General features: G+C 58.8%; 1 protein-coding gene across 1 annotated transcript; it reads left to right on the top strand.

The window, feature by feature from the left end:
- Positions 1 to 18,943: 18,943 nt before the first annotated feature.
- On the top strand, positions 18,944 to 62,440 carry IGSF9B (immunoglobulin superfamily member 9B). The gene is made up of 20 exons (XM_022556200.2): positions 18,944 to 19,255; positions 28,247 to 28,444; positions 29,896 to 30,042; positions 34,989 to 35,140; positions 35,390 to 35,507; positions 36,589 to 36,730; positions 36,992 to 37,137; positions 39,272 to 39,414; positions 39,700 to 39,840; positions 39,925 to 40,041; positions 40,291 to 40,441; positions 41,246 to 41,357; positions 43,421 to 43,596; positions 44,987 to 45,213; positions 45,934 to 46,018; positions 47,797 to 47,958; positions 48,217 to 48,262; positions 48,826 to 50,475; positions 57,677 to 57,798; positions 60,710 to 62,440. The coding sequence occupies exons 1-20, from the start codon at positions 19,192 to 19,194 to the stop codon at positions 60,916 to 60,918; spliced, it is 4,308 nt and encodes a 1,435-aa protein (XP_022411908.1). The 5' UTR covers positions 18,944 to 19,191; the 3' UTR covers positions 60,919 to 62,440.
- Positions 62,441 to 68,501: the final 6,061 nt, after the last annotated feature.

Below are 68,501 nucleotides of genomic sequence, written 5' to 3'. Positions count from 1 at the left end.
CCGGGGACACTGCTCAACAGACAGAGCATGGGCTGCTGGTACAGGAAACAGGTCAGCAACTCGCCCACTGGGTGAGAAAGCCAGTGGGAGAGGCTACGGACCACGTGCTTCCATTTGTTAGACACACACTGTGGTGATGGGGAGCGAATCAGCGGGGTGGGTGAGGGCTTGAGTACAAAGGGATGGTGGAGGGAGTTTTGGGGGTGATGGAGCTGTCACGTGACCTGATCAGGATCGTGGTTATATGGACCTATATGTGGGTAGGAATTCATTAGAACTATTCACCAAAGGAAAAAAGAGCCGCGTTTGCTGCTGTATAATAATTATATGATGAAAATATCTTTAAAAGGGGAAAGGGTGGCGTTTATCCCGAGGTACAAGTCCTAGGATTACCCATCACTGGAGTGTGAGTCCTCAGACACCACAGGCCCTGTGCTTGTGAGTGGGAGGGGTGCGTCCCCCCGCCCCCATGTACACACGGCAGATGCGATGCAGAGTGTCTGCGTGCACTTTTGAAAGGACAGCAGGGTTTTAACACAGAGCAAGGCCTCTTTGGCCGACCATTTACTCTGATAAGAAGGAAATACACCATGAACAGACTTTTCTTTGCAAGTCCCTTTCCTGACCTCACACCCAGTTATGGATTTCCTGCTGCTAATAGATTTCAGCTCTTTACTCTCCTCTTCTCGTCTGTGCTGCTGCGGCTGCACTGCCCCTGTGTCCTGACAGCTCTTGTTGCCCCAGAGCCGCTGTGTCCGTCACCGCTGGCAAGTGGCAGTCCCGTGACGAGAAGAGCGGGTCCCTCCCGCGTGCGGTGCTCTTTGGTGGAAGTCAGCCATCCCTGGAGGGCTGGGAGCTGTTCCTATGTACTGTCTCTTCCCGCACTGCCCGCCCTGGTTCTTCTGCTCACGAGGTCACAACGCTACCCAGTATCCTGCGTTGTCGGTCAGTGTCCTTGCGAGGGGTCGGGGACCAAGACCTCTCATGCTGCGTCCCCATGACCTGACGCGGTCCCTCCGTCAGGAATGAAGTTCTGGGGTAGGAGCGGTGCCTGCCGAGCAGAGGCTTAACAGGTACTGCTAAGGGAACGAGTGAGTGCCTGACAGAGCAGAGCCGGGTCAGCCGTGGACGAGGGGCCCAGGCCCGGGTAAGCCCGCCTTCTTCTGGATCCCAGCAAACCATCAGAACTTTCTTTCTTCTCTTTTGGATCTTCGTTTGTCTGGTAGATTTTTCCACCTGAGGGTATGAAAGACAGGCCAGTGGGTGGCCGGGATGTGTGGGCTCCAAACTCTGGCTTTGGACATTGTTAGCTTGGAAGACGGAAAGAAGATGACCCCCTGTCTTCACCTGCAGGAAGGGGTGCTGAGCCCACGGCCGGCCCCCACGGGGGGCGGAGGCACAGCTACGGGAGGGCATCTTGTCCTGGACTGTGGAGAGAAGCAGGTGAGTGCGCCTCGTTCTCCTCTGATTAGTATAGAATACTATGGTGAGCACCAGGCAGAGCTATGTTAATACAACGTTAGGCTGGAGGCAAGACCTACAGGAAACACCATTTGACGTCTTCCGCTGCATCAGTGATTTGGCTTCTCGCACTGTTAGCTCAGGTGAGGGTGAGAGGACCCTGAGGGCGGGCAGTGCATCTGGTTTCCTATCCGGACCCGCTGGCTGCGGGGAGGCTCCCGCGCTCCTCTGCTCGTTTCATGCACAAGCGGGAGGGAGGTGGCTTTCCATGTGCCAAGGGCGAGGATGGTTTGGGGCCCAGGTGCTGCAGGTGTGGTCTCTGCCCCGGACTTGTGACCTGTCCTGACCTGGGGGCTCCTGGCAGGCGCCTTAGGGAGAAGTGCTCTGACCTCTGCTTCCCTGTCCACGCTGGTGAAGTGGGTGTAGACGGAGGGAGGAGGAGACCCCGGCCGCTCTGGGTGTTTCTTCCTCCACGGGGGGTTGCGGCCCAGACCTCAAGACCACGCCAGGCCGGCTTTGTCTGCCACGCATTGGCACCACGGGGCCGGGGAGGCATTTAGGCGTGCGGGCTCCGCGGCCCGGCTGAGCATTGTCTTCTAAGTTACCGTGGTTTGTGGAGTGTCACAGGAGGAAGCGGGATGGGCGGCCTGACCTCTGAATGACCTCAGAATCCCCCCAGTCTTCTGCATTCCCAGCTCCAGCTATTGCTTAAGACAAGGGCTTAAGTGAGAAGGGAGAGTTTCCGGAGCGGAGCCAGTGCAGTGTTTCCACCAGAAGTGGCATCCAGGGGTTGGAGAGGTGAGGAGGTGACGCTTGCCGGAGGGCTTGGGGGATACAAGAGGGAGCGAGGACAGGCTCTAGCCTGGGGACCGGCCAGGGCCGTGCTGACCCAGGCAGACCATGCATGTGCACCTGCTCTGTTCCCCATGCCCCTCCTCGCCCCACCTGTGTCACCCACCTCCCCACCTCCCCTGGAGCCTGAGTCCCATCTTCTTGGCTACCCCTGAATGTCCAGCAGTTTCTCACCACGTGGGAAGGACTCTAACCATTGTAAAGTGCGACCCCGTCTTCAGTGCTCGGCGCCGTGCCGCCCTGTAGACCAGAGCCAACCTTGTTGTTGCCCGTACGATGTGGCCCTGGGAGCAGGGAGCCACCATTCGCCTTGTATCCTTGGGAGGCAGAGTGGGTGCCTGCCGGGGACCCGGGGCCGGAGAGGCACGTGGGGGCGTCACTGCTCCGGCATCCACGGTCTCCACACGGATTCTCCGGGACCTGCTGCTGTCACTTTCTCTTCTCGGCCAGAGCAGATAGCCCTTGGGGCAAATTTGCTCCAAGAGGAATCACCACCTGCTTCTTTCAGGCAGGGGGAGGTGGGAGAAGGGAAGGCAGTGGGGTTGAGGCCAGAGGGACCGGAGGCCCCCAGAGCGCTGCTCTTCCGGCTCTGGTGAACCTGGCCTCCTGGGAGTCTGTTGTAGGGCATGTGGGACTCAAGATTCCTGGCTTAGAGGTGAGAAACCAAACAAGCCAAGATGGGAGATTCCTTAAGGCAGGCAGCATGCAGCTCTGATGTCAGTCCCCGGGAAGGGGAAGCCCAGGCCTCAGGTCCCTCTGGCATTGTCCCTCCTGGCCAAAGCCCAAGGGCCCAGGGCACCCTGCGGGCTCTTGGGCTGTGTCTTGTCTCTGGGAAAGGTCAGCTCTGGCCAGCTCCGCTCTTTCTCTTTCTGGGCGAAGGGAATACTAAGGACAGACTCAGGCCATACAGCCCCTGCTTGCTGTGTCTTTGCAGGGCTGCCCTTGCATTCCCAGTGCTATGTTTTTCTGTCCCTCCCGGGCTTATGGATGGAACAGAGCTCTCTACAGGCTGCTCAGAAAGAGGGGGTGCCAGACATCCCCTTGCCTCCTGGAAAGATGCTAAGACGAGGTGGCCTTGGAAAGTAAGGCCTCTTCCACCTGCTGTGCCCTTTGGTGGCCCCCGGGTCGCACCAGACTGTTCAGAATTCACTGCAACCCAAACAACAGGTCTGCCTGTGGCAGGTGAGAAGGGTCACACCTTGCAGCTTTATGGTGCCTAATTAATCCCCACATACCTGCAGGCACAACCAAGTCTTTGCTGTGACCATCTTGCCGTCTTGGCCGGAATCTGCTCCACCCACTCTGGCTCAGCTGGTGGGGGAGGAAGGCAACTGGACGAGAAACCTGACCCAGTCTGTCCAGGTGTTACTCTCCACGCATCCTGTAGTGCACTTGCTGTTTCCTACCTCTCACAGGCGGTGCTTCTCCCAGGCCCTTTATCTGGCTGCGGTACCCGCCGCAGCTGCCCTGCAGGGAAACACTGGGGAGGTCGTGTCCCCGCCTGGGTGACCTGCAGGTTACAAAGGCCTTTCCTCAAGGCTGGGGCTTGGGGATTCCAGGGGAGAGTGCGACTTCACATGAAACCCCATCTTTCCTGGCTTCCTCCCTAGCCTCTTAGCTTCCTCCTGGGAGCTCCCACCCCAATAAATCCCTTGCACAAGAATCCCCATCTCAGGTTCTGTGGCTAGGGAACTCAACCTAAGACAAATAGTTTCTTCCTCTGTGTGTGTGTGTGTGTGTGTGTGTGTGTGTGTGTGTGTGAAAGAAATATTGGAATGGGAATCAGATGGATTCAATCTACTGAGCACTTTGGTTTTTAAAAAAATTTTTTTAATGTATTTATTTTTGGCTGCGTTGGGTCTTTGTTGCTGCGTGCGGGCTTTCTCTAGTTGTGGTGAGCGGGAGATGATCTTGGTTGTGGTGCGTGGGCTTCTCATTGCAGTGGCTTCTCTTGTTGCGGAGTACGGGCTCTAGGCATGCGGGCTTCAGTAGTTGTGGCACGTGGGCTCAGTAGTTGTGGTGCACGGGCTTAGTTGCTCCGCGGCATGTGGGATGTTCCCGGACCAGGGCTCGAACCCATGTCCCCTGCATTGGCAGGTGGATTCTTAACCACTGAGCCACCAGGGAAGCCCTCAATCTACTGAGCACTTTGTATGGACCATGCAGAGAGGTTATGGGAGAGGTTAGTGTAGAACAGAGGCATTGATGGAGGAGATCCAGGGGACCTTGGGGAGAGGACACTGCCCAGTGTCTGGGCAGGTGAATGATGGAGACAAAGGAGAGGAGGGGCAGCAGGGGCAAAGCAAAGGAGCCTAGCCCTAGACAGAGCGTAGGCAGCGTGCCCACACTCAACCGTGGTGAGCGCTGGAGCCAGGCCCGAGCCCGTCTGCCCACCTCCCAAGGCCCCCTTTCTTCCACACGCCTCTCTCCCTTGAGCTTAGCCGGGTGGGTGGGTGAGACTCTGCTCCCCCTGCCCTTGATGTGTACGTGTCTGCGTGGGCACCGGGCCAGGGTAAACAAACAGTTTGTGCTCATCAAGAACCTGCTACACTGAGTTGGCTCCCAAACTGCCCTTGACCCAGCGCCACCTTGTTTGTCCAGGTCCAGAGAAGGACGACGTCTCCCCTCTAGAGATTCCAAGCAGAGAGGGATGTGCTACAGGGTCGCAGGGGCTTGCACTCTTGGAGGGCAGGAGAGGCAGGTTCAGTGTTGGGACGACTAGAACCTCCCAGACCAGTGCAGAATCCAGGCTGCTGAAGCACTGAGGCTGCCGGGGGGCTGAGCCCGGTGAGGTTGGAGCTGCCACTGGCCCCAGACCATAGACTCCGGGGATCAGACAGTCGGATGGAAAGGCTGCTGTTTACCAAATGCAGAAAATGAAGAATAAACACGGAAGCTCCGGCAGGCGACCCTGAGGCCGACAGCTAAGGCTGCAGGCACATCACCTCCACCGGCTGGGCATCCAGATCCTGTGTGGGTGCGTGTCGGGGACGGGGCCTGATTCACACCTGGAATCACAGCATCAAGTGGGGTGGGGGGCGGCTTCGAACCTCTCCATGGAGACGGTGGGGAGGGGAGTGACATGGGGTCCCCCACAGGCTTCCCTCCCCCAGACGGACCCTCTGTTGTTTTGCCTGGAGTGACGGAGGGATGAGTAGCAGCTACAGCCTGGGGGTGGGGCAGGGGCATGGCTGAGGGTCCTCAGGCCCTAGAGGGAGGGGCTGGGAAGGCTCTGCGTGAGTGAGGGGTGCTGGGTCACGCGGAGAAGGTTCAAACAAAGTGGAGAAGGGGACTTCAGGGACCCCGCCTCCTGGGCTGAGGGCCAGAGTCTACAGCTGGGCCGAGGAGGCTGGGCGTCCATGAGCAGGTGCGCCCGGCAGCCCGCATGCTCGTCTCAGACCTTGGACGTGGCGTCTGCTACGATCCTGTGAACCCAGAGGACCCCCACTGTCACTTAGGAAGATCAGTCTACAGAATGAGAGCCGGAACCCAAGTCAGGCTTCCTGCAAAGGCTGAAAGCATCTTGGACTTTTCCATCGTCTCCTCTTGCACGATTAAGGTCAAAGTCACCTGCACGTCCTTCCCAGCGGCAGACCACCAGGGGCCTGGTCGTCCGCCTCTGCGCAGCGCCTCCTGTTGGGAGCTGTGAGCAGACGCTGTGAAACGGTGACCCTGTCTGGAAGTAGCCGCAGTAGCAGAGCCGGCCATTTATGATTAAAATCTGCTTCATGCCAAGTGGCGGGTGCTGTCGGGAGGAAGGTTTTGACTCTATTTGGAGAGAATCTGAGAGCTGTTCATCCTGGGACTGCATGAAGGTTCTGCATTTCCCAAGTGTCCAGTGAACATGTTTACATAACGGATGGTCATTTATCCAGAAAGTCCTCAAGGAAAGGTGGGCATTGAGAGGATGGGGCAGGGTTCCCGATAGTACCCGGGCCTTTTCTATTTCTGACATTCGGTGCTTCTGTGACTCGACCCAGAGGGGGACCTGGCGTGAGGTCAGTGGCCTGGGGGTGTGTGTGAGGCTGAGTGGAAGAACTTGACCTCGAGGGCAGGGGGCCGCGCAGCCTGAGGCCTTGGGCTTCAGCATGGGCCGTACCGAGCGGGGGTCCCATTCTGCCTTCTCTCTGCTCTACACTTGACGCTCTCTCTTGGTCCCCACGCCGCAGCCGACAGGAGCGCGCTGGTGGCTGTCCCTGTGCTTTGGCTTCTGGATGGCTGGGCACCTCATTGCCCGCTGTTTGGGACCCCGGTACAGACGTGCACCAGGCTTCTCTTCGGATGGCGGTGTAACGGGAGCCCGGCTGAGCTGCCGTGGGCGTTGCCAGGTGAGGAAGTCGCCGGGCGTTGCTCCAGCCCCCGTTGAGATTAGCGGACAGGGCACGTCCTAGAGGTGTGGGCACCGCAGCCCCACACAGCCACAGAGGCTTCTGCCCGAGGTGTGTCAGAAGCACGTGGGTGTGAATCAAGCCTGCGGGCCCCTGAGTGTGCGGCCGGGGAGCGGGCGGGAGGGGCTGCGGAGGACTAGAATTCTGCTCTCCGCTTGGCCAGGACACTCTTCCTGTGGCTCCAAAGGGCCTCTTCTTTGTGCCAACGGCAGGTGCGTGCCCCCACATGTGCGTGTGTGTCTGTGGACACTTGTGTACACATGCACGAGAGTATCCAGGAATGGGCATCAGACTATGTGTCTCCACGCGAACACCTACGTGTGGCCGGTGCCCTTTGTGCACATACTCATCCGTGTGCCTTCCTGGGCACGTGCGCACGTGTGTGTGCGTATGTGCCCGAGTGCACGTGCGCGTCTGTGTGCGCACGTGCTCACGTGCACAGTTTGGGTGGGCGGGTCTGTGCTGGGCTTGACCTCGGGCCGTCGGTTTCCTCGAGGGGAGTTTGTATTCATCCCCCTGTTCTGGGTCGATGGCATTGACCCAGGAGGAGTGAAGGATCAATTGTAATTTGGTTGCAGGGCTGGTGCCAGAGTGATTAGAGCTGAAGAGCAGTTGCAGGGGGCCGGGCCCTGCGCCTGACAGGCTGGTGGCCTGGGAGCAGCTGGGGTGCCGGGGAAAGGAGACTCATTCAAGGGGGTCCCAGCGATTCTGCCTCGAGCCCTCCTGCCAACGAGCCTTCCTTCCTCGCTGGGCTTGGGACGGGTTCAGGGTGAGGGCTGGGGGCCAAGCTTCCTGGCTTTGACCTTGCTGCCGGGGCACGAGCATGGGAGCCCTTGACAGATGCTTCGCCGCCCCCTCCCATGCATCGCTTACATAATAATAAAAACACATGTAATTTAGTCAAGGCTTCTAGCTTCTCCACAGGGTTTCACTTTTCTTTTCTCACTTTTCTTTTCTCATCTAACCTTAGAGCATAGTCCTAAGGTGAGAGAACAAGCATCACCCCATCTTACAGGTGAGCAGGCATAGGCCAGGTGCACGGGGACAGTCGAGTCACCACGGACAGTCGGGGTGGAGCTGTGCACCGTCCCAGCCCAGCCTGGGGCTACACCAGCAATTCTCCAGTGCAGCACAGACATGCAAGTGTCTGGGGTGAAGGCTTGTGAGTAAGGATGGCTTTGGAGGCTGGTTCCCGCACATTAGGGCAGCAGGTCCTCAAAGTGTGGGCCTGAGCCACAAGGGGCTCTGCAAGGTGAGTCCTCAGGCCTTTCCTGCTTCTCAGGAGGGCTGGGCCCAGACCTGAGATTTTCACTGATGCTCCTAACGCAGGTGGACCCGGAGCTGCTTGTGGAGAAGCACAGCGCTAGGGGCTGAGAGGAGGACATCTGGAAAACTTGTTCCAGCTCAGGGCGAGGACGGTCGGGAGAGGATGTGAGTGATGGGCACTATGTGGGCCTGCGGTAGGTGGAAAGAGAAGGGAAGGTGCTGGGGGGGGGGGCGGTCCAAGGCACGAATAAAGAGGGGGCGGGACAAGGACCCTTTAGAGCCAGGGTGTCTGGGGTTCATGGGGTTCCCAGCCTCCCCAGTTCAGTGCATGCTCCTGAAGAAGCTCATTCTTTGGAATTTAGAGGAGGAGCTGCTGTGTCTTTCTTATGCAGGAGGGGGATCCAGATTGAGTCGAGGGGGACATGATAGGAGATGGAAAAGGGGCGGGAACAAGACAGCTGGGAGGCTTGTGCACCTTCGTGGCTCTGCTAATCGCATCAGGCTCACAGCCATTCCTAGTGAACGGCTGGGTTCGTGCTGCCAGCTTGAGGGGCAGAAGAAAAGGACTCTGTCCTGATGGGTCATCAGCCAGGAGAGGCAGGCAGGAAGGACCAGGCTGGGGAAGATTCTGGAAAGGAGGGTTGGGAAAAGCAGGAGGTGGTATGGTGTGAGGGGTTTAAGGGCCCCTCCGTCCCCAGCCAGTGACTAGTCTGTCTTATGTGGAGCAAGTGAGGTCAGGGGGCAGGGAGCTTCCAAAAAGATGGGGCTTTTCCCCACGTCTGTGGAGCAATTCATTTCTGAGAATCAGAGAATCTTCTCCAGGATGAGTCAGGTTGGGGTTCAAGGACTGTTCAGGGGTCTCCTTTCCCCGAAGTCAGTTGCAAACAGAGTTCCTGGTCTCCACGTCCTGCTTTTTGAGGCGGCAGGGGGGCCTGATACCCGCTCACCCTGGCTCTGCTATGAGACCCTCCTAGGACGCTCTGGGCTACAGCAGCAGCTGTCCCATCACAGCAACTCCCAAATACGCCACCGCAGGTGACACGGTCTACACTAGGGCTGTGGCTGAGGCTGCTGACAGGAAGGGAGCTGGGGAGGCCGCAGTTAGAATTGAGAGGAACTTCCTGGGAGACTTGAGAATGATCTTAACGCTTCACAGAGCCGTTCGGGTGCCAGGCCATCATGGCCTGAGAAGAGTGTAGCCCCACTGAAGGATGCTCACAGCTGTGGCGTGGAGCCCCTCTCTCCTGAGTGACGTGCCAGGCCCTGGTGGCACCGAGCCCATCCTGTTTCCGGCACTCATCCCGGTTTTCGCTCCCGTGAAGTTACTCGGAGCACGAGCCAGGCTGGGAGGCATAACAACTGGCCCTCACGTTTGTGACAAGCCTTGTCTGCAAACTACAAACTAGGCCCATGATGTCATTGGTGCACAGGACACCGAGGAGGAGGTGATGCAGCATCACGGTTCCGAGCACGGGTTCTGGAGGCAGCTGCCTGGGTCCCAGCCCTGCCTCAGCTCCTGCCGCTGGTGGGATCTTAGGCAAGGGATTTCATTTCCTCTTCTGTAGAATGGGGATGTAACAGAGTGTCCCACCTAGCGTCACAAGGATTCAGTGATCTGCTCTTTGTAAAGTGCTGGGAACAGGGCCAGTGCATAGGAGGCTCGGTTAGTGTTAGCTACTTCGGGTCAATAAAAGGAGAGCTCAAGACTTAGCGGGGTAAGCGAGCGGCCTGGTTTCAGAGCTAAAATTTGGCAAGGCTGGAGCTCAAACGCAGATCACCAGCTCTCAGTCCCTCTTACCAATCAGATCGATATTCTCTGCACAGACTAGTCAGCTCCCGGGCTAGAGGGCCATGGGCTGGAACCCAGGGCTGCTGCCCTTGTCACCCTGCCAGGCATGGTGCTGGGGGCCTTGTGGTCTTCAGCTCATGTGACCCTCACAACAGCCCCCGTTTAGAAGACCCCAAAGTCCAAGGATTGGGCCTCGAACGTCTCTGACTGCAGTGCTGCTCTGGGTGCAGATCAGGGAGACCCAGAATCCCCCCCTCCAGAATGGCCCAGGGGTCCCCGGCAGGTGGAGGCGCTGTCCGCAGTGCTGACTCTGCTCTCACAACCCTCAGGCCAGGGGCTCTCGTTGCTCAGGAATTGGGATGCTGTGTAGCTGGGAGAGCCATCTCTCCTGGGAGCGGCGGCACCGAAAGCTCCCGGATACGGCACGGAATGTGCAAGTGTGCACACACGTGACGCGGGTGCTGGGCACCGGCGAGCGTCTTGGAGGCATCTATCCGTATCCCCGTGGCTCTGCGCAGGGCCACAAATATGTGTGAAAGCGCGTGGGCGGGCAGGTCCGAACGTGGTGCCACAGCACCTGTCCGCGTGGGCGGTGAGAGCCTGTGTCCCTGGAGTGTGTGGCGTGGAGAGTGAGGACGGGGGTGAACGACAGCAGCGTGTGGTGCTGGCGGTGCGGCGTGGTGAGGAGCCCCGCGAGCTGGGCTTCATCTCCACCTCCGCCCCGAGCCGCTCACGCAGGTGCACACACGCGCGCACACACACCTGCACCCTCAAGCCTGTCCACACCTGCGTCTTCCACATCCACGGGCACAGGCAGCCCAGCAGTTGTGCAGGGCACGCGCACACAGAACGTGAGCACGCGCGTCCACTCAGCTGCCACCCTGCGCCTCCGCGTCCTGACCCTCAGCCCCTCTTCTCCGGAGCCCCTGTTCCTCGTGCTCCCCTCCAGCCCCTCGGCAGTGGGGCTCCTTGGCCTGGTGCTTGTGGCAGATCCACTCACGGGGCCCGGCACCTGCACGGCCGCTTTTCCTCCAGACGGGCTTACAGGCGGCTCCTGCTGGCGCCACCTGCTGGTGGCCTCTCCCCAGTGTCTGCACAGGTCGGGGTGGGGACCTGGGCCCCCGGAGACAAGAATTGGGGCGAAGCCCAGAGCCGCCTGGACGCGGGGCTCAGGGCGAGTCTGACGAAGGTGGACGTCACTGGACAAGGCTCCTTGGGGCCTGACTTAGGCAAGAGGACCGGATGCCATGCTGGGCCTCCTGGCTGGGAAGGCAGGAGGTCCGTGCACGTGGGACGCTCGGGGGCGGAAGGCTGAGGCACCCAACTGCCGTGTGAGAGCTCGGGAGGATGTGCACTCCGCAGGCGTGTACAGAGGTGGACATGACACGTGCGTGGCTGTCAGAAGAGATCCTGCTTATGGAGGTGGGCACAGACGTGTCCCGCATCACGCGTGTGATTTTTCATGTGTGAGTCCCTGCAAAGGTGTGTGCACTGTGTGTGTTTGTGGAGAGAGGTGGGTTCCAGTGGTACAAACACGCCACGTGGTAAAGCCTTGGCGTTATCATGCCAAAGGCTTCAACCTAGGCAGGGACCTGGGACGGGTCCACATATTTTCCTGGGCTGTGAACCCCTGACCCCACCCTCTAAACGTGCTGCCCGATTTCCAGCTGCTTCTTCCCTTCTCTCCCTTTCTGCCCCCCTGTAAATACCCGTCGTTCATGCGGGACAGTCAGACGCTGGAATTCTGCATAGAGAGAACAGCCTCTCAGGGGACTGAAAGCAGCGGAACCAGCCATGGACCCCCTTCTTGTCCACCAGGGAGGACCGTTGCTGCTGAGACTGCAGACCATCCACCCGGCCCCGTGCCCCACGCCTTTTTGCAGGGCTCATGCCTCAAAGGACCTCCACAAAGGACAGCAGCCCCGGGCAGAGAAAGACTCTTTCTCCCGCAGCAAATGCTCTTTTCAAACCAGCCCCCCTCCTGTTGGAATGGAGCAGGGTCGTCTTGGTGCCCCTCAATTAACCTTGGGAGGCTGCCAGGAGAGCAGCCGTCATGACAGCCTGCCCCCCTCCCCGCCCTCTCTCTGCACAGCCCTCCTTCTATGGGCTTATTGTCTGGGTCCCCCATGGGATCTTCTCAGCGCCTCAACTGGCCTCTCCCACAAACCCTCCTGCCCTGGGCTTCCCTGGCAGCCATGACTCCCTGCCCCGCAAGGCCATGGGCTTTTCCAAGTGGGTTTCCTAGAAAGGGAGGGGGGAGGGAGCTTAGCTTCGAAGCCCTCAGAAGTTGGGGCTCTGGAAGAATTCTCCTCCTTTCCAAAATGGCGCTCATCACTGTTTATGTCTTTCTCCCACCCTATCCCAGGGAACACACCCTTCTCAGAACACATGCCAGAATCTCCCTATAGCTGGTTCTTCCCGGATTGGGTCGGCAATCCTCTCCTGTGCAGATAAATCTTCACTCTGTCACATTGTTTCCTAGTTTCTAACCACCTAGAAACAGACACTGGGCTGCGAGCAAGGTTAGAGGTTCAGCACCACCTTCTAATTTTAACCGGCGCCGAGGCAGCTGCGTCCCACAGGGGCTTCTGGTACACCTCCTCCTCCAGCTATGGACTGGCCACTGCGCTGACCCTTAGCTCTCTGTATTCTTCTGAACATCCCTATCGGCTGTTAGCTGTAAGTTCTGTGACAACGAGGATGTGTCTGCCTTTTGCTCATCCTGCACCTCGCGGGGTGTTTGGCTCACAGTAGGTGCTCAGTACACATTTGTGAGTGCCAGCTGCTGATCACATGGTTGGACGTTTCTGGAATTCCCAGCGAGGCTTAGGGAAGTCGCACAGCTTTCTTAAGGATGCACTGTTGGTGAGACAAGGCAGGGAGGGGACTCGGGTCTCCTGACTCTGGGTCCAGCAACTGGTTCTTTACACCATATTTACCTTGTGTCCAAGCACCATGGCAACTTGTTGCTGTGGTACCCTCTGCAATGGATGCTTTTTCCAAGAATAAATCTGGTTCTGTCTCCAGGCTCCCCATACGACTCTGAAACCCAACGAGGGGAGGAACAGAGAGGAAGAGAAGGAGAGAAAATTGGGCAGTGAGGGCTCGTGATAGAGGGGGCAGTGAAAGAAGGAGGGGGCAGGGGCAAAGGGGTGGGGGGTGAGGGTGGAGCCGCTGGGTGCAGAGGAGCCTGGGGACGGGAGGGCGGGGCTGCATCTGCACCCGACCTCTGGCTCCTGTCTGGTCCCCAGCCCCGCCTCCTGTTTCCTGCACCTGGTAGAGCGATGCTCATGCCAAGGCTCTGGGGGAGGGGGGGCATGGAATAAAGATGCCCTGGGCATGTCCTAGCACTCCCGCACAAGGCCCTTTTGTGTGGGGGCTGAGAACCAAGTGTGGAGGGGCCCGAGAAAGAGAGGGCTGGGGGTGGAATGTGTGCCAGAAATAGACCCGCTCGAGCCCTCCAGCTGTGGCTGCACCCCACCCCCGCCCGTCCATCTGTGGGTCCAAAGAAGAAGCGCAGCCCCTCCCCTTTCACTGCCCGGGCCCCTCGTTCCCCCCGCTCCCCCACCGCCCTTGGCCCCTTGGTTTTACTTGAGCCGATAGAGATGCTTCTCTGCAGCCTTTCCTGGCCCACCGGTTCCTCGGTCCTCCAGTGCAGTCTCTGCTGTCCCCGTGTCACCGTACCACCCCGCCTGTGGGTCCATCCCCACGCACGCCCACTGAACACCGCCGCCCGGCAGGCACCAGGGTACGGAGAGCAGAGAGTGAAGCAGGCCAACTCTGCCCTCGGGGCTCCCAAACCAGCAGGTACCCTGGCAGCAGCCCCTGTTCCCCATCCTGCCTCCTCTGCTCCCTCCCTGAAGGTTTAGCTCATTCCTCACACCCTCCACTCAGCTCTCACCCGTCTCCGCCTTCTGGAGGTTCGAGCCTGGACCACAGTCTCTCCCCAGGCCCCTGCTGACAGAGTAATAAGTGTTGCTCAAGCGCCCAGCCTGATCCTTCCAAATGGATGCTAAGCTCCCGGGGGACAGGGCTGCTGGCTTGTCACTCTTCTGTCCTCCTCCTCGGTGCCTGGCACAGTGCTGACTGCAAGCTGGTTCCGAGGCTGCCTGTCAGTTGGAGAATTCCTTCTTCTGATGCGCCTTGAGCCCTGCTCCTTGATCTCTCCATTTCCTGCGTGTTGGCATGACTTGTTCTTTGGCGGATTCCCCATAAATTCCTGATCCTCCGCTGACATCAATCTTTTGCCAATTTCAATGATGCCAGGAGCTCCAATCCATGGCTCCATGTGCCTCTGCAGAAGCTTCCACACTATACTAGAATCCCTGGTTGGTCAACAGTCTTGGGATGAGGCCGGGCCCAGTTTTTCTCCGATGTAATGCAGCACGGGCACAGAACCGGAGACAGAGAAATAGTACATACGTCCTTTCAGATTCCTCTCCTGCAGACCCTCATCCCCATTACCTTCTCCTGTCCCCTCTATGGATGGAGAGAGTATGGCTCAGACAAAGAATGACCCAGACCCCCAGCTTGTTAGGGCCAGAGCTGGATGGCCCCTTTAGACACCTGGAAGCCAGAGCGTGTAAGTGAGGGCCACAGCTCTCCACCTGCTCCAGTGCCTCGCTGCTGGGCCTTTAGTTCCGGGCAGGCAAGGGCAGACTCAGGTGGAGTCCTGTCAATCATTTTCTGTGACGCAGCCTTTGGCATGGTGAGGGGTTTCTGAAGAGTGACGGCCGCGTATTCCTGTGGGTACTTCACAGGGAGGGCTGTCATTAGGGCTCCTAAGCTCTGTAGGACAGATCTGATGCAAAGCAGAGAACCTCTTTCCTGCATTCTTACATTAAGCCACAAAAACATGAAACATGTCTTCTTTGAGACTGTTCAGAACTGGCCTGGAAGGCCACGAAGGAAGAGGAGCGTGGCTGGTAAGGCTGAGAGGGTTATCATCTGGTTTTCAGATAAAATGGTCCTAAATTATGGCTCTACTTTCTTCCTGGGGCAAAAACTTGATCTCTTTTCAGCCAGACAAGAAACGAATACAGTTTGGCTAAAATTCCAAGAGCTGGCACCCACCTGCTATATCCCACCATACACACGGTTCTGCAGTATCACGCTCTGTAACAGGTGGGGTCCTGGTAGACCCCCTCCCATGTTTGGGGACCCATCTGGATGAGACATCATAAAATGATCCTATGTGGTGGGAACAGGTGTCTTAAGCCAGGAAGGCCTGGATCTGTCTCTGGGCCAGTCACCACCTCCATCTCACCAAGATGTGGCCTTCAGGGAAACTGTAACTGAGCAGGAGAATACTGGATATTCTGGGAAATTAGAATCATAATGAAGTTTGAGTTTTAAAAAGAAAAGTCTCCAGGAATTTATTTTTGGAGAGGACAAAGTGGACTGTTAGAATAGCTATTCAGGTCCAGAAAAACAACGTATGGCCAGAGGCTGCAGGTGCCTGCAAAGATCTGTGAGCATTTTGAGCTGAGATGGAAAATTCTTATGATAAGAAGGTTTAGAATCCTGCAAAGATTTTCCCCACTTCTCCTGCATCAGATCTTAAGATGAGATATTTATACTTCGGAAATCCAATTTCCTTTGTTTATTTTCTTCTCTCCTTCCAAGTTCTTTTAAACATGCTGACTGGTCTCTGGCATATTGAGAGAAAACAAGGTGAAAGAAGTTGCTTCATAAATGGGCTAGGCTTCCGTAATTGGTCACGCTCACATCCCTGTGTGCCTGGGACTGGTGGTGGCAGCTTGAATTCAAGCAAGAAAATTCTAAGATCTAGAGGCTGTCTGTCTACAAATGCTTTCTTTCTAGGGATTTCCTCTAGAGTTCATTTTTGGCTGAATTTTGGAGACTGTTTTCCTGGCAAATTGTATCATTTCCCCAGTGGCTGCAGCACGACCTCCCATCCCATGAGCTTTGGGATGTGGACACTGCTCCTATCAAGAGGTAGGGATCTACATTCTCTGCCTTGGAATCGAGGCAGGGTTTTGACTCTACTGGAAGTGGTGCTATGTGTCTTCCAGGGCTAGGACATAAAGGGAAGTCTATCTTCTGCCTGGTTCTACTGGGATGCTGGCTCTTGGAACCCGGCCACCATGCTGTAAGGAAGCCCAAGCATCCCGCGGAGAAGCCCACCTGGAGAATAACTGCAGTTCTTTGCCTGCAGCCTTGGCTGCCAGCCAGCATCACTTGCTGACAACGTGAGTGAGCCACCTGCAGCGCTCAGCTCCCCTCCCCCGGTTGGTCAGATGTTGTATGAAGCAGAGAAGAGCTGTCCCCACCATGCCCTGCCCAAATTGCAGATTTGTGAGCAAATAAGTGACTCTCGTTGCTTTAAGTCGCTACATTTTGGGATGGCTTTTTTTTTTTTTTAATACGGCAAGATAACCGATACAGTTCCTGACTATAGAAACACTAAACACCCCCTCTGGTGCTCATTGGGGTAAATTACTTGGACTTGGAGATGCCTCTCTTCCTCACAAGCAACTGTTCTGACAGCCGTCCTCACCTAGATTCTACAAAGAGGTCTGGGACCACTGAGGAAGGGGGGATGACAGTGAGTGAACAACTGGTTTTGAGTCCTACGTGCTCAGTGGATGTGAGGAGGGAGTGAGTACCCCCTCCTCTTCTAGATTTGAAGCTTCCGCAGACACCTGTCCTTCAGGGCTCCAGGGGGATATGTGGGTAGGTAGCTAGATGGTTTTACATGGAGGAACTGATAAGACTAGCATTTTGTATTTCCAAAATGTAGGAGGGCTGACATCTACTCCCTTACCTGAGGTACACACCTGCATTATTAGAGACACTGTTGACTAACCAGCTACACCCAGGAGCTGCTCCCAGGAGTGGCTTACATCCTTCCCTCATGTCCGTCTTGGATGCTGGGGTCCATGTTCACCTTGAGTCTATTACTGGACGTGTCCCATCCTTCTTGGGTCCCGAGATTAGCCACGTGCCAAGAGGGAAAGACTTAATTGTCTCGTTCCTCACTGGGACCTGATATTGTACATCTCTTTTGAGTGGATATGAAACCAAACTGAGACATGTCTGAGGATGACGCTAACTTTTCCCTTTGAATCTCAACTTTCCTCCCTTTTCTCTCTGCCTTCACTCCCGTTCTGCTGCATTTCTGGTAGATTTATCCAGAAGAAATTTAGTCCCCTTTTCAGATCTTTTGAAACCCTTCCCAGCTGAACTCATACTCTTAAGCTCTTTATGTTATTTTTTTCCTTTCAATCTGACAGACAGTTTTAGTTCCCTAGCAGAAACTACCATGCTGAGTAGGACAAAATCAATGACCAAGCAAATACAGTCAAGATGATGGTGAGAGTGGCTCCACCCCTTTCCTTACCCTTCAGGCCCCTAGAAGAATGTTTCCCACTCCTCTGCCGTGTTTATGCCTACAAAGCGCTAGGGACTGGGGCGGCCCTGGGGGACCCAGCATTTCTCTTTAGGCGAGCTAGCTGCTTAGGGGCTTTAGAAAGAGAATCCTGTTATCGTTAGTTCTGCAAAGGGATCCCTTAAGGCTCATAGCCCTAGGACCCTGGTCACGTGTATACGTTGAGGGCAGAGCTCTAGCTCCTGGACACGCTGGCTGGGAATCAGCCCTTCAGTGGGGGACCAGAGCTTCCAACTCATTTCACATCCCCAAGAAAGGCATCTTGGCAGAGAAAGAGACCCTAAAGTGATGGCTCAGGGAGAACTGTCCCTGCATCACCAGAGTTATGTCTCATGACTGGAGCAGTTGGGCAGGGCAGGATTCTGGTTCTTCACGTTATATCCAAATGCTAAACTTTACCAGTGTGTTTGCTGCTCTGCTGGGGAGGGGGTCCCAGCTTTCCATCTCCTGGCTGGCAGTGAGCTAAGAGGGTTCACCTTCCAGGGAAGGCTGTTTCCCCAGTATTCAGGCCACTTTTGATGTATGGTCTGTGTGTGTGTGTGTGTGTGTTTTCTTAGAAGCAAGTTTCCCTCTTGTTTTGTTTTTGTTTTGTTTTCTTTGAGCTCCATGTCCTAGAGCCAGTGAGCTCCCCTTTGCTGCCCCTCTGTCTCCCCTCTGTGGCAGCAGCCCATCCTGGGGAGCTGTGCCCCTCTCACCACTGCTCTCACTCCTTGAAGGAACAGGCATCTTCACTTCAGCCTCAGAACGCCCGTGTGAGGGGATTGTTTGTAGTAGATGTTTCCATGACACTCGTTTATTTCTTCTGCAAATACAACTGCACTGGGGGAGGGGATGAGATTGGGAAACATGAACACCTTCCAGTTTCCTCCCTGTCCTCTACTGAAGGAATAAGAAACCCACTTTCCCTGGGTTCCTCCATCCCAGACCCCTACACTGCTCCCCAAATCCATTTGGCTTCATGCTGCTGCGATGGGGCCGGGCTCCCAGGAGGGTGGGGAGGGGGTTGGAACCTTGTGCTTGAGGAGACAGCCTTTTTAGGAGAAGAACAAACACTTTCACTGCTCAAAGTGGAGATTTCGTGGTGATGAGCAACTATGACCCGCACTGGGGGTGGCAGTGTGCACACGTGTTCCCGACGGGGCCCGTGACTCTCCCGCAGCTGAGCCAATGAATCACCCCAAATCTTAGCGACTTTTAGAGGTCATTTTAGTCATCCCCCTGCCTTCGGGCTGGATGGAGCTTAATGTAATCTCACGTTTGGGTGGGAGGGGGTGCGTTGGGGAGAAAAGAGTGGCCGTGTGTGGAAGGGAGGGGGTTGGTGGCGGTAGCGCGTGACCCTTTGAAAAGATATCCGGCGAAGGACGTTCCCAGCTTCCCCAGGCTGCCGTTCCCGGGTTTCCCCATCACTGAATCAGCACCGTCCTCCCGGGACGCCTTTTTGCTGGATGGAAACCGGATGCTGGGTTCACTAGCTGGGCGGGGGCGCCGACCCCTCAGACCTCAGACCTGCAGGGTACCCGAGACTCCAGGGTCCCGTTAGCCGGCCCAGCAGCCACATTCCCTCCCCCAGAAACTTGCCAGGCATAGGGAGCAGGGAGCAGAACCATGCGGAGACGCGGTAGCGCCTTCTCCCCGGCAATGCGCATGATTCTGCGGCTCTGGGCTGGCCACACGTCAACGCACCTTGAATGGGCTCGCCCCCCTCGCCGCGACGGGCAGGCGTCCCAGCCAATCGGGCTCCGGGCTTGCGAGCCGCGCCCAATGGACGGACGGCGGGGGCGGGCCTGGGGCGGTGCGGCCGGGCTTCTCCTCGGCGCTGGCTGCGCTCCGCTCGGGCTCTAGTGCAGGTGCCGCTGCGCCGGGCGGGAGGCTACGCGCCGAGCCGAGCGGAGCCGCGGAGGGATGGGGAGCGGGCCGCCCGGTCTGCAAGAGCCGCAGGAGCCGCGGGAGCACCGGCACGGGGCGTAGGCGGCGCGGGGCACTTTGCGATAGGATGAGGCTCCTGGCTGGCGCGCGGTAGTACTATGATTTGGTATGTGGCCACTTTGATAGCAAGTGTGATCAGCGCCCGAGGTCTTGCGGCTCAAGGTGAGTTGAAGTGCAGCGTCCCTCCCCTGCGCCTCCCGGCGCTCTTGGCCCCATCCTCCTGCCGAGCCCGCGCCCTCCCGGCGGGCGCGCTCCGAGCACCGCGGGGAGGGCGGGGGCCGAGGCCGCGGCCGGCGGGAAGGGCCTGAGCCCGGGCTGCCGGCGCTCGGGAGAGGACGCCTCGGGCTTCGGTCCACTTCGCCACCCTTGGCCCCAGGGCTTCACAGCGGGTGCCGCGCCCGGTGCCCTTCGCGGGCGCAGCCGCCGCCCCGAGCGCTGGGGAGGCGGCGGCTTTCTGAACTCTGCCGCCGGGGAGTTTGCGGGTCCTCGGGCGGCTGCGGCACGCTGGACCCCGCGTAGCGCCACCGCTCCGCAGGAGAGCCGCTGTGGGGCTTGGCTCCGGCTTGCGTCTTTCCGGACCACACGTTTTGGCAGCTGGAGGTCGGGTCCCCTCGCAGGGCGGGGCGCACGGAGCCCCGCGAGAGGAGAAGAGTTGGTTCTGCGCGGGGTTCCTCGCCGGCTGCGAGGAGCGGCTGCCTTCGGCTGGCCCTGCCCGCGCCCCGCTCCGCCGCACCTGAGACTGGCCGGGCAAAAGTTCCCCGGGAGCGCGCCGCAGCCGGGCACAGCTGGCCGGGGGCGAGGGCGGCGGAAGGGGGTCCCCACTGCCGCGTCTCCGGGCGGAGGGAGGTTTTCCTCTCTCCGTTTTTCCGGTCTGAGCTGGGAAGAGGCCAGAGGGAAGCCCGCGCGTTGAGTGATGCGCACGTGAGCGCGCCGGCTTGTGCTCTGGAGACGGCAGAGCCACCTGCCCACCTCTGTGTGACACCCCGGCTCTCGGCCCTTGTATGGAAGTAGGAGCGGAGCCTGAAAGTGCCTGGTCTCTGAGCTCACGGTGCTCAGTGCGTAGACACGACCCGGCTGCGGACAGGTTCCTAGGGCCGGGAGGGATGGCTTCCGGGGAGAACCGCCGGGAGTGGGCGGCAGCGGGATACCCCGCGTCCGGCCGCGGTCGCGCAGGAGGGTCCTCTCCTCACCGTGTCTGGGGCTGTGTAGGGGGAGGGGAAGTGATTTGGGAAAGTTTCTGGAATGGACTAGGTCTCCGTGCTGTTTGGGAGTGTGTGAATACAGAGGAGGGCGAAGGGGAGGGTGATTTTGTTAAATGGTGTGTGACCTGGATGGTTTTAAAACTCTCCCTTTGTCAGGTGGGGAAACTGAGGCCAGAGTGACCGCAGAAGCTTGTGGAGTGGGGTGTGAGGTCGTTCGAACTGCGCTTGAGAACCTGTCTCCAGCCTCAGCCTCACCCCCTCATTCCCTTGTAGTCTTCCGATGCCCGCAGCTTCCTCCCCTCCGGTTTTTGGTATGTTCCTGCTATGGGACTGTGGCTGAAAGCACAAAAGGATGTGCTGGGATCTTTGAATAAAAAAGAAACTCCAAAGGGAGGCTCTGAAAAAGCCTCCAAGCCTGAGACTTCAGGGGATGAGACTTCAGGGGAGGCTGATGGACTTTTTACAAGTTTAAGCACAGAATAAAGGAAAATGGGCTTTATTACAGCAGCACACAAGGCGGCTAGACAGAAGGAAGGACTTCGCAGCATTGAAGGTTGTTGGTTATGAAGCTTTTGCCTTCTGTCTGCGGTGGCTGGACATGAACCCCTCCCTGCCTGCCACCCCTGTGGGTCTTCGGGGTCTTTTTAGCCAAAGGGGCTCTGCGTGTGGTGGTGAAGGACCTAGGTCTAGTCACAGGACCTGGAGTCAAGTCCGGCTCGGCCACTTGCTGGCCTGTGACCTTGGACACGTTGCTTCGCTTCTCTGATGGTCACTTGCCTTGTTGGGGGTTAACAGCCTGAGCCTGTAGGGTTTTGTGAACATCAGCGTTCTTTAGTCAGTAAGAAAGTAAGTAAATGATGACGATGATGGTTTCACTGTCTGGGGCTTCCAGGCCCCCCTCTCAGTGTCTTTCCCTTGAGCCATTCAGGGCATTGGGAGCTGGGAATGCCTTGGGGTAAAGTTCAGGTGCTGCCTCTGTCGGGAACCAAGTTTGGTTTCCCAGGCGGACCTTGCCCGGGGAGATGTGGAGGGCTGCTCGGAAATCCTTTGAAAGATCTGTAAAACTGGAGTTTTGTCAGTGGCCAGAGCCTTGTGGGAAGGATGCAGGGAGCCCAGGAGGCAAGCAGCTCATCACGCACAGCCTCCGGGGGCAGGAGACAGGCCTGTGAGGCTGCTGCCTGCACACTGCCAGCATTCAGATGCTGCTGTGTGAGCTCAGCTGTTCTCCGACTGGCAGAGGTGACTTCCGGGAGATTCCTGAGGGGAGGGACTCTGCGGTGCCAGCCTTAGGGTTTGGCTGAGCAGGGGCTGCTCCAGCAGAGGGGCGAAAGGGTTGGGACAGAGGGAGGGATGAGTCACGTGTGTCCGGGGGGCAGTGGAGAGGTTGGGGAGGGTGTGCAGAAGAGCCTGGAAGATGGCTATTGGAGTCTGCATCCCAGACGTTTGCTGAACAAGCCTGGGGGGAGGACCCGGGCCTTTACCGCCAAGGCTGCCTCCTCCTGTTGACTACAAATCCTGCATGACTAGTGTCCCCAAAGAAAGTGGGTTCTGACTCAGATCCTGCTGGTAGCTGGACCAGTGCCCTGTACTCTTGGCCTGGCCCTGACCCTCCTCCCTCCCTTTGGCAGCCAAGGTGGGAGGGAGGAAGTTTAGGCCTGGAGGCTGCTAGCAAGACCCACGGGCAGCCTCTCAGCTGAGCAGGACTTGGCTCGGGACGTGGCCAAGTGGCATGTGTGTGCGTCCCCAGCACACACGCTAGAGGCAGGGGTGTGTCTGGCAGGCTGCGCTCAGGAGAAGCTGAGCAGGGTGTGTGTGTGAAGAATCAGCTTTCAGCTGCTGGCCCCAAGATCGGCGTGTGCTGGACCTGGAGCTGCCGGGTCCCAGGGCTGGTGGTTTCAGGTTTGAGGCTCTGAGACAGAAAGCTGGGATCTGGTTACCTAAGGAGCAGATGCTGCCTGGCCGGGAGGTGCTGAACTCCAGCCTTGCTTTGGCTGCCCTCTGTCCTGGCTCCTGGCCCTGTACTCTCCTCCCTCAGACCTCCCTTCCTCGGGCCTGGCTGCCACAGCCTTGCTGCGCTGAGGGAGTGAGGGCGGACCTGGGCGCGAGGGGGTGAGGCCCGAGAGGGACGAACTCTCTCCTCTCTGAAAGGCTTCCTGTCCTCCTGCACGTCCCATGCCTCCTCAGGCTGGGCTCGGGTCTCGGGGAGCAGCTCTCTCCTGTCTGCGCCCGAGGATGGGTAAAGCAGCTTGTGTGAGAGTGGATCTGAATTGTGGAAAGAGCTGTCACTGGTGCAAGCTGCTGGAGGTGACTGCACACGTGCGCGCGTGTGCACGCAGTGTGTGCAGCTGTGTGTTTGCATGTGCACGTGAATGCAGCAGACAGGCGACCCAGAGTCTCTAGGAACGAGGTGGGGCATCACTCCCGTCTGAGTGTTGGTGGCCGTGGGTGGCAGTAAGGCTAGACTTGGAGCAGACGCCTGACTTTCCCTGCCCCCTGCTCCACACCTGAGTCTGGGCAGCGCAGAAGCCCCCAAAGTTGGAGGCTCAGCCCAGGGGATGGTCGAAGGATGCCTGAACTCCCCGAGAGAAAGCCTCAGTGGGGACACACACGGGCAGAGCCCCAGGGATGCAGAAGACGGGTCTGTCTTGTAAGGTGGGCTCTGGTCTCGGCTGCCCAGTAGCCCAGACTCCTGAGTGGAGAAGGGGCTGGGTCCCTGGGGAGCCGGGCGCAGAGGCAGCTTGTAGCCTGGCCCTGCCCATGGGGGAGAGCCCAGCCTGCCCGAGGCAGCTGACCTATTTTTCTTAGGAATCTTCCTGCTTTTCTGTTCTCTCTTGCGTGAATAAGCAGAAGACTGGTGAGCAGAGTCAGGGGCTCCATGAAGGTTTCGGAGAGCAGTTCCTCGTGGGCCAGACTGTGAGCGAGGTCTCAGCCAGCCTGCCTGTCCTCCTGGAAGGGAGGGGACTGGGTGCTGCTCTCTGCCCGACCCTCTACCCCGCCCCGCCCCCGAGCTCCCTCCTGGTCCAGGCCTGGCCACCGGCTGTGGCAGGTAACTTGCACACACTATACGAGGGCAGCCGCTGTCCTGTTTTCTGGCTTCTGAGTAGGGAGTGCTGACGCTTCACTACGAGCAGACACGGGCTTCGATCCCCCGCTTACTCGTGACCACCTGGCGCCTTACCTGAGGGCTCTCCCGGCTCACGGGCACTTGGACCAGGCCTGTACCCGCCCGGCAGGCGGGCAGGGTGGGTGTCGCTGGGTCTGTCCATGGAGGAGCCGCTGCAGGAGCAGAGCGGAGGTTGGATTGCTGACTGCTTCCTGCCAGTGGCTCCTGGGGAAAGGCTCTTGGAAATACAATCTAGCCCAGAGCAAATTAAGGCTGCTAATAGCATCGTTGCTGCCTCTCGGGCTGCCTGGGCCAGGAGGGTCAGGGTGGAGAGGCGCCCACGGAGGAGGGGGCCTGCAGATCCTGCCCCTCCCCCAGGGCCTCGAGAGAAAATGGAAAGGTTCCCAGCCAGGGCCAGGCTGGGCTCAACTGACCTTTGACTTGGGCCCTGAGAGTTTGATGGGGAGTGGGGGCCGAAGGGCCGTGAGGTCAGCACTGGGGAGACCGCAGAAGGAGGATCTGCCCAGGCGGGGGTGGAGGTCCTGGCCGGAGGCAGGCTGTCCCGGTGCCCTCCGGCCCACCTGCCTCCTGGGAAGGACAACCAGGGTGCGGCCTGACGTGGACACGGCCGTTCCTCCACATCACACTTGGCTTTGGGTGGTATGTCTGTCCTCAGCTTTCCTCGTGCAAGCCTCTGGCTCTCCACTCCCCGGGTAGGGGGGTGGGTGCTGTTCCGGGGGAGCCCGATCACAAGCTCCCTGGAATCTCCTGGAACCCCCTGGCGTGTCAGGGAGGAGGGACTGGGGGACTGTTGGGGGCTGTGCCTTTTTTGGACTCAGCAGGGATTATTTTTAGGCTGGCAGATGGAGGTGGTGGCTGGCGCTGGTATTATTAGATAACAGGCCTGTGGTTTGGGAGCCTGGTGCCCGAGGGGGAGGGGGACGGGGTTGGGGGGTGGGGTGGGCGGGGGAGGGGAGGCTCCCTGAGGACTTGTACTCACAGAGGAGGAGGCTGGCGCCGCCGCCACACCCAGCCCGAGTTCCCGGGTCCCAGGTGGAGGGGGCTCAGCCCAGTGCCAGCAGCTGTCTTCTGACCCAGGCGCACCCTGCCGTCCTGCTTGGGTCCAGGGCTGCAGAGCTCTGGCTGTGAGAACCTGTCCAGAGTGTGCGGTGTGGAGGGGCTGGCCTGACTCAGCGGAGGGGAGGGGGCTGCTTCTTGGGTCGGCGTGGGAGGGGGCTTCGTCCTTGGTCCCTGGGCCTGTGGCCTGGCCAAGGGGAGACACGGCAGCTGGAACCTGCTCCGACCTGCTGCCCGGCGGGCGGCTGAGCCAGCCAGGGGGCCGCCAGCCTGCTCACCTGTGAAATGGAGATGGTAGTACGCCTGTCAGCCAGCGCTGCGACCCAGCACGGGCCTGGTATGTAGGAGCGGCCTAGAGGAAGCCGGGTTTGCCTGGTGGCCGGCTCTCCCGCCGTCAGACCTTCCGGTCCTGGCACCTCTCCTCCCCCAGCCCCGCCTGTGGAAGAGCCCCAGCTTGGGGGGTGGGGGCGTCAGGCCCTGGATGCCCCGTGGTCCTGTGCTCACGGGGGGGATCCAGTGGCAGCCCTGGATCCGGCTACCCGCCGGGCACCACCTGGCCCAGAGAGCAGTGGGTTTGTCCCCAGTGGGCTTTCGGAAAGGTCAGCCAGACCGCAGGGGCACCGCGTCCTCCTTTGCCCTCTCTGCCCACCAGGGTGTGTCCCCAAGATGCAAAATTGCTCTGCTCCTCCAGGTACAGCTGAGTCCTGCCTTCTCTGAAAGGGGTGTGTGGCATCCAGGACACCTCCCACCCCTGCGGTGCTCACCCTGCAGACACCATTGCCCCTTTGAGGCTCGCGGCCTTGTCCCTCTGCTGCTGCAGGCTTCTGTGCTGGGGAGGGGTCTGGGGCCTCCCCCCGCTGCAGCCCTCCCACTCAGGTCACCACCAATCCCTGTCTTCCCCTGCCCCCTCCTTCCTGCTCCCTTCTGAGCCAGCCACCGTGAGCAGCCTGCTGCTCCTGGACTAACGGCCTCCCTTCTGCCCCCTCCTGGCTCTGGGTCCTCTGAAGGCCTGTGTCTCTGTGTCCCAGGCTGAGTCCTGTGTGCCTCTGAGATCTCTCTGTCTGTTTGTCTCTCTCTGTCTCTGTCTGTTCGCACCCTACCATCTGTCTCCATTCTTGCCCCTGGACTCTCTTTCACTCTTCGACTTGGGTCGTGTCCTCCTAGGGTTGAGGTCATCTCTCTCCTCCGTCAAGCCCCTCTTCGGTCTCTGCTGCTAGCAATGTTTACTTTTTTTTTGCAGTGAGCTTTTCTGGAGAAAGTGTTTTATTAGACATGCTTGGCTCAGAAAGGCTCAGGCTGACGGGGAAGTGCTCGTGGGTGATGGAGTGAGAGCACACGCTGTGTGTGTGTGTATGTGTGTGTGGGTGTGTGTGTGGGTGTGGGTGTGTGTTGAGGAGATGAGGGAAGCTGATAAATATTTTAGGACTCAGAAAGCCAGGAGGGCTGGTCTGAGCGTGGGAGCTGGGGCAGGGCCTCCCCCCACCACGCCCCGCCCCGGCCTTCTTCCTGGGAAGCGGGTCTCTTTTGGCTTTGCTCCCGTCTCTGCACTGCTGGCCTCACCGTGTCCTCTCCCAGCTGCCGGCCGCTGGTGGAAGGGTCCTCGGGAAGAACCGTGGAGGCGGGGCTGAGGCCCGAGTGGGCCTTGGTGGGGTGGGTGCGTAGCCCTGAGTCCAGGCTGGCGGGGGCCGGTGTGGAAGAGGCTGCCTCGCTGCTGTGCGGTGAGAATGAGGCAGCCCAGGTGCAGACCCTCACCCCGCCAGAGCCTCCAGAGCCTTCGCTGTGAGAGGGGGGCAAGCGACCCTGCCCCCTGCCCCAGGCGCTGGGGCCAGAGCCTGGGAAGGAGCCCCTTCTGTGGAGGCCTCTGCGCCCCAGGTGACGGCCCCCGGGAGGAGCCCCCTCCTCTTACCCTGGTTCCTGTATTGCCTCTCTTCTTCTCCTCCAAAGCCTACACACTCACACGTACATGCACACACGCACACACGCGCGCACACGCGCTGCTTTCCCTGCTTGCTCAGGTGGCCTGCTCCTTGCCCATCCCTGCAGGGTCCAGGAGCAGCCTTTGTGCCCGGGTGCTGCGAGGCGGGCTCTGTCCCCACCTGGTGCCCCTGGGGTGTGGTGGGGATGCCTGCTGCGCTTTCCCTGAGGGGCTGGAATTCAAACTTAGCCTAAAGCAGGGCTGGGAGGGTTGGAAAACCGGCTGGGGCCTCAGGCAGGTGAGGGCAACAGTCTGCTCTGCTCCAAAAATACTCTGTGATCTTAGCTCTTTCTCTAGAAAACAGTGATGTCACCGGTAGCCAATCAGCTTCTGGAAGGGTTGCCTCCTCCTTCTTCCGCAATTTGCAGGAGGAGAGGGAGCTGGAGCGGGAGGGAGAAAAGGAGAGACAGACAGAGACACAGACCCAGAGAGGTGGAGGCAGAGCGCACCACGGAGACCGGGCAGTGGAAAAGCAAAACCCCTTCCCCCCGGCGCAGGCGAACGGAACCCCACACGTTCCCCCAACACACACACGCGCTGATAGAGACATATAAACGGGGAGGTGGGGAGAGACAGGCAGGTAGACAGAATCACCCATGCAGCGGGGAGCTAGAGAGAAATGACAGAGACACAGCGAGACAGACGTTGGAGGAGGAGCCGGAGCCGAACAGAGAGTCAGAAAGACACAGAGACACGAAGGAGAGACGGACGAGAGGTGCGGGGCCGGAGCCCCCAGGGGTGGAAGGTGTGGTCAGAATCAGGCCCAGAGGCACGCGGAGTACGGGGGCTGCTCTCCTGGGCGTCCCGGGCTGGGAGCCTCCGCGGAGCAGCTGCTGTCCCTGGTGCTGCCTGGAGGGGCCCAGCCGGGACTGGAGGGGAGGGGCGGGGTGGAAGGGCTGGGGTCTGGGGGGGTAGTGTGGGTACTGGAGGGAAGGCAGCGGGAGGGGCCTCTTTCACTTTGGAAGGGAGCTGGACAAGGTGCCTTTGGGCTGGAGGTGGGGTTGCAGGCCTCGGGGCGGAGCCTGGGTTAACCGCTTCTCTCTGCGGCTGGGCTGGGGGTGGGGCTGCTGGGGAGCCTCTCCCGCCTCATCTCCCGTCCCTTCCAGTCCCTTTCGGGAGGGTGGCCGAGGCCTTTCCAGCCGTGCGCCTCGTCCTCTGCCGGAGGTGGGGATGTTCCCCTTAGCTGGCTGAGGTTAGCAGCCCCAGGGTCCCCCTCCTGCGTCCCTAGTCTCCTGCGGTATTAATGGTGATGTCTGGGGCTTCGCAGCCTGATAGGTTTGGGGCGTGGAAACTGGCGGGCTGGAGGCCCCTCCCGCTCCCTCCTCTGCGGCACGCGCGGCGGACCGAGGGAGGAGGGGCAGAAAGGCCAGCTCCGGCCCCCGGGGTTTTCCGTCTGCTGATGCCACGAGCAGCCTCTGCGCAGCCTGTTAGGGATTCCCCGCTTCTGCATGGAGCACTCTTGTTTCGCGCTGTGAACATCAGGCTGAGCTGGGGGCGGGGCGTGGGAGGACGGCTGCCTCTGCAGCCCCTGCCAGGCTCCACTGGGAATCATCCTGGTGCAGGAAGACGTCCCATGTTCACCCGCTGCAGCGCCCGGGCCACGGTGTCCACAGAGGGGCCGAGGCCCCTCCACCTTCTCAGTGGCCACGCTCCTCAGAGCTGGCGGGGGTGTCATGGGGGAGGGCGCGGTCGGGCTCCGCTCTTTGGGGTTGGCAGGGCAGGGGTGGCCTCTGGGGGGGCCGGGCAGGATCTCCTTTCACCTCCTTCCCTGTGTCCCCGTGTGGCTGTCCCGATAGGTGCCCACGGCCTGCGAGAGGAGCCCGAGTTCGTGACCGCGAGGGCCGGCGAGAGCGTGGTCCTGCGATGCGACGTGGTCCACCCGGTGACGGGGCAGCCCCCGCCCTATGTCGTCGAGTGGTTCAAGTTCGGGGTGCCCATCCCCATCTTCATCAAGTTTGGCTACTACCCGCCCCATGTGGACCCTGAGTATGCAGGTAAGGCCTTCCCGCCTGGCTCCAGGGCCCCCGCACCGTCCCTCCTGCCTCTGTCTCGTGGCCTCTTGTCTTTTCCGATGGGCCTCTTATCTCTGTTTTCCAGTCGCTGTCTCTGTCCTCCCATCCTTTGCACTCTGGTAGGTTTTAATTAAGTGGCGTGAGGAGAGGGACACGGAGGTGGGGCAGACACAGAGCTTCCTGCACAGCCCCGCTGGGCCGCAGGGGCCAAGGCCAGAGAAGGAGAAGGGAGCCCAGGAGCCTGATGTGTGGGAGAGGAGGCCGGCGGAGGGCGGCTGGCTCGGCAGGCAGGAGCAGCTGCGTCAGAGCCATGGCGGCTGCGGGGTTTGCTCTGTCTGGCTTTGCCCACTCCTTCCCTCTGGCTCTGAAGTTGGGGACTCATCCAGTCCTGAGTGTGGGGAAGTGTCTGGGCGCCTGCTCCACTTGGTGCCTCGTCCTCCGGCCTCCCTTCTCCCTCCTCCTGGCCCCAGTGCTGTCTTGCTCTGCAATTACTCCTGCCAGTGGTGGCCTCACTGAGTCACTGTCAGGGCCTGCCCTCCAGGGAGGAGGGCGTGGGGTGGTGTGAGTGAGGGGCGTGTGTGCCTGTGCGAGGGTTGCACGTGGGCTTGTGTGTGTGCATGCATGTCTGAGTGTGTGTACGCATGCGCGTGTGTTGGGGTCTAAAGGAAGAGAGGAAACTGGTGGGACACAGCTTTTATCTTTACCTCTGATTTCTGAGGTCTGCATTGCATTTTTCTCAGCTTCTATTTTTCTCTCTCCCTCTCCCTCCTCCTGTGTCTGTGTCTCTTCGGCCCTGGTTGGTTTTGACTGTCTGGTTTGTAGGCAGATTGCCACTACCGAGGAGACAAGGAGGAAAGCACAGGAGGTCGTGACACTGGGGCGAGGAGTGGGCCTGAGTGGAGAGTGAGCGGAGGGGGGACCCCGAGGGCTGCTCCGGGGAAGGGAACGGAGTTAGGGAGGGCGGCTCGGGTCTTTGCTCGCCTGCCAGCTGCTCCTCATTCTCGGGCTACAGGCCCTGCGGCCACGCTCGGAACCTGGGCTCTGGCTGGATGAACGCTCTGCTCTCTGGCCTCTGCGACAGGACTAGGAGGGGACGCCGGCACCCTGTCCCCAGCGGCCTCTTCTCTGCCCACCACAGGAGTGCTGGGCAGACAGGGTGCTGGGCGTGGCAGCCACGGGGACCTGCTGGGGCGGGGTCCCGCTCCTCTTCTTCTGGGTTCTCTGGCCCCCTTCCCGCCAGCTCCGTATCCCTTCTGCCTTTCCTTGGCCCCAAGAGAATGGGAAGTTGCAGGGACCTGAGGCTTTCTCGGTGCAGCTGGCGGGCAGCGAGGCTGGGGCTCTCGGGGCCACCCTGCTCTGGGCCTGCCCAGCGGCGGGCTGGGGTCACAAGGTTGCTCTGCGCGCCCCTGACCCACTTTATCCCCTCTCCACAGGCCGCGCAAGCCTCCACGACAAGGCATCCCTGCGGCTGGAGCAGGTGCGCGCCGAGGACCAGGGCTGGTACGAGTGCAAGGTGCTCCTGCTGGACCAGCAGTACGACACCTTCCACAACGGCAGCTGGGTGCACCTCACCATCCACGGTGCGTGCGTGTGTGCGCGTGCGTGGGCCTGTGCGTGGTGCGTGCCATGAGAGTGTGTGCGTGCGTGCGAGTGAGCGGGCAGACGTGCGTGGTGCGTGCTTGCGTGACTGTGCACGCAGGCGTGTGAGCGTGCGTGCGTGCGTGAGAGCTTGCATATGTGGTGCGTGCGTGTGCGCCTCCTTCCGGCGCTCCCGGGCTGGGGGCCCCAGGCCCCCTCGCTCGTCCTGGAGCCCCTGGGGGCCATGGGCACAGAGGCCTGGCAGCTCCCAGCACCAGGGCGTTTGCCGCGGGCGGGGTCGTCAGAGCCCAGCGCAGGGAGGTGGAAACCGGCACCCGAAACTGGTAGGGTTGAGGATCTGCGGGGCGGACTTGGGAGCAGCCGCAGGAAGGCTCTCTCCGGGCACCTTCCCGTTACAGCCTCTTCCTTTAGACCGTTCACCTTAGTAACCGTTGGGCGCCAGTCTCTACGCTGGATGATCCGCAGCAGCAGAGCGCACCCAGGGCCGGGCGGGGATCCTGCTGGTCCCGTTCCGGAGGGTACCTTCTGGTACTTACTGCCCAGGTGAAGGGTGACGGGCCTCGTGCTGTGCCGTGCTTCCCAGGGGCTGGGGTTTCCCTGGACCGAGGGTCCCCTGTGCCCTTGGGAGCCCTTGCTTGGGAGGGGACATTCCGGAGGAGCCAGGGGGCGCTGGAACCGGCAGAAAGTGGAAGAAGTGGTCCCCACGGTGGAGGGGAGCAGGGTTTTTGCTTTGATTTTTTTTTTTTTTTGTGGTACGCAGGCCTCTCACTGCTGTGGCCTCTCCCGTTGCGGAGCACAGGCTCCGGACACGCAGGTTCAGCGGCCACGGCTCACGGGCCCAGCCGCTCCGCGGCATGTGGGATCTTCCCGGACCGGGGCAGGAACCCGTGTCCCCTGCATCGGCAGGCGGACTCTCAACCACTGCGCCACCAGGAAAGCCCTTTGATTTGTTTTTCTGACCATACAGTTACTCTTGCTTCAGTTTATGAGCCGACGTGTTCAGCCACCGCGTGTTGCAGACGCTGCACTGGTTATTGAGGTGTCAACAGGTGTGCTTTGGACACGCCCCCCACTGCTTGCGTCTTTCTGGGTGTGATGTCTGTGACCCTGGGTGCCACGGTCTGGAGAGAGCAATGGGCGCTTGCCTGGGTTGCAAGTTTCTCTGAGCCTTGAGGGTCCCTGCCTTGTGGGGTCGGGTCAGGCTGTGCTCCTTCCGCCTTGAAAACCCATCCAGGGCCCTGGAAGAACAGAGTATTTTAGCCAGAGCACTGGTCTCTGGAAAGCGAACTTAGGGACGGTGGCCCTGGGTCAGTGGTCCAGGCTGCCTGAGCCCCTGGATGCAGGCGCACCTGCTGGTCAGTCCCCAGAGACCAATTGGAGGCTTATTTTAAATCTTGGTTGGGCTGTCCCCACCACCCGCGAGTTTTTGAGTCATCCCTTTTCGATGCCAGCTGTTGTGTGTGCCCAGAATGAAAACTCGGCTTAATATTAGCCCAAGCAGAACATAATTAGGAAGGTAAACCTGCTGCTGACAGCGTCACTGATGAGCACCGAGCCAAGAGCCCCACGCTGCTTGCTTTCTTCTGCCCTTTCCCGAGGCGGGCCGACGCCTCCTGCAGCCCCACCTCCTCCCCTCACATCACTGCTGGGTCCGGTCCAGCGAGCAGAGAAGCAGGCATGCGCAGACACTGCGAGCCGGGACGTAGAGCTTCCTCCTGTTAGAGTCGTGTGTCCTGTTAGAGCTCGGGCTCCGTCTGTACCAGGGGGAGTTCGTGGCTGGGAATTCCTCATTGCTGGGATGGACCGGCATGGAACGCGGCCCGATGAGACTCAGCTTATTTCACGGATCCACCACGTTAGCTGTCTGATCCCTGGCACCCATATCATTTCTCTGAGCTTCCCTTTTGTGTTTCCAAGAACAAAGCCTGTTTGTAGGGCTGTTGTGAAGATTAAGGGAAACGCTGTGGGTGAAGACGTCTGGCACTGCGCCTGGAAGGTTGGCTGCGCAGGGTCATTGTGTGCAGAATGCTGGTTATCCTCCTCTTTAGGGGAGAAAAAGATGAAGTCGGGTAGCACAGGAGGCGCCTCAGGTTGGGAGAGGTGGCCTGTGGTGGTCGGAGAGCCCTTGGGAATACACCCACAATCACCCATTCAACACACATTTCTGAACATCCACTTGGCCGGCTGTGGGGAAATGCAGTGGGTGTGACACAGACCCAGCTCTGAAGGACACGTCACGAGGCAGTCAGGTCCAGAGAGGATTGCAGTATGGGCTTTGGGAGCGTGAGGGATGGAGGGCTTCTCTGAGGCAGTGAGCCCTGGGCAGAGACCCTTCGGGGAGGAGGAGTCTGCCAGGTGCGGGGGCAGGAGGCGGGAAGGGTGTTCCAGGGCAGAGGGAACAGCATGCCTGGAGGCCCAGAGGAAGGAGAGCCGGCGCACTTAGGCAACCTGGCAGGCTGTTCGTCCGGAAGGGTCAGGCTTTAGCACTGGGGCTTATCATCCGATGCTTCCCCTCACCAGCGGCCTCCCTCTCCAAGGGTGGACACCACAGGCACCTCCCAACGTGAGCGATCTCACCCTTTCTTCCTCCTGCATTCTGAGGTTCCTTCCCGTGTAAATACTTCCATTATCGAAGGAAAGAGTTTGGAGCACCAACATTCCGTTGCTTCCAAACTAGAATATTTAATGTCAGGCATTTCTGACTGGGATCACCTTTGGAAAGTGAAAAATTAGAATCACAGATTGTCTTATTCTCCTCCTGTGTTTTCTCGAAGACCATTTGGGAGGAAACAAGCCCAATTGTTTCTTTATTGCATATAAAATGCCTGGAAAGCCAGAGTAAAACCTTGCTTTAGGTCGATGAATTGCTTGGAGGAGAGGCCAGCCTATTTCTAATGTGCACGATTAATTATAGGGCATTTGTAAAGAAGAATTAAGCCTAGAAATGCAGCTGGTAAGCTCACACCTAATCCAGTAAATAATCGGGAGTCAAACCATTATTTTCCGGAAAACTCGAAATTGTTCAAAGTGCTTTCCTGATTAGCACCTAAATAGTAAAGTAATTATGTAATTAGTAATTAATTTGTCACTTCAGGATGTAATTTATCATATTATCTTTTCTTTAAGTGTGACTCAGAGGTAACAGAGGCCATGGCTGTGTGAGCTGGAGTTCAAGGGCAGGCGTGGCGGGAGGGCTCTGCTGGGGTGAGCGCACGGCCAGGCCAGGAGGGGCCTGGGGTTCGGATGCCAGGTTCCCTCTGCAAGGACTTGGAATGAGTTTTACCATCACTTTTGGTGTATTAGACGTTGGGTGAGGATGGACTTTCTCAAGGATGTGTCGTGAGTGGTGAAGCCTGCTTCCTGGTCACCCAGTCCTCACTCCTGTGCCCCCTGTGCGGCCACGCTCAGCGGAGGGGTGGGGAGATCGTCGAAGAAAGCCGTCTCGCCATGGTCTTATCTTCGGTTTTGTGTTTGCATTTGTGTTGCTCTATTGTGTGTGTGTGTGCGCGCATGCGTGCAGGTGTGTGGCTCCTTCATTGCATTCATCCGTCTGTTCAACCAACGTTTGTTGAGACTCTACTACATGCCAGGAACTGCGCTAAAAGCTGGGCACATAGTGGGATTCTTGGAAATCTCTGCTCTCAGGAGACTTGGTCGTAAGTGCTTTAAACAGTCTGAGGAGACAGGAATGCAGCAGGTGCCTTCCTAGACCGGCTGACCAGGTGAGGCAGAGGTGGCATTTTAGCAAAGGCGAGCAGGCGCCGAAAGGGTGAGATGTGGGTACAGCCCAGGAGGGGGGATGGCCGACGCAGAGCCCCCAGGAATGGAAGTCCTTGGCACGTGTAGGAAGACGGGAAGGCTGTTGTGTCGGAGCAGAGTTGAGGGGTGTGCAACGGGAGGTGAGGCTGGTGGCAGGTGGTGGGTGGCCGCGACCCCCAGCGTGTCCTGGGCCTGGGGCAGGGCAGCCTCCGAGGAGACCCCTCTCACAGCTTCTCGTCGGGGCCTCAGGAGCCCTGGGCGGCCGACAGCGATGACAGTGATGACAGAATGACCACCATTTCACATGTGTACGTTTTACCAGCTCCTTTCACGGACTTTACCTCGCTAATTCCTGCCACTGGTCTTGAGGGTGGGGTTTAGGTAGAGCCCAGAGCGGCTGAGCCCAGGGTTACAGAGCGAGTGGCAGCTGGATTTGAACTTGGAGCCTTGAGCCCGGTGCTGTGGACCCTAGGCTGGTGTCAGCAGTGCCCCCCACTCCAGAAGACCCCGCATGATCGTCCAGGGAGTTGGGGTTGATCAGGTGGCTTCTATAGGCAGCTCAGACAGGTGAGACAGAGTGTGTTATTTGTACCGGATGGGATTTTAGTCAGAACTCCGAGGCAGGTGCTGGGGGACAGTCTGGCACAGTCTTCGAGAATTCAGGAGCGAGTAGCCCGTGGATCGGGCCGTCTGCCTGGTCCCCAAGGCAGCTGCGGGGAAGGTGGGGGATTGTCGCTGCAGAGCCTGGGCGAGTCTTTGTCACCTGGCTTGAGATCCGTGCTAGGCCTGACAGGGCTCAGACGGCAAATGTCCCAGAGCCGTGGGCCTGGTTGGGCTGGGGTTACAGAAGGAGGGGTGTCTGGACGATCGTGGGGTGACGGGTGCCTCATTGCCGCATCCCTGGTGCTGAGCATGGGGGGCCTCCCTGTGGGTGCTGGACAAACAGTCCTTTATTGGGAATTAGGTGTATGCAATGGGGAAAGTTTAGACTTGGGATCCAGCCACACTGACTCTGAGTTCCAGGTCCCCCCTCACAAGGCAGGGCCTGTCACCTGTGTCACCTCCGACCTCCTGGAGGGCGCCGGCCTCGTGGGGTGGCCCAGCGCAGGGCCCTCGCTGTGTGCAGGGCCGCTGGCTGACCCCACCCCGCACCTTGGGTTTCTTGCAGCTCCTCCCACCTTTACAGAAACACCCCCCCAGTACATCGAGGCCAAGGAGGGCAGCAGCATCACCATGACCTGCACAGCTTTTGGGAACCCTAAGCCCATCGTCACCTGGCTGAAGGAGGGGATGCTGCTAGGTGCCAGCGGCAAGTACCAGGTGAGTGTGGGTCTGCCGCGACCGCTGCACCCACTTCTCCTTGCCCTGCGCCTCCGTCCCCGTGACAGTTCACACTTGCGGAGGCGCAGGTGGGGCTGGAGGCGGCAGGCAGAGCGGCTGGCACCCGTATCCTCAGAGGGAGAAGCCTGCTTCCGTGTCCCCAGGTGCATGGGCCCCAGGCCACTTCCACCTGGGATGGAGTTGGCGGGCCCAGGGCTGGGAGCTGAGCCCGACTCTCCTCGGCCACAGGTGAGTGACGGCAGCCTGACGGTGACTTCGGTCAGTCGGGAGGACAGAGGTGCCTACACCTGTCGCGCGTACAGCATCCAGGGGGAGGCCATCCACACCACCCACCTGCTCGTCCAAGGTGAGAGCGATCTGGCCTCTATGCCCTGGGCCTCTGGCAGGGAGTTCCGGCCCCACTGAGCTTGGGGGGTTCTTTCCAGGGCGTGGGTGGCTCAGCTGGAGGTGGTGGGAGCTCCTCTCCATATCGTGGGGCTCCTTGGTGGCCTGCGGCGGCCCTCCCGTGAGGTGGCGGGAGGCGCCATGCCGAGTGGGTTTCTGCTTTCTCTGAATGTCCGGAGGGCATCCCGCTGGGCCTCCTCCTTCCCTGGGGGAGGAGCCCTCTCTCAGGCCTCCACCCTCTGACGATGGCATCAGTAAATAAAGATAGGAATTCCGTCCAACCCCAGAGGGTTAAATAACACGGAGGGCATTTGGTGGGGCTGGCGTCTGTGGGGTCAGCACCTGAGATGCCGGTCTGCCTTGCCTGGGGCCTCGAAGCCCCCAGAGGGGGCAGCCTCCGTCCTGCTCGAGGGGTCGGGTGGCGGCTGTGCGCTGCTTCTGTGACTCGGGCCTGTCTGGAAGGCTCGCACTGCCGGGGCTGCTGGAGCTCCACCCCTCTCCTCCCCTGCCCCAACCCGCCTGCCACCCTTATCTGGTCAGCCCACAGCCTCTTACTCCTCCAGAGGCAAGGCGGTCCCTTTCTCCTTGCTGCACATGTGCTGCCCTGGGCTCCACTGCAGAGAAGGAGGGGCAGGGAGGGCCGTGTGCGTGTGTGTGTGTGTGTGAGTGTGCACGTGTGCGGGCGCGCGTGTGTGCGTGCCTGTGTAGGGGTTAACTGGCTGTTCGGAAGCCAGGTTTACAGCGGGGCTGTGCGTGGGGCGGGCGTCTACAGCAGGCTGGGAGCACACGGCCACACCTCCGGGCCCCTTGCATACCCGGGACTTGCAGGGAGAGGAAGAACCTGAGCACAGGCAGCAGCTGGATGCGTCTCCATGACAACTGCTTGGCTGCGCTGCCAGCTCCTGGACCAGTGCCTTCCCCGCTGTCCCTTCCAGGGCTTGGGGTGCCCCTTCCTGAGGGTCGGAGCCTCCTGGGAGCCCAGCGCTGTGGTCCCCCCCAAACCCCCCCGCCAGGAGAGGTCATGCTTGTTCCTGTCCCCCCAGGACCTCCCTTCATCGTCTCCCCTCCTGAGAACATCACTGTCAACATATCCCAGGATGCTCTGCTCACCTGCCGGGCAGAGGCCTATCCCGGCAACCTTACCTACACCTGGTACTGGCAGGACGAGAATGTCTACTTCCAGAAGTGAGTGCCCGCCCTTCCCTTGGGGCCCAGCCAGGCCCCCTCGGGGTAAAGCTTCTGAGCAGGGGCTGCCCTTGGGCTCTGGGAGCTGGCAGGGGTTGGGGGCATCCGGTCCATGTGTCCCTCATGCTGAGGCCGGTGTGTGTGCAGACGGCGCCTGTCCCCCTCCTCAGCCGTGCGGAGGACTCGCTGGCATGTTGTCCCAGTGTTGAATGGAAGACGCCTGCCCCCCGCCATTGTGTCCTGTGTTCTGTGTCCCTGCAGTGATCTGAAGCTGAGGGTGCGGATCCTGATCGACGGGACCCTGATTATCTTCCGGGTGAAGCCTGAGGACGCGGGGAAGTATACCTGCGTCCCCAGCAACAGCCTGGGACGCTCGCCCTCGGCCTCGGCGTACCTGACCGTGCAGTGTGAGTGGGGCAGGCTCAGGCCACGCTGGCCACATGGGGGGCTGGAGGGCTGCGTGGAGGCAATGTGGGCGGAGGAGGGGCCGAGGCGGGGACGGGACAGCGCGGGAGGAGGCCTGACCCGGGCTGGCCAGCGGAGGTGAATCGAGCCCCCGCCAGGCTCTTCTCCGGGCCGCACGGCCGCCCGTGTCCACTAATCCATTCCGTCAGCCTCGCCCCGGTTGGGCTCAGGGACAGGCAGGCCTTCTGGACGCCGTCCTCGTGCCGGCGCTGGCCAGCTCCTCTGTCCGCACCTTGAACGAGGTGTTTTTGTCTTAGTATCTGAGGGCCATGTGGCTCAGACCCAGTGGGGCAGCTCTCCTGCCGCTCTCTGCTCCCCTGCTGGGTGGGCAAGGGGGACAGATCCCCTCTGGGGTGACTAATCCGCTTCCCCAGCAGCGGGCCCCTGGTGGCTTCCCTGCCGCGCCTTCCAGGGCTGCCCGAGACCCAGGGGAAGGGGCTGCTCTTGGGCCGGAACGACCGAGGGCTTTTGTGCAGCGTCATTCAGCTTGCTGGTCTCGAGTGGGGGAGAGGATGAGTGCCGAGGGCTAATCTCTTCCTCCTGATTGGAGGATGGCTCCGTCACTTTGACAATAAAGGCCCCTCTTGACGTGGTAGGTGACAGGCTATCCATCACACAAGGGCTCGTGTGCAAGAACCACTCCCTCCCACAACACGGAGGGGCAGGCGAGAGTATGACCACCTGGAGAGGCGTGGCCCAGAGGTGGCATCTGAGCTGAGGACATTAGAACAGCTGGTGACCCCGGGAGGCGGGCTGAGCATGGGCCTGGCAGTGGGCCCCCCGAGTCCCGACCTCACGCCCTCACGTGGTGATGCTGCTGGTGCGGGCAGAGGCCTCCTCTCCGCTGTCCACAGCCGAGGACGACTTTCAGCTGCTGTCTTATGCGTCCCGAGTTCTTAAGAGCTGTGAGGCCTAAGGAAAGCTGTGTGACTCAGAACCCCAGGCCTGTCCCACCCAGGAGAGAAAAAGCTCTGACAAGTTACTTACTGTGTGCCCAGGCTGTGAAGGTGCCAAGGGCGGGGCAGGCTCCTTGCGGAGCAGAACCTCTCTGCCTGTGTCACCCGGGCATGGAGGGGGCAGTGGCGGAGGGAGAGGGCCGGAAGGGGTGGTCTCCAAAGGACGATGATCCACCAGGACCAAGGCTCCCATCCTCCAGGCTGTGGCCGTGTCTGCTGAGGGAAGCGTTTCCCTGTCTCCCTCTGGCACCATCACCCACTCCCTCTTGTCGTTTTTTACCTCTTTCCTGCCTTCAAAGAGAACCTGTTGGGTGAGATTTTCAGGTGGGTGAGACAAGGATCTTTATTTCTGCTAAAAAGCAGTGTTCAGAGTATTTCCCATTCATAAACCCTTTGAAAACCTTGGAGGAGAAAAAAAAAATCTACCATACAAAAGTAGGAAGCCATGTCTAAATATATACTTCGGCCTGGTATTTATGCAATGCTCTTCTCTGAAGGGCTCCAGACGCTAACAGAGCCGCCCATTAATCCTCACCGCCTCCCGGGCAGTTCTGGGTCCTTCTCCTCCATGGCCCTCGTGGGAGTCCGGGAGCCTCGCGGGGGGCGGCTCACCCACGTCACAGAGCTGCTGCTCCTGCTGTCCCGAGATACTTCCAGCGGCTCCGTGGCTGACTCTGCACCCCACCTGCACAGATGGGAAACCGAGGCAGGGCAGAAAAGCAGCCTTGTGGTTCCGCCCCTGGTCACCGTCCGCAGAGGACGTGGGGCGAGGAAGGGCTTGGGGTCCCGCAGACACTCGGGAGGGATGCTGCTATCTTATGCGTCCCGGCGGCTGTTGCGTCTCCGGGCGGAGGTGTGTGGGGGGAGCTGCAGGCCGGCAGGAGCAGCGGTGCCTCCGTGCATTCAGACGGGTGTTCTTAAGGATGCAGGGCTGCACAGACAGGACGGTTGCTGTGGCCTCTGGGCGGTCAGCCCGGGGAGTGGGCTTTGCCATCTCGTGGCCCCCGCTGGGCCGACACCTGGCACTGCGCCGAGTGGGGGGCCCTGGGCTGCGGGGTGGCTCGCCCCCCCCGCCTGTCTTCTCACCTCTGCTTCCCTCCCCACACCCGCGGCCCTGCAGACCCAGCCCGCGTCCTCAACATGCCCCCCGTGATCTATGTGCCTGTGGGAATTCATGGCTACATCCGCTGCCCTGTGGACGCAGAGCCACCGGCCACCGTGGTCAAGTGGAACAAGGACGGCCGCCCCCTGCAGGTTGAGAAGGTGCCGGAGGGCCGTGTGCCGGTCGCGGGAGGCCCCCGGCCCTGAGGTGCTACCTCTGGGGATCTGGTTCCTGCCAGGGCCCCTCCCCTCCCCCCAGGATTTGGGGAGAGCAAAGAGCTGTTTCCCGTGGGCCGAGTCCAGCAGGGCCTGGCCGTTCTCGCATCGCGAGACGCACCCCCCCACCTCCAGCCTGCACACGGAGGAGCAGCTCAGGTCCAGCTGAGGGGCCTGGGCCGAGCACCGGCTCCTGACCCCAGCTCCCCTGCGCTGTCTGTGCCCCAGCAGAACCTGGGCTGGACCCTGATGGAGGACGGCTCCATCCGAATCGAGGAGGCCACAGAGGAGGCTCTTGGCACTTACACCTGTGTGCCTTACAACACCCTGGGGACCATGGGCCAGTCCTCCCCCGCGAGGCTCGTCCTGAAGGTGAGGCCGGGGCTGCGGGCCTCCTCCATGCGGGCGGTGGGCGCCTGAAATGCCCGACGTCACGGCCTCGCCGTGCTCTCCTAGGACCCCCCGTACTTTACGGTGCTACCAGGCTGGGAGTATAGGCAAGAGGCCGGCCGGGAGCTGCTCATCCCCTGCGCTGCCGCCGGGGACCCCTTCCCTGTCATCACGTGGAGGAAGGTACCTCTGGGCTCCGGGGCTCCCGGGGAGTGCGGTAGGGGCACGGCCTGGGAACGGCGCTGTTCCAACGGGGCGGGGGCCGAGTAGCGACGGTGACTCCTGGCGCGGGGGGTGGGGGCGGCGGGCAGGGAGGGCTGCGGGCTGGGGCCCGGTGCCGCCCCTGTCCTTCTTGGACCCCTGAGTGTTGGTGGCTTCTCTTCTTCCCTGCCCCTCCTCCCGCCCTCCTCCCCGCCCCCGTGTTTGGCCAAGGTAGGGAAGCCCAGCAGAAGCAAGCACAGTGCCCTGCCCGGCGGGAGCCTGCAGTTCCGCGCCCTGAGTAAGGAGGACCACGGGCAGTGGGAGTGCAGCGCCACCAATGTGGTCACCAGCATCACTGCCAGCACCCACCTGACTGTCGTCGGTATGGGGTGTGGGAAGGTGGGCCGGGCTCTGGGTGCGGGGCTGTCTGCCCCCAGGTCCGGGCTGGGCCTGGCACAGGTGTCCCCTGACCTGGGGCTCCGGGCACGTGTGCCCGCTTCCTCTGCCTGAGACCTCGTCCCCGGGGCCTCGGCCTGCATGTTTTCCCTGCCCCTCTGGGGACAGACAGCCACAGTCGTGACAACAGCCAGTGCTTTTTGAGCATTTACCACCAGCTTTAGGCTCAGCACCTAGTGGTGCCTTGTCACACACGTGTGTGAAGTGGGAACTGGTGTTCCCCCCACACTCGCTCATTGAAACCGAGGCTGGTCTGGGGGGGACGCCCTGCTGGGCGTCACTGCACTGAGTGGTAGGCCCAGGGCCCGAGCTCCTGCCGGAGGTGTTGACTGCCATGCCGGGCTGGTGGGCGGCTCTCACGTTGGCGTTTGGGTCTCAGGCCAGAGAGCTGCGTGCGACGGGGGGCCTCTGGGCTTCGCCTGTGGCCGTCGGCTGCACTTGACGCTCTCCAGACGAGCGCGGGCCTGGTCGGGGCTGATGACCAGGGGCTGGTTTCCCTCCGGCCCTTATTCCTGATGCTCACGCATCTCCTGCTGGAAGGACGAGCCTGCCCGCGGGACGGTTTTCCTCCTCCAGCCCCATGACCCAGCAGGGCTGGGCGCAGCTCCTCGGAGCGTCCTTGTCCCCACGTCTCCCCCGGGGCACCACTTTTGCCAGGTGCACGAGGTCACAGCCAGCCCGGCTCCGCGGGCTCAGTTCCTCCCGCCTGAGGTGTCTGCTTGGCCTGCAGGCACCAGCCCCCATGCCCCGGGCAGTGTCCGGGTCCAGGTCTCCATGACAACTGCCAACGTGTCCTGGGAGCCAGGCTACGATGGAGGATTTGAGCAGACATTCTCTGTTTGGTACGGACCTCTGTGAGTCACCCCCGCACGCCTTGCTCTCTGCTTATCCCCCCACCCCCACCCCTCATCAGTCCCTGGGGTCAGGGGGCAGGTTATGAGAAGGGTGTGGCTCTCCACCTGCCCTGCCTCCCTCGGGATGGTGGGGTGTGTCGCCCGGTGACCAGGCTCCAGGGGGGTGGGGTGTCTGGGATGACGGCGGGGCTGGGGCCTGGATGGTCCGTCACCCCGTGCTGCGCGTCCCCAGCTGATCTCACGGCCCCTCCCTGTCCTTGGCTCGCTCCTCCAGCTTGCTCTGTTCTCTGGAGCCTGGAAGAGAGTCCTGATGTTCAAGGGCATCGTAAGACAGCCAGCCACAAGCATAGATCTTTTATTCTGACCCTGCACCAGTGGTTCCAGAAACCCAGCGTGAAGCGGCGCTCACCTTCCTGGCCTTTTCTGCACACGTGCATTTTCTCTCTAGGACTGTGTGTCTGTCGTCTTTGTACCTGGTTATACATTCACTTAGCGAAGTGCAGAGATTTGAGATCTTTCCCAAACCTCGGGGCAGACAGACATCTTAATAACGCATGAAGCAGGCTGAGGACAGGAGGTGTAGAAAAGCTGGGAAGAGAGGCCTCGGCCGAGGTCCACCCCTCCCCTCAGGATTTTCTCTCCCCACATCCCTCTCCTGAGCCAAGCACTGGCCACCTGCATCATGGGTGACATCCTCGAGTCGGGAGGGTGAGCCCTCACCTCCTCCTTTCCAGACCTGTCTCATCTGGGTGTGTAGCCCCAGCCAGGCTCACCAGGTTGGGTTGGGGGAGGAGGAAGCACAGTCGGGGGCGCCTGGAGATTCAGGGAGAGCCCTCCGTATACTTCTCAGCAGCAGGGAGTCAGAGGGACCTGGCCTGCTTCCCAGCCTCTGATTACCTAGGTGTTCTGAGCTCTGGATGCCCCCTGGACCTAGGTGGTGAGCTTGGGGGGCTCAGAGTTGAAGCGGAGCCCCCTCCCATCCCCACTTGTTCCCCAGGGCAGGTGGGACGCTGCCAGGCGGCTGCGTGGCCAGGGCAGGGCGTGTGGCCGCCTTTGGGGAGGCCCGAGCTGAAGGTCTGGGCATGGACTGGTTCCCTCGCTGCCTGCGGCTCTGCTTCGCTTTGTCACTCTGCTGCCTGCTGTGGTGCCGGCGGGGGAAGGGCGATCACGGGGCTGGGGAGGACTCCTTCCAGCGCTGGTTTCTCTCTGCTGTGCTTTCGGCTGCCTCCGCTCCGATTCCCGGGCAGAGGCTTGAGCTGTGAGCCGTGAGCCCTTAACCTGCAGGGGCCTGGCCTCCACGGGGGTCCTCAGGCTGCTGAGGGACTGTGCGGCCAATCCCACGGGACGATGTGTCCTCCCCGTGGTGGCGCCGGGCGCTGCGCCTGGGCGCCGGCTTCATGGCTTGCAGGGAGTCAAGTGGGCTGCAGAGCAAGGGTCGACCCTCACCCCTGGTTCCAGTGTTCTGTAGCCACAGCGCGGCCTTCCTTGGTGACCTCTAACCCAGAAGCCGTAGGGGTGGGTCCTGGTCCCCATTGTGGGGAAGCACTGATTATTTCTGCCCTGCGCCCAGCTCCTCCTCAGTGACTCGAGCCCACTTGGACAGACTGAGCCCTCGGGGTCACGCAGGTCCCACTTTGGCTGTCCCTGGGAGGCCGGGTGGCCAAGGGCACCCGGCCTCCCCCGGTCCTGCTCATCCCCACTTTCCCACTTTGGTACCTGCCTTGTTCCCAGCGTCCTCACTCCCAGGGCTGCGCCACTCTTAGGGCTCTGACCAGGGTGAGATTCTCCCAGAATGCAATTGGTAATTTGACCAGTATCTCGAGCATCAGTAACGCCAAGGGTCCCTTTTCAGAGAATAGGCGCCAGTAGTGGCTGGGGACCTGGCTTCATGGGGACCGGCACAGCCACAGCTGGGGGGTTGTGACCTGCTCCTGACCTCTAAGCTGGGGAGGCTGGGGCAGCGCCCCCAACTCCAGCACCTGTGTGCCCTCTCGAGTCTCCAGTGTAACCCACCCCGCGCCCTTGTCCCCGATCCTCTCTCTCTCGGGCAGGATGAAGCGGGCACGGTTTGGGCCCCACGACTGGCTGTCCCTGCCTGTGCCTCCGGGACCCAGCTGGCTGCTGGTGGATGCCCTGGAGCCCGAGACAGCATACCAGTTCAGTGTCCTGGCCCAGAACAAGCTGGGCACCAGCGCCTTCAGTGAGGTGGTCACTGTGAACACTTTAGGTGAGGCCGGGCCGGGATGCTCCTGGAGGGGCTGGGATGGAGAGCAGACATTTCCTGCCCATTGTATGCGGGCGCCTTGCTAAGTGCCTTATACAACCAACACTGACCTCCCAGTAAGGGTCTATCCTACCGTCCCGCGGGGTCTGTCCGGGCCAGGGTGCCTCGAGCCCCGTCTGAGCACTGTGGGCTGCCCTGACGTGTCCTCAGATGGATGGAAGAGCTTCAGTTCCATCGTTCCTTGCTGGCCCCGTGTTTGCATCTTTTTGTGGCCTCCCGGGGTGGTGGGGGTCCTTCCTCCTCCTTTTGCACTCCCGCTGCTCCCTTCCTCTGGCCCCCGGCCTCGTCTGGTGGCAGGCATAGGGCCGCCTCTTCCTCCCTGAGCCAGCGGCTCACCCCGCCCGCCTGCTGTTGCATTTGGCCCCTGTCTGCGGCCAGAGAAGTCGGCTGTGACCAGGCGGCCCCACGCCAGCCTTCTCCCACATTCTTTCTTGCCGAGGCTCACCCCGCCCCGAAGCCCTGTGCCCTGGGGCCTGTTTTTCCACCTGGGCCAGAGGGGAACGGATGGAGTGAGCAGTGCTGAGGGAAGATGTTCCTTCTTCCTTGGAAGAGAATGAAAGATACGTTTTGTAGTATCTTTTTTTCTTTTTTAAGATATATTTGATGTGGACCATTTTTAAAGTCTTTGTTGAATTTGTTACACTATTGCTTCTGGTTTTTTTTTTTTGCGGTACGCGGGCCTCTCACTGCTGTGGCCTCTCCCGTCGCGGAGCACAGGCTCTGGATGTGCAGGCTCAGCGGCCATGGCTCACGGGCCCAGCCGCTCCGCGGCATGTGGGATCTTCCCGGACCGGGGCACGAACCCGCGTCCCCTGCATCGGCAGGCGGACTCCCAACCACTGCGCCACCGGGGAAGCCCGCTTCTGTTTTTTATGTTTTGGTTTTTTGGCCCTGAGGTATGTGGGATCTTAGCTTCCTGACCTGATCGAACCCACACCCCCTGCATTGGAAAGCGAAGTCTTAACCACTGGACCGCCAGGGAAGTCCCTATAAAGTCCCTGTAGTATCTTTTCAAAGATACTGTCTTATTCAAAAGATAATTACATTTCCTTCTTCCCTGAAGTCCTGACTCTTTTCCTTTCACGGGACCTGATGCCCTTGTGTGTGTCGTCAGAAGTGCTCTGGAAATGGAGTCAGGAGGCTCGGGCCCACCCACCCTGCCCCCTTCCCTTGGGTCACGAGGGCTCTTCATGGGACACGTGTCCTGAATTGATGCCTGCACCCTGGGGATGTGGCCCTCATCGCCCTGGGGTCACTGCCCCCACAGGGACGTGTGGGTAGAGGGGTTGCAGCGGCCTCGGCACCCCCGCCATCACCTCTCCCTCTCCCGCAGCATTCCCTGTCACAACTCCAGAACCCCTGGTGCTGGTTACCCCACCGAGGTGCCTCACAGCCAACCGGACCCAGCAGGGTGTGCTCCTGTCCTGGCTCCCACCTGCCAACCACAGCTTCCCCATCGACCGCTACGTCCTGGAGTTCCGCGTCGGAGAGCGCTGGGAGACGCTGGATGACGCCATACCTGGCACTGACGGGGACTTCTTTGCCAGGGACCTGTCCCAGGTGAGGTGCCTAGCGTCTTCCCTGCTGCTTTTATCAATTCCGGAAGTGACGTGACTCTTCCTAGAATCACTGGAAGCTTTGAGTGACCCAGCTCAGGCGTGTGTGGGCCGCTGCGTACCATCCCACACCTGCATTCCTGTGCTCGTGGGTCTCTTGCCAGGTTTGGGATCCTCAGATCACTGCAGCTGAGGTTGGCAGGTTCAGGGCCTGCCCTGTGGCCGCCGGGAGTGCTGTTCTCGCTTGAGGGGTCTCCAGGTGCCGACACAAGCCAGGGTGGGCTGGGGGCCCAGCTCCCTGCGGGAGTCTGACGTGGGTAGAGGCTTCCCAGAAGGGTTGTCTTCCACTTGCCCAGAGTAGGGTCCCTTCTTTAACAATTCCGAGCCCCTGGAGGAGAAGACGGTACTTTTCTCCAGCTGACTCCCCTTAAACCGGGAGGTCTCTCTAGTTGGAGAGGCAGCAGCTTATTTCTCAGATGCCCACCGTCCCATCTATGTTCCCTCTCCCTTCCCTGCACTCCTGAGAGCCCATGTGGCATCTCTGCCCAACTCTGCTTTCAGTGACCTCATGTTGGTAGCTTGAAATCGGCCACGGTGGGAGTATTCATCCCATGGAAATCGGCAGATACTCCCGAGTCGCAGAGCTGGGGTGGGGGGAGGATGGGCGGCTGTCGCAGGTCCAGGTCACTTGGCTGACGACGGGGTGTCCTCCCTGGGGCTGTAGGACACGTGGTACGAGTTCCGGGTCCTGGCTGTCATGCAGGATCTGATCAGCGAGCCCAGCAACATCGCCGGCGTCTCCAGCACAGGTACTTGGGGGCGGGGCGGCGTCTGTGGAACAGGTCTTATGGGAAGAGGTTGAGCTGGAAGTAGAGCGAAAGCACCAGCTGAAGCCTGCCAGGTGGGTAGGATTTCTCCATCTAAAGAGCTGCGTTCATGACCGTTTCTATGAGGTAACCACAGAGAGAAATCCAGTTAAGGTTCTTGTTAGAATAGTCGAAAAGGACTTAAGCCCTTTTGCTATAACATTTCTGTTCCTCTGGTGTCATCCTCTTGGGGGTGGGGGGCGAATTGGAGCAAAGAGACAGAAACAGGTCAGCAGTACTTACGCCTCTCGTTAAGACGGCTTCATAATTAGGGTGTTTCATTTGGAAAATTGCTGTTTGGTGTTGTTTTCCTCCATTCCTTCCTCTCCGTAGATATTTTCAGGCTAAATAAAGCCAACTCCCCAGCATTTTCTCCATTTATCTTTCTTTCTCTTGGCTCTGGTCCCATTTCTATACATCTTTCTCCAGCTACACTCCCTCACATGTAGCAGGTCCCTCTCCCAGAAGTGGTTCACTTGGTCTGGGAAGAGGTTTTTGCTTAGTGATCCAGCAGTGGCTCACGTCCTCGGGCAGTGCTTGCAGAGACCCTCGGAGGCAGTGGGCAAGAGCTGGGCCAAGAAGCTCGTGCTCGGGCCTGGTAGAGATATGGGGGCAGCGGGGAGGGCAGGGGGTGGGCGGGCGAGAAAGCCCGGGGGGAGCGGCTGTGACTTCTGTTGCGTATACTAGGCACTGTGGGGCTGTTTTTCTCTGCACGGAGGTGCCTGCTGTAGCAGCAGAGACGAGCGTACTTCTGTCTTGGCTTCCCTCCAGGGAAGAGAGCTGCAGCCAAGCTAGAAGAGAGGACTTGAGGGTTTGGGGGTGCCTCTCACGAACTGTTCTGCATTCGGTGGCTTTATGTCTCGTTCCCGGCAGTCGGGAGGTTCCCGTGGTAAACAAGAATGCAGCTCCCTTGGCGTTCCCTGTCTTGAAGCCTCCCACTTCCAAAGGCTGAGCCCTCATTTTCTACTCAACCAGTCAGCATGATCTGGATTGTTTTAATCCCTCGCTGTCATCGACATGGCAATGGATTCTGGCTAAATGTATCAAGATACATAGGCTTCCCCTTTGATGAGCCTGTAGAGCAGCACTTATTAACACAACTGTCAGGTGACATGTAACGCAGTGGACTGGTCCAGATTTGGCTGTCACTCTGAGCTCTGCGAACCTGGGCACCAAGTGAGGCTCACTTCTGCCTGTAGAACAAGGACGTTGTTTGATGCCCCTATCCGTGCCAGCACGTGCCTGTGGTGCCCAGGACATGCTGACCCCCTGCACCGTGATGGTCAGAAAGGGGCACCTGCGTTCTGCAGCGACAGCCCTGCTGCTGCTGCAGTTTCACCCTCTGGGCCCTGGTCCTATAGGGAGGCTGGTGGGAGTCACGATGCCCGCGTGACGCTTAGGCCCCTGCAGTGTCCAGTCAGCTAGTCATGGGTTCCGTGTAGAGCGTGCTGGTAGGTGAGGGTGGCTGGTAAGGTGCTGGGCCAGCGCAGACCATCACAGAGCTGACGTCCCACAGGGAAGAGATAACAGATGGTGTTTCCTCTCCACAAGCAAGGTAGTGATTCCTCGGCTCTGTAAACGCCCTCTTCTCCGTCTTCCCGCCATGCCACCTCTTCATTTTTAGGGCGGAGCCTTAGTGATGTCTGTCCTACACAGGTGGGGAACCACCTGGGGCCCTGGGGAGGGAGGGTCTAACCCGTGCTCTCCCCCTATCCCCCCAGACATCTTCCCGCAGCCGGACCTGACCGACGATGGCCTGGCTCGGCCGGTACTGGCTGGAATCGTGGCCACCATATGCTTCCTGGCTGCGGCCATCCTGTTCAGCACCCTGGCCGCCTGCTTTGTCAACAGGCAGCGCAAGCGGAAGCTCAAGCGCAAGAAAGGTAGGTGTCGCCTTGAAAACAGGGAAACTGGGACCTCGTGGGCAGAGCTGCCGATGGGACTTGCTCTGATGGTGGGAGAGTCGGCTGGGACCGAAACGAGGGTGGAGGCAGACCCGGTGGGGGCACGTGATCCGGGACCCAGACGTGCCAGGTGCTAGGGTGCTGCTTCCCTGCGGGGCTTTGGTCTGGGCCCTGCTGACAGCTGGGGAGGGCTGTGTGGCGTCAGGCCTCAGCGGGCTCCCCTCTTTCTCCCTCCAGACCCTCCACTCTCCATCACGCACTGCAGGAAGAGCCTGGAGTCTCCGTAAGTGGTCTAGCCCCAGAGAGACAGGGTACGGCCATCTGGGGTGGAGGGTGGAGGGCTCGCTCAGCCCCATGACAGTGTTTCTAAGCTGTTTTCCCTTAATTGATCTGCACGGTAATTTTAAGTTGTCCGTACTAATAGGGGGAGCAGTAGTGTAGATGACCCAAAATGGTAGATGAGCTGTTCATTTCTTTGATTTTTTTTTCCATCCTAACAGATGTATCTTCTTAATATGCCTTGCTTAAGTTACTCTTAAAATGAGCTTGCATTCCTTGAGCAACCTGGGAGTGAAGTTGCAGGTGTGACTGGAGAGAGGTAGCAAACATAGGAGCAGGCAGAATAAACGGGGAAACGAGGTGTCCATTTGGAAAGTGGACAGCGCACGCCTGGACAGTTGAGAGTTGAGAGTCGGCCAGAGTATTTCACGCCGGCACACGCCACCCGCCAGCATTCCTCCTCCTCACTGGCGTCCTCCTAGGCGCGTGTGGTACTTTGCAGGGAGAACGGAAAGCAGTAGTGTCCTCTGAGCTTCCTCACGCCTCCTGCTCTCTCCCTGTCCCCAGCTTGTCCTCCGGCAAGGTCAGCCCCGAGAGCATCCGCACACTCCGTGCCCCGTCCGAGTCCTCCGACGACCAGGCCCAGCCGGCGGCCAAGAGGATGCTGAGCCCCGTGCGGGAGAAGGAGCTGTCCTTGTACAAGAAGACCAAGAGGGCCATCAGCAGCAAGAAGTACAGCGTGGCCAAGGCGGAGGCCGAGGCGGAGGCCACCACGCCCATCGAGCTTATCAGCAGGGGCCCCGACGGCCGCTTTGTGATGGACCCCTCCGAGGTGGAGCCCTCTGCGAAGGCTCGGCGCATTGAGGGCTTCCCCTTTGCAGAGGAGACTGACATGTACCCTGAGTTCCGCCAGTCGGATGAGGAGAATGAAGACCCGCTGGTGCCCACGTCTGTGGCTGCCCTCAAGTCCCAGCTGACCCCTCTGTCATCCAGCCAGGAGTCCTACCTGCCACCACCAGCATACAGCCCTCGGTTCCAGCCCCGCAGCCTGGAGGGCCCTGGCGGCCTGGAGGGCCGGCTCCAGGCCACTGGCCAAGCCAGGCCGCCCGCTCCCCGGCCCTTCCACCACGGCCAGTATTACGGGTACCTCAGCAGCAGCAGCCCTGGGGAGGTGGAGCCGCCGCCCTTCTACATGCCGGAGGTGGGCAGCCCCCTGAGCTCTGTCATGTCCTCGCCACCTCTGCACACCGAGGGGCCTTTCGGCCACCCCGCCATCCCCGAGGAGAACGGAGAGAACGCTTCCAACAGCACGCTGCCCTTGACTCAGACGCCCACCGGTGGGCGCTCCCCAGAGCCCTGGGGCCGGCCGGAGTTCCCCTTTGGGGGATTGGAGACCCCGGCCGTGGTGTTCCCCCACCAGCTGCACCCGTGTGATGTGGCTGAGAGTCTGCAGCCTGCGGCCGGCCTCCCCCGAGGACTGCCGCCCGCCTCCCTGCCGGTGCCCGCAGCCTACCCGGGCATCCTGTCTTTGGAGGCGCCCAAGGGCTGGGCTGGCAAGGCGCCGAGCAGAGGCCCTGCCCCAGTGCCCCCCGCCGCCAAGTGGCAGGACAGGCCTGTGCAACCTCTGGTGAGCCAAGGGCAGCTGAGACACACCAGCCAAGGCATGGGCATACCCGTGTTGCCTTACCCCGAGCCGGCCGAGCCGGGGGCGCACGGCGGCCCCAGCGCGCTGGGCCTGGACACCCCGTGGTATGAGCCTCAGCCCCGGCCCCGGCCCAGCCCCCGGCAGGCCAGGCGCGCCGAGCCCAGTTTACATCAAGTGGTGCTACAGCCCTCCCGGCTCTCGCCTCTGACCCAGAGCCCCCTCGGCTCGCGCACCAGCTCCCCCGAGCTCGCCGCGCGGGCCCGGCCGCGCCCCGGCCTCCTGCAGCCCGCCGAGGTGTCGGAGACCGCCCTGCAGCCGCCGGCTGCCGTCAGCTTCTCGCGCAAGTCCACGCCGTCCACGGGCTCCCCGTCCCAGAGCAGCCGCAGCGGCAGCCCCAGCTACCGGCCCACCGTGGGCTTCACCACTCTGGCCACGGGCTACCCCTCCCCTCCGCCAGGCCCCGCGGGGCCTGTGGACCACTTGGATGTGTTTGGACAGACGCCTTCCCCTCGGAGGGTGGGGGAGGAGCTGCTCAGACCGGAGCCGCCCCCGCCACCGTTACCTACCGCAGGGTGAGTGTGAGCCGTCTCTCCTGCCCACCGCCGCCTGGTCATCTTCCTCCCCTTTCCTCCCCTGCCCTCGCCCTTCCATCCACCGACTGACAGGGCTTGTCGGGACACGCTGCAGCATCCCTTCGGGAGAGGAGCGCTGGTCTTGGCAGCGGCAGGGAGTGGTCACTGTGGGGGGGGGTGTGGCTTACCTGCCCAGGTACCCTGCCAGGGGCATGAGGGATCTTCCCTATCCAGCCCAGAGCTCTCAGGAGGCCATCCGGGGGCCGGGGAAGAGGACGTGGCCAGGGGATGTGTGGTGTGTCCCCATGAGTGGTCCCCCGGGGCCTTCTGGAGTGGAGAGCCCACCACGTCCCCGTGAGCCTGGCTTTGGGCGGTTCCAGGGTTGGCCCAGAGACCTTGTATCCAGCCTCCTTTTCTTCCTCGGCCTCTCCTCCTCGAAAGCAGGACCCTGGGGCCTGACTTCCCTGGACCACCAGGCTCCCGTCCCCACCCTCCTGCCCTTAGCAGCCTAGTGAGTGCCGCCTCCCGCCCCCACCTGGCCCCCCAGCCTCTCTGGAGGCTGCGTCCCGGAGGCTGGGAGCAAAACCTCAGGCCTCTGAACCGTGTGCCCGAGCCACACGCCCCACCCCAACCTGTGTGCCTCGCAGGGAGCTGCAGACAGACAGACAGACAGACAAGCCCCTGCGATCAGCCGGCCTGGGGGAGCCCACTGTAAACTGTAGCAGCTGGTGTGCCAGGTACCAGTCAGCCTGGACGCCTGCCCGTGTTCTTTCTCTCTGGTCTTTCTTCTGCTCTCCTCCCTCCTCCTCCCACTACTTCCTCCCCAAGTCCGTCCTTCTGTCCGTCTCTCTTCCTTCTCCATCCTCTTTGGGTTGGCCCGAATTGCTGGGAAGAGTCTGCACCGTCCGTAGTCCCCCATCCCTCCTGACCCCCGCCCCGGTTCCGTCCTTTGGTCTCTTCTTGATGTGGCCGCCTGTGCAGGGGAGCAGAGTCCAGAGGAGGCTGGCCTGGTGGTAGGCAGACGGGAGGAGGTCGAGAGGAGGGAGCCCAGCGCCCTTCCCTTGCCCCCTTCCCTCCCCCCCACTCTGGTACCTGGAAGCACAAGCCTCACCTCCCACCCCGGCTCAGGTGGGGAGCAGCTCGGGAGGTGGAGGAGAGCTGCGTGCTGTCTGTGCAGGAGATGCGGGGGGCTGTGCCCTGTCGTCTGTGCTTTGTGCAGCCCTCATCTGCTTCGTCCCATCGTGCCGTCTGGGTCTCTGTCTCTCTCCTTACTGCTCACCCCATTCTCTGGCCTCGCTTGTCGGTTCTCTGGTCCCCGTGCTCCTCCCCTTCCCTCTGGGTGTGCGTGGGTGGTTCCCCGCACCCATGTTGATAACCGCTTTGTTTCTGATTGATCTCAGCTATCTGGGCAGTGTTGTCGAGACAAGCCTCTCTTCAGCTCAATAGGTAAGGGAGCTCCGGCTGGGTGGGTGGGCAGGGGGCGGACCAGCGGACGGGCTTCCGCAGGGCCAGCGCTTCCTCCATAGGGGAATCCAGACCACAGCCCTCACCCCTCTGTGGGGCGGCAGCCTCCGCCCCGATGGCCCATGGCTTCTGGGTCCCCACGCCCTGCTGCTCCACGGCTGCCGGGCCTCGCTCGCACTGCCTCGCTGCAGCTTCTGAGCCCCTCCCAGAGCCTCCCTGCAGTTTTTGCACTCAGACACCTCGCCATCCTGCTGCCCAGAGCTTCCCGCAGAAGCCCTTGGGGCCCTGCATGCACCCTCAGGGGCTTAGAATGCCTACGAGCGCTTTGCACCTCTGCACCTTGGAAACCTGGCTGGGCACGTGGTGTCTCGGAGCACCGGCCCCTTTCTGCCCAGTTTCCCCAGTAGCAGGCGTAGAGACCCCCTTCCTCCCTCAGCCCCCCTGGTGCAGATCTCCCCCTGGGGTGGCCGCTCCCTCACTGTCCTCTCGGGATCCTGCCAATGCTCGGTCCTCCCAGGAGCACGCGGCTGGGCTACGGCCCTGCTCCTTTCCTCACCAGCCAGGTCCTTCTCAGGACCAGGCCACCTGTCGTCCTCTGAGGGCAGGGGCAGGTCACCACTCCTGAGCCTGCTCTGCAGCCTGTTGGCTGTCACAGGACTGAGGCGTGGACCTTGCCCGCGGGCTCACGTTGCTCTCAAGGTCCCTGCAGTAGCCACTCCTGATGTCCCGGGGCCACAGCTCCGGGAAGGGGTCTTGGAGGAGCTCCGCCGGAGGAGAGGACAGGCCCCCGGGCAGAAGGCAGCTCTGCTCTCCATGTGGGCGACTCCTTCCAGGTGGAGGTCTCGGGAGCTTGACACCAGAGGGGTGCCAAGTCTCTCTGAGAGGTTTTTGTGGTCCCCTGAGGCCTGCTCAGTCTCATGGCCGCTGACAAGATCTTCCTTTTGCCGTGGACGCCAGTCCCGTGCTTGTGGCAACAAGCACACGCAGGCACCAGGCACTCAGATGGGAGAGGGAGCCTCCTCTGGGCGCTTCTGGCTTCCCGGGTTGAAGTCTCTGCATCCCTTCCCCACCTGGAGACGGCAGGAGGGCTAACGGTCCTGACTCAGGACCATCGGTCTCCTCTGGGCGTAAGGATGGCCTCCCGTAAACAGGACGGCCGTGCCATGAGAGTGTCTGCAGCCAGAGGTCGCGGGATTGTGTGAGGCTGGCCGGGTGCCACGCCGCAGCCATGAGCTCGGGGAGACCAGGGACAGTGTAGTTAGGAGCGGCCAACGGGGTGACAGTGATGGGACCGCCCTCCACCTTCCTGCTCTCCTCCCTGCCCCCAGTTGTGACTCCCCTGCTGCCCCCAGAGGAGTGATGACTCCAGGCCCAGCTCTCGCTCCACTCTGGGAAAGTGCCTGGGTCCGGGCCCCGTTCTGGTTCGTGACCCCCCTCCCCGGTGTCCCCGCCTGCCAGACCCGGGGGCTGGGTGCCCTCTCACTGCTGTGGTAAACCAGGAAACCAGGGGCGCGATGCAGGGTGGTTTCCGCCTGGCCCGGCCAGCTCTCCAGCCTTGGGGAGTCAGGCCCTCACTGTGCTGCCTGCCGAGAGCTCTGGGTGGAGGCTGCTGGGCCCTTGCAGGAGCCAGGCTCCTTCTTGGGCGCCACTCTCACACTGCCTTTGCATGTGTCCCCGCTGGGTCTCGTTGGAGGTGGTGTGACTCGTCTCGTCCACGTGTGTCCTTGCTCTGTTCCCACTTCCTTCGCTCTCCCCTGTTCTGCTCCCGCCCCGCCTCCTCTCCCCTTTCCTCCTCCTCCCAGCTCCCTTCTCGGACCTGTCCCTTTGTGGATGGGGCTCTCAGTTCCCTGTCTGACACCAGTAGCGGCCCTGTTCTTGCATCCCCTCTGATCCCCTCTCCTGTTCATACTGACCTTGGCCTCCACGAGGCAGGTGGGTTGGGAGCGTGCTGGGGCCCCTTGTACTGGGTGAATCGTGGGAAAGAGGTCCCGTTGGTAAAAGCCTCTGCCGAGTTCGGAGGCCACACACTTGGCCCACCAGAGGGGGGCTGTCTGTGGGCGCAGTGGTGGGCACTGATCTCCGGACTCCTGGCTGGCTGTGCTGTGGCAGAGGGTGGGTTCACCCATGTCCTGGCTACACCGTGGATGTGAGGGGGTGTCCTCGGTCTCCACCCCAGTCCTGTAGTCAGACGGCAGAGTGTCCGCTCAGGAGAGGAAGGATGTGCTCCTTCATCACTGCTCTGCCTGTCACCGGGCACGGCAGCCGCCGGGGTAATGGCCAGCTCTTGGGGCAGGAGGGCAGGAAAAGTCCGGAGGATTTCGACTGTCCTGCCCTGTGGTTTGCCTTTTTGAACCTGGCTGTGTCTTTCTTCCCCTGCTCTGGGTGAGCATAGAGATATGCACTAAGGCCTCTGGGGCTATCTCGTTGTGATTGGGATTTTGTATGGATTTTATAACAGGTGAGAGAGAGAAAAAGAGAGTGTTAAGGTCAGTTTCAGGCTGTCTTTGGTAGGTGTGAACCACAAAGAAACACCTGTGGGACAGAGAACTGGGGTTCATGGGGAACACGGTCCAGAGAAGCCCCTGGGCTTTAATTTCAGGGCTTCACCTTCCAGTAATGCTCGTACTTTCTGGGGGATGGGGTCCAAGTTTGCTGAATTCTTGCGTGTTCTGGAAGAACTGGGGCTGACTGGAAAGAGAACTCCGGCCTCACCTCCCTGGAGGGCACCCCACTGGTCAGCCCTGGACTACCTGCTGCCCTTGTTCCAGGGATGGGATGGAGCTGCTTCACCCAGCCTCCTACTGTCTGAACGTCATCGGCATCAAAAGTCCATTACCTGAAAGTCCCCTGGAGGGCTTGGTGTTGATAGGGGACATGGCCCCCCCTTCCCCCTTCCCAGAGAAGGGAGGTGGTTTGATGTCTGCTGGGACACATTTCATGTGACTTTTCTACATAATTAGCTGAATATAAGGACCCATTTTGCCCCCTCCCCTGTACCTCCCGTCCTTCCAGACCCTTGCTTTTATCTTTTGCCTCCTGTACCGGGAGAGTGTTCCAGTGCCTTGGGGAGCCTTCTCCTGTCGTGCATCTGAGCCTGAGCACCAAGCCAAACGCGAAAACAGGTGGACAGCAGGTGCCTTGGAAGAGCTGGAGCTTGGCTGCTTCACAGGGGAAAATTGGCTTCCCCCACTCAGTGGATTGTTGCTGCTCAGGGCATCACTTCAGCCAGCTTTCGCCCTCCCTGGTCTGTCTTCTCTGGCTCTGCCACCGAAGCAGAGGATGTCGGTGACTGTGGCAGCGAGCGCGTGCAGGGCAGGCTGATTGCTCAGGTGCATGCGAAAGCAGTGTTTTCCTTCCATGTAGCTTCTGCACCTGTTTCCCTTAGGAAGAAGTTGGACACGCAGTTTATCTGATGTTGAGAGTCCTGGCTCTTACCCCATGATAACTGGATTATAAGACAGACTGCCTAACCTCTCTAAACTAACTTCAGTTTCTCCATCTGAAAAGTGGGGTCAATACAGTATTTGCCTCTTAGGGATGTTGTAAGGGTTAAAGAAAATTATTGCAGGGAACATAGATCAGTGCCTGGCGTGGTAAGTGGTAAGTAAATGCTGTATGATAAAAGTGGTAATAGTAGTAATATGTTGCTTGTAATAATAATGTTGTCCCTGGAAGTTTCAGCTGGCTTGGAGCATCCCTAGGAGTTTTCGGGGGCACCCTGTACCCATTTCTCTCATGCCCAGAGGGTCACCCTGAATTGCGCTGTTTGCTTACTGGACCTTGGGTCCACTTGCTTGCCATGCGCCTCCTCAGACTGTACACCATTCATCTGTATGGCCTGTTGGAAGACTCTGGCCAGGACCAGGAGGCAGATGAACTGAGCTGTGGATTCATGTCTTTTTCCTTTTAGGCAGCACGAAGAAGCCTTAGTCCAGGACGAGCGGGGGGTGAGGACGTTGCATCAGCTCTGGGAAGTCATGCTCCCTCGTGCCCTGGCCATCTCCAACCTTTGTCTGCCTCCCAAGTTTCCTTCCTATTGCTGCTGTGCAGGGTCTCCATGGGTAGGCTGTGGGGTTTGTGAAAGAGGAAGGAAGGGGGAGTTGGCAGGCAGGTCTTCGGGGTGAAGACCCGACCTCCAGTGGTGAGCTGGACTCCTTCTCTCTGAGACCGTGTGTGCATGTAGCTGGGTTCTTAGTTCTGTGCTCTTAGGGGGCTGTTGAAAATTAATGTTTCTGACCTGAACTTGGGAGGAGCTTCTCCATGCTGTACCTACTAAAGGACGCTGGAATGATGGCATCCATCAAAGAAGATGTAGGTTGCTTCACTGTCAGTTAGCGCAAGAAACCCCAGGAACCAGAGGCTTATCTACAGTTAGTCTGTATGTTTTTCTTTCTCATCCCTGCAGAGATATCTGATGTTGGGGAGATGTGGCTGTAGTCTTCCCACCCCTCTTTTTTTTTTTTTAAACCTTAGATTGCTTGCTCACCACTGGGGACTTTTTTTCCCCTCACGGGTTTGGCTGTCTACTCCTTCCTGTCAGAATTTACCCACCACTGATTGTGAGGGAGGTGGAAGAGGGAGGTGTGGGGATGGAGGGAGAGTGACTCGCCCCCATCCACCAGGGTCCTGGAGTGTCCCTGCTTCCCTGATGGCATGCTAATGCCAGCACTGGAGGGAAAGAAAGAGCAACCTGTCTCCCTCTTCCCCCCTTACTCCTCAGGGTCCAAGTTTGGCTTACTTTGAGAAGAAATGGCATTGATCCATATCTTCTAGATTTTCTTCTTTTATGATCCTTGAACAGTTCTCTCCAGTAAGCGCAGACTGGCACAGACAGTCCATCCTCTCAGCTCTCTTTGGGCCCCTTTGTCACCTGGGCAGCACAGGCTCCAGTTAAGTTGTTGCCTTTGTCCTAACCATGCAGTTGCTCTGTTAGGCAAACGGCTACACCCACTCGACAACTGGGGCAGAAAGAGACGCTGACGTAGGTGGTCCCCTCTCCCATAACCTTGGTTTTTCTGTCGAATCTTAAAATATGGATCCACTGGATACCTGCTGCGGATATCAAGGGCTTTGCAAGCCTGCCTGATTTGGACACTCTCACCGTCACGATCCACTTCCATCCTCTTCTGTTCTCTCACATGACTGATGAAGCCTGAGCCCAGTCTGCTGCTGAAATGTTGGTGGACGACAACTGTTAGTTGCTGTTGGCTGCCGGGGTTCTGCCTGAATCTTGGCGATGGAGGAGATGATTTCACTGGGCATTGGGTTCCCATCTGGCCCGGCCCTGTCTTTCCCGGAGGAGGACAGTCAGTGGGGTGGGGTTGTTCTTCCGGTCCTTTAATCTGCCCCTTTACTTTTCATTTCAAGGTCTTGACTGTGATGATCCACAAACTTCAGACATCCCAGCTGCTTCCTTCTCCGACTTCCTTGCCCCAGCTTGAGTGCCGTGTGATGGGTTCGCCATTAAAGACTGTCTCTCCCTTTCCTAGGCCATCTGATGGCTCTACAGATTGGTGTCCACCTGCAGCAGGCCTCCCACTGCTGGAGCTCTCCATTGGGGTTCTCTCTTCCAGGAGCAGCAGGAAGGCAGGTGTCAAGGAGCTGGTCATGGGCACCTGGGACTCCGTAGAGCTGTGCTCTGTCTCCTCTGGGTCAGCTACTTGGCTTTCTTCCAGCTCCTCTTCCAAAGCTCTCTCGTCCGGGAGCTGACCTGTGCCTCTCCAATTGTCCCTTCCAGGACACATCCACCTGCTCCTGGGAATGCTGCTGTACCTGAGAGGCTGGAGGCTCTGAAATACCAACGGATAAAGAAGCCCAAAAAGTCATCCAAGGGCTCCTCGAAGTCAAAGAAACGATCCGGTAAATGTCGAGAAGCACCCTGCTCCTCTCTTCCCACCCTGACCTGCCACTATGGGCTTGTCTGGCTCAGGATCCCAGCCCTGGGTTCTCTGCACAATCGACTCCTCCAGCTTATCTCGTTCTTTGCTTCTCTTTAATACTAATTGTCAAGTAATATACAAATAGAATTTTCATATCAAAAAATGAGAAAAGTAAGGTTAAAAGTCTCAGATCATCCTCCCAGTTCTGTTTCATCCAACCTGGGAACCATCCTTCTTGGGGGTATGTGTGTTCAGAACCCTTCTGTGCATACGCCTTTAGAAAACATGGCATTGTTTCAGTGTATTTTTTTTTGGCTGCGTTGGATCTTTGTTGCTGTGCGCGGGCTTTCTCTAGTTGCGGCGAGCGGGGGCTACTCTTCATTGCGGTGTGCGGGCTTCTCATCATGGTGGCTTTTCGTTGTGGAGCACAGGCTCTAGGTGTGTGGGCTTCAGTAGTTGTGGCGCACAGGCTTAGTGGTTGTGGCTCCCAGGCTCTAGAGCGCAGGCTCAGTAGTTGTGAACAGGCTTAGTTGCTCCGCGGCATGTGGGATCTCCCCAGACCAGGGATCGAACCCGTGTCCCCTGCATTGGCAGGCGGATTCTCAACTACTGTGCCACCAGGGAAGTCCCCTGTATTTTTTAACAACGTAAATAGTACTTTTCTTTCTCATTCTGTCACATGCCTTGGACATATCCCTATCTCCTTAAATATTTCCTCTTTATCATTTCAGGCCTCTGGTTGGACATGAAATTCTGGGGTCCTACTCAGTGTTAAGGGGTCACTGTGGCATGGACTCAGCCTCTGCGGGCTGGCCAGACTTTTCTCCATGAGATAGAGTGAAATTGCCGTATTTCATGAAAAGGACACCACTACTGAAATGTGTGATGTTTATCCAGCAGCGATAGGAAGCTTCTAATATAGTGCAAAAATAATTCAGCCGTTTTTCAGACTTAGAAAATATTTATCACGTGCTCTCTTTCTACCAGTGGTTTTAGAAGTGCTGTGACAGGCCGTCCAGGAAGACCACTGCACAGCTTCCTTGCCAGTCTTTCTTATCTACCAGAGTGCAACTTTCTGTAGAGGCTGGGTTATGGAAGAGTGATACACAGAGGCCCTTGAATCTTTGGGAGGCAGTGAGCGCTTAGTTCTCACTTAGCCTTCAGGTGGTATTATTATCCTGTTAGTTTATAGGTTGGAATACTGAGGTGGAGAGAAAGAAAATGAATTTTTTAGGTTTTGGGAGAGAAATTAGAGCCCAAAGCTGAATTTTCAACCCATTTAAGCCCATTTCAGGTTAAGACCCATCTACATACCTACCTACCTACCTATCATTTATCTATTATCTTTTTTTTTTTTTTTCAAAAAAGTCCCACGAGATGCCTATATTCTCTGTTGTTCTGCTTGCAGCGGTCCTGTTTCCTGTCATATGTCCACAACTCGCAAATGCCCCCCGTATTTAGCCCAGATCTTGTCCATGAGCTCAAGTCTCATATTTCCAGGTGCCTGCTCCACATGCAGCTGGATGTCCTGTAAGCCTCTTCCGTGTCCAAAATAGAGTTACTGATTATCTAGATGTGCTTCTCGGTTCTTTCCCAGTTTCATAAAAGGCACTCCTACCTGCCCAGTTGCTCAGGGTACTTCATCCTTGACCCTCTTCCTTTCACGTCTTACCTCCAGTCCATCTGGTAAGGTCTGTTGACTTAACTTTTAAAACACATCCTGAATCTGACCACTTTTTTCTGTCTCAAATGCTAAAGCTAAATTACGAGTCATTCCCATCTCTCACCTTGCCCAGAGCAGCGGCCTCCTCTCTGGCCCTCCTGCCTCCGTCCTGGCTCCTGCAGTGTATTCACACAGCGAACAGAGTGATTTTTAGAAAGTCCCGGGAGTGTGCACACACGTACACGCATGCACACGCACACACACGCTTCTGATTAAAACCCTCCAGAAGCTTCCCTTCCCCCTGCAATCAGAACAGACTTCTGCCCGCCCTTCCTGCCTCACCGACTCTGCTCGCTCTGAGTTACCGTGACGTCCTTCCTTCGGTCAACAGGTCACGTTTGCTCTCAGCCTGGGGCTTTCACACCGTGGGAACACTTCTCCCACAGGTCTGTGGAAGGTTCATAATTCAAGACTCGCCTCGGTGTTACTCCTTCAGAGTAGAAGCAGTGCCTCATTCATTTGCCGTCTAGTGATCCTATTTTATCTTTCTTGGTAGCACTTGCAGTATCTGACGGTTTTATGTCTGTAGTTTTTAAGTCTTTATAGTTTGTCTCTTCCTCCCCATTGCCACATTGAAGTATAATCTTCTAGAATGCAAGGGCTTTACCTCTGTGTCCCCAGAAGGACCATAAGGCAGAGGGATGGCCCTGGCAGTCCAGGGTGGGCCAGACCTGACTCTAATGCATATGGATAAAATCTGTGTGACGTCCATCACTGCCTGGGGGAGGCGGTGGGGGGGAAAAGTGTGCTGAGTCCCAACCCCAGTACCTAGAATGATGCCTGGTACCCAGGAGGCACTAAAAGAGACGTATGAATATTTCTTTAATATCGATAAATAGAAGAAATATTAGATAAAAGGTATTGAATATATTCAATATTAAATAGAAGATGAAAAAGAGATGTTGCTTGGCTAGAGCTGTGAATCTGCAGGAAGTACAGCCACAGCCGTCCTGCCTCCTGGCTCTCACTAGGACAGCACTTGGGGTGGCCCCGGGCACTGGCCCTTCGTGGTTCCTCTGCTGCCCATTCTGCACTTGGGTGATTCCGGCGTGTGACCCTAGAGGCCGGGCACCGTGCCCTGCAGAGGACGGCTGGGTGTGTGAGGCTGCCTTCTCCCTTTCACCACTGTCTTCTCTTTTCCTGTGTGTGTGCACCTGCTCCTCCTCAGATGGTTCTGCCTCCCAGGCTCAGAACCTTCCAAACTCTCAGGTCCTGTGGCCCGACGAAGCTGTCTGCCTCCGGAGGAAGAAGAGACATTCCCGGCCCGACCCCTTTGCCCGACTCTCAGACTTGTGCCACCGCCAGCTTCCGGAAGACCAGACGGCAATTCTCAGCAGCGTGGAGCATGATGATCCTGGCCACGCCACTTTGCTGTGATGCCACAACTTAAGCGTCCCCTGGGCAAGGATGCTGGCCGAGGGGCAAGGGTGGGCACGGGCGATGGGTGTGCGGGGCTTCGTCCTCTCCTGCCAGTGGAGGGGTGGCCTGGTCGTTAGTTTCCAGGGCTGCTCAGACCCTGGTTCTGCTTGTTCTCCCTCTGGCCTGAGCGGGTGTCTCCTCTGCATTCTGGCCTGCTGGCCTCGTGTCCAGCAGAGAGGGCTGAGGGCAGACCGGCCGCCGTGGCTGTGTGTAGAGCTCGGGAAGTGAACTGGGGACAGGAAGAGCTATGCCTCCTCCCCCGCCTTCCCCTCTTCACTGGATGGATTTTTCCCACCTCCTCAAATATCTCTGGAGTGCAAAAGAGGAAGCAATGGCTCTCACTGCTGTCTGCTTCTGTTCAGTTTCTCAAGTCCTGAAAGAGGGCTGGACTTCCTGCCATCTTCCAGACTCTACATATATATAGATATAGATGCAACTGCGTATGTGTGGAGTTTGTGGGTTTCTTTATGTATATATATGTACGTGGAAGCAAACGCTGTTTACTTCTGTGGTCAATGGAAGGAGGAGGGAGAGGGCAGCTGGCATGTGGGCTTTGTGAGGGGCTCGCGGGGGCCCTGTTGTCTCTATCTCGGGAATGAGTCCTTCTGAAGTGGGATTCATGCCTTCTCAGCTGAATTCCCCGTTTGTCTTGACCTTCTCCCATTCAGAGTGGTTCCTGCTGCCTGCTTTGGGGGGGTTCAGCAGTGAGTTACCACAGAACTAAACACAGCCTTTATTTCTTGGTTCTGGGTGAAGAAGGGTGGCTGGTGAACGGCCAGGCAGGCATCTCTCTTCGTTCCATGGTTTGGCTCAGAAGTAGAAACTGCTTAGCAGCGGGGCCGGGAGGTGGCCCTGTGCTCAGACTCAAGCTCATCGTCAGCCCCTTGGTCCAGCCAGGCTTGGAGCCCTGTGGCCGAGGGCCTCCCACTCTGGAGCCATCTGTGCCGAGCACCAGGCGCCGTGGCTCTATTTATATCCCAGCCTGGCTCCGCACCCTCTGGAGCGCTGTTCCAAAGCCCTGATTGGATTCCTCCTTTCCTTTTGTGGGAGCTAATTCCCCAGATTGATTAATTGCCACGTGTGGGGAGCCCGCCCGCGCTCATCTCCATGCTTCCCACGTGCAGCCCGCCGCAGACCTGAGTTCCCACAGGATGGGATCAGATAAAGCTGGGGGGCCTCAGATTCTGGGTTCTGGGGGTGCTCAGGCCCCTATTCCCCCAGGTCTGTTTATATAGAACTGGCTGAGGCCTGGGAGTGAAGCTGGAAGGGGTGGGAGGCAGGAGCCAGGCTCCATCCTTTCCCTGCCGAATTCTTGTCCTAACTCAGACTCTTAGCACCCAGAAGCTTCTGCGAGGTCGTCTTACAGCGACTACAGATGTATCTCTCTCTTCCAGTAAGGTAACGGCGCTGCCCTTGACAGGGCAGAAGGCCTCAGTGTGGCTGGGGTGCGTCTGGCGTCTTTCTCCTCCTCTCGTGCAGGAGCCTGCTCTTCCGGCCACCCGAGAATCGAGGGGGCTATCAGGTTCCGCCAAGTACTTCCTTCTTGGTGCTGCTGTCTTGGTGGGTTTGGGGACATCCCTTGTCCCCAGATACCTGCTTGGATGTTGGCCCAGCCAAAGCACTGGAGACTTCTGTGGCTCTCAGCCCGGTGACCCAGGCGAGGCGGCCCGAGAGCAGGCAGCTGCACATCCCTGGGAGCTTCCATCCTAGGGGTGAATCCGCTGCCACGCAGACCCGCCCCGTGCTTCCTTCTCTTGCCCAGCGAGTGGGGACCAATTCCACCCTTGAGGCTCTGCCTCAGAAGTCACAAAAACCACAGTTTCTTTCCAAACGCGACACATTGTGGAGAAAGGAGTGGCAGGGGCAGCACTTGTGGCCTCGCCGTGTCCACTGCCCAGCCCCCGGGTGGAGCCTGCGCCATCAGTGCACTTCGCTGGGCACCAAGTCCAAGTCCAAGCCACCCTCCGGGCGGCAGCTCCAGCGAAGCAGCGACTCTGCTTCCTTCCTGAGGCAGCACTACCTCTGCTACCGTGCCCGACAGGGGACACATGGGCACCTCCTCTGGGCCCTGGGGTCGGTTGTGGCCTTTGTGCGTACTCTCATGGTGGCTGTTTCTCGAGCAGAGCAGATCCTGCTGGACTGTACGTGAGACGTCAGGGCTGTGTGTCTTCAGGGTGAACTAGGCCACCCTTTCTGAGCCCCGTGCTGGGACTGCAGGCCCCGAGGTTACAACAGAAGAGGAGATAGGGGAAGGCTCTGCTGCTTTACGGTGGCATACAGGGCCCCGCCCGTGAGCCATCCCCAGTGGTGACAAAGGTGCTGACTTCTTCCTTCCTTCCTTCCTTTCTCTGGCTGTGCCCTGTACCTCAGCAGATAAGACCAAATGGTTGGAGCTGTGCTTTTTGCTGGCCACTGGGTGGCAGCTGGGCTGGGTGTCCCCAAAGCTGGGGAAGGACATAAGGCCGACCTATCTCTCAACAGCTTCGGACTCATTTCTCCTCCCAAGAGGGCCTCCTTCTTGTGACAGTGTGCATGGAGACTGGCAGCCTTGCTGCACCTTGGGGAGCTGGTTCAGTGCTTCCTGTAAGGATTGCGATGGAAACTGGCAGAATACATTTCCCTCTGTCCACGAGACGGAGACAGGGATGTCACAGGCACACACTGAAGTGCTGAGTGTGAGCATGTGCGAGAGGGTGTGCTCGTGAATGTCTGCATGGTGGGGTGCAGCCGTTTCTAAGGACCAGATGTCCTTTGCGCTCTGCCCTTGAACAACTGCAGTGACGACTCTGAAGCTTCCTCTGACTTTCACGCTTCAGTCCATGGGAGATCAGGTGTCTTCCAAACTGCCCCTTGGATGATCTGGTAGCCTTGCATAGAAGTAACCTGCCCCTTCGTCCTGCATCTTGCCCGGAGACTGCAGCTGTTTCAGGTTAGGTGACTTGGAGCCCGGGGAAGGGGTAAGGTGATGCCATAAGCTGTTTAATAAGGGAAGTGGGTTTCCTGTTTCTTGATTCCCTGGCTGACCAGCTGGGGTTGAGTGTGGGCCCCACCCAGCACGCGGTGGTCAACTTTGTCTGTGAGCTCCCAGCCTGTCTCCCTCAGCTTTCCTCAGAGACACGGGTCTGAGAGGCCTTCTGAGACTCCGCTTTCTCCAGGGGAAGGATGCTTCATCCCACAGGGCGGGCAGGGTCTGCGCCCCCTTTGAGGAGGAGCCCATGTCCCACGGTCGTGTGCAGGGGGGTGTCTCAAGCAGGGGTGAACTGGAGTCATTATTAATATTTTTCAATACTGTCTTTATTTTTGATTTGAGATCTAAAATATTTGGGGTTAAACTGATTTCACCTGTTTTCCTTTGCCCTTTTCATGCAGAGGAAACCTGGTAGGATTCACAGGTGAAATTTCCTGACTAGGGTTTTTTTTTTTTTAAAGGTTGACAAGATAGCTTCAGGGAGGAAACAGACTTCACAGAGCATCAGGGCGACTTTGTCACTCACCAGGATTAGAATTCGGGGCCAAGGTGTGCATAGTTGGAGCTGTTTCTTCCAATTTTGTTAGAAAAAGCCTTTTGGTGGATTGGGGTGGGCTGGGGGAAGGAACTGTAAAGTACATTTTATTACTATGTAGAGAAACACAGGGAAAGAAAAGCTCATGGTTAATCCGAGGCTTGCTTTGCTTGCATGTGACAGAGCTTTCGGCAGGGGCATCATAGGGATTGTTGGGGAACAGCAGGAAGGTAGAGTTCCTGGGGGCTCCCCTGAGTTTGTCCCCCAGCCCCTCTGGGAAGCGGGCATCCATGGCTCAGTTCTACCTTTCTATCTTCAAAATAAAGGGAGGCTGGAGGCTTGGAGCCCCGTGGGTCTGCATTGTTGCTTTGAGGAGAGGACCCAGGAGTGTTTTGGGAAGGGCGTTAGAAAGCTGGAGTGTGGAGAGGAGGTCGGCTTTCCGCCGCGTGTCTGTAAGGCCGGAAGGGGAGTAGGCAGCCAGGTCGGCCCCGGAGTGGGAGGCGGGGATGGATGTGACAGTAAGACCAAAGCCAGGGACATCAAGCTTACCTTTCTCTCTGGACACATGGTAACTTAGTTACTATTCAGGGTGCCGTGTACAGGTTGGGCGTGGAAGAGAAAGAGGAGAGGCTGCCCTGGGCTGGGGTGGGCTGGGGGTGGAGGCAGTGAAGACCTTTGCGGGGGGCGATGCAGTCATTGAAAGAAGCCTGGGGGTGAGTCTTGGATCCCGAAGGGGTCTTGCTTCTTGGCTGGACCTCCTTGCCCCCTCTAGAGTCAGCCTATGACGCTGAGTGCCCAAACCAAGCATGGATGTATTCTCTGTGATGTCAGTTTGTGGGGACTCCTCAGGCCCAAAGCTGGGAGACTTGTCTTGAGGTCCCTGTGCTACCAGCAGCTCTGTGTTGGTGGAGAAGGAAGAACTGTTCTTAGGGATTTGCGTCTGTTCTCATAAGGAGAAGGGCAGGTGGCCTCTTCCATGATCTGAAACTGGTCCTGAGACAGTGTCGCTGGGGGTGGAGAGGAGGGACTGAGGCTGGGTTACACCTTTCCTCCTGAGGGGGCAAGACTGCTGCAGATCACAGAGCTACACAGTGGCTTTCGTCCTCACCTCCTCTTCTTTGATGGGATGAAAGCTACCAGTCTGGTGGACGTAGGAGGGTGAAAGGGTTCACCCTGAAATCAGACCAGCCATTCCTCTGTCCTCTTTGATGTCTCCAAATCTGCCTCCTTTCACATCAAGGGGCAGAATTTAAAAAGTTGATAAACCAAGGATCAATGCCCAGATTGGACTTCAGCGCTTTAGCAGCTCGATGTTTGGTTAGGGGTGTCCATCACCACCCCCTCTGACTGGCAGTGAATCCACACTGGTCCAGTGCTCTATGTATGGCCCCCGTCTGTGCTTTCAAATAAGTTTTTCATGAGCAAGCATAATATTTTGTTTGTTGGGTTACTGAGCGGGTAGAAGTGTTTCTATGACCCATTTTAAGCTAGAAGAATAAATCAATAGGTTGACTCTTATCCAAAGACATTCCCACACCCCAAGGGTTTCTGTGTAGGATGAGGAAAAGTGAGGCATAAGTGCAAACATCACTGCTGGCTGCCCATACGTTCTAGAAGAGCTGGTGCATCTTGACTCCTAAATACTCTGGTAGAACAGCAGCCATTAATAAAATCACTTGGACAGTCTCCTCTGTGGTGGGTCAGCAGTGGTAGTTAGGGTTTCCGAAGAAGGCTGATGAAACAGTCATTAGCTTCAGATCACTGGCTGGGAGAGCTGGACTGGGGGGGTTAGGGAGAAATGGTACAAGTCCTCAGTTCCTGTCCCTGGTCCTTTGCCATCTGTCTTTCCCATCCCACTTGATGGTGACATGAATGGCTGCTGGGCCTCTTTTGGAGCTTGAAGGAATGTGCTCTACCAATCCCTCCCCTCCCTGGCACTGGATTCCCCGTCTTTATTTTAGGACCCAGGCCACACTCTCCCTTCCGCCCCATATACACACCAGTTACTTCCTTTTCCTTCCTATCCCACTTCACGGCTCCAGGGAGCCTGACCTTGTGCATGGTTTACGATGGGGAAGTGGTTGGGTGGGGAAGGGAATCTGAGAGGGGAGAAGGTTTGGGCTGGGGAGGGGGGATTTGCATTTTCAGCCTTACAAACTCTGCGAGCATGCTTTTGATGATGTGCAACATACGTAGAAGGAAGGGGCAAATGCCGACTTTCCTCCTATTGGTTGATGAGGGCTTAGGGGCTTTTTGGTCCTTCTTGGCTTATGGCATCTAAGAGACCTTGTTTCTGGTGTGGGGAGTAGACCTCCTGACGGCCATCTTGCAGTCTTTGGAAGGGAAATTGTCAGTCAGTCTCAACGAATATTTCTATTGCCTACTGCGAACCAAGAGGGGTCTGTTGTGAGCAGACAGTGTCCAGGCTGGGGCAGAGAGGTGGGATTGTCTCACATGTCTCTCTGCAGTCACCAGGCTATCTCCCTGGTCTCTAGCCCCAGCCAGCTGTCTTGTCCATGTTCCTTTCCTGGGCTCAGGAAGAGAGAGAGAGAGAGAGAGAGTGAGAGAGAGAGAGAGAGTCCCTGCACGCATGCATGTGGTATGTGACGTTTGTATGGTGTGTGTGTGTGTGGTGTGGTGTGGTGTGTATGTGTGTGTACCTATGCATGTAGTATGTGGTGTGTTGTGTATGGTATGTTTGTGGTGTGGTGTGTATGTGGTATGTATTTGAGTGTGTATATGTGTAGAAGAGATTTGTAGGGACACACTAATTGGCCTGAGTAGCCTCAGGCCTAGGAGATCCTCTTTTTGGTTGACTCTTTCTTTGCGAGGCAGCTCCTACTTCGGTAGGAGGGTGAAATGAGGAATATACCACCTTTAGTGTATTTTTTATGGAGATTGTGTATAAAATTATATAAATATATATAATTTGTTCTATTTTAAGGAGAGAGGGGAGCTTATGTAAGCGGGGGTGGGTGCAGGGATAGAATGCAATAGTCATGATTGGGAGGCTTCAGGTAGTGGGACATCTGGGGAGTGGGAAATGGGAGGGCAAGAGACTAAAGCCGGGCGAGAGGATCGGGGACTCATGCCCTCGGCACACATATATAAATGGGCAGAAAGCCTCTATAAGGTCTATCTACCTAGCTTGTCTATATCTCTACACGCGGTCACAGTTGGCTTTATTTTTGTACTTGTGCTTAGAGTCGTGTGGGCAGGACCACCTGGGGTGACCTGGGATTCTAGCTCATGCCTTGGTGCCCCCCCTTCACCATCCATCCTCCATGCCTCGTCTTTTGAGACACTCTCTGTTCAGAGTTGCTTGGGTCTTTCTGATGGAAATGTGTATGTAAAAGTTTAAAAAGTAAAAAAACAAACAGTGCTCCCGCAGAGAGGACGAGTGAGCCGAGGGTTGTGGGAAACTACTGGATCTGATAGTCCTGGAGAGCCAGGATCCACAGCGTCTCTTGTTACTGGGAGGAGACGCTGCGGCTTGAAAGCTTTGGCACAGGTGCATAATACAGTGAGTGTGGAGAGGGGAAGACTCTGAGTCCATCCCCATATTGCTGGGGGTGGTGCCCTCATCGAGGTTACCTGGGGGCTGACAGCAGTACCTATCCTGGTTTGCAGCACTTTGACGCAAGCACCCCTGCAGGCATCTCAGGAGAGTTCTGTGAGGCCGATGGCATGGGCTTGGTCTTGGAGAACACCCTGGTCATTCTTGCTGCAGGTTCTTGGAGCCAGTGTGGGTGTAGTGTCTGGTAGAAATACATCATAGACGCTTTTTCCAGTTATTATTTTAATTGGAAAATAGGTGGCATTGGAAACAGAATGGTCCAATCCTGGGACACTGAGTGGAGGAGGAGAAGTGGGAGGAGAACCTGGGGCGTAATGGGGAGGATGGGGCCGCTGGACCCTCCTTCTGGCACCTGGCCTGGGACTTCCGGAACTGAACAATGTATCAGTAGGGTCTGACCCAGAACTGGAGATTCTGGGGAGTAGGCACTCAGTGGCACTTGAGCAAGAAACTTTGTGTGC

Source organism: Delphinapterus leucas, chromosome 7 (genome assembly GCF_059928025.1).
Source record: "Delphinapterus leucas isolate spDelLeu-1000000601 "Yukka" chromosome 7, BTC_Dleu_Yukka2, whole genome shotgun sequence".
Lineage (NCBI taxonomy): Eukaryota > Metazoa > Chordata > Mammalia > Artiodactyla > Monodontidae > Delphinapterus > Delphinapterus leucas.
The sequence above is the reverse complement of the archived record's forward strand: the minus strand, read 5'-3'. Positions and strand labels throughout refer to the sequence as shown.

What these genes read in the sequence shown, in the direction of transcription:
- IGSF9B (XM_022556200.2), top strand. Translation starts at nt 19,192, where the DNA reads ATGATTTGGTATGTGGCCACTTTGATAGCAAGTGTGATCAGCGCCCGA. An exon ending in GCCCCCTGCAGGTTGAGAAG is followed by an intron (nt 39,415 to 39,699) that starts GTGCCGGAGGGC and finishes GTGCCCCAGCAG; the next exon opens with AACCTGGGCTGGACCCTGAT. An exon ending in CTGTCATCACGTGGAGGAAG is followed by an intron (nt 40,042 to 40,290) that starts GTACCTCTGGGC and finishes TGTTTGGCCAAG; the next exon opens with GTAGGGAAGCCCAGCAGAAG.